The sequence below is a fragment of the Diabrotica undecimpunctata genome, chromosome 9 (genome assembly GCF_040954645.1).
Source record: "Diabrotica undecimpunctata isolate CICGRU chromosome 9, icDiaUnde3, whole genome shotgun sequence".
NCBI classification, from domain to species: Eukaryota; Metazoa; Arthropoda; class Insecta; order Coleoptera; family Chrysomelidae; genus Diabrotica; species Diabrotica undecimpunctata.
In genome coordinates, this window is record NC_092811.1 from 74,852,111 (window position 1) to 74,924,199 (window position 72,089).

The window sequence follows — 72,089 nt, forward strand, 5'->3', positions numbered from 1 at the left end:
ATATATAAATTATGAAAATATTCCAACAAGGAAAAAGTTAATTTTATTATACTTAAATTCTTATTTTTAAATGTTTATGTGATAAAATATATTGAGGTGGTGGCGACAGTTTATAAGCAGTAACAGACTTACATTAAACAAAACTTCAAACAAAACTTTCGAAATTATTTCGAAATCGAAAATGTTTTTACGAACTTTATTAGGAAGTTGCTAAAATTTTTTATTTATTATGAACTAAAAGGTATATTTAACTTGTAAATTGTAACTAAATAAAATTGACTTTCGCAACATTCCAATATTGTTTATAGAAAATACTTACAATATAAAACCTCAATATTAAATTGTCTTTTTGGGAGATAGATTAAAATATGTATAAAAAGTCAATGCACGGTGTTTAAACACTAGGAACATTTTCGCGGGTAGAAAAAGTTAATATTCAATTTACCCTTAAAAGTTCGTAAATATAAAAAAAATTAGGAATGATTTACAATTAGAAAAGGTTGTAGATGTGAAAAATGGTAAAACGATTTATTCTTAGAAAAGTTTGTAAATATATAAAATGTCAATGGTAATTTGTTTAAACACTTACATGGGGCTTATACGGAAACATTCCATGGCGGTGGAGCTGGCCTGATGTCGTCTACGTGGATGACTTTGTCGACATCTTAATCTCTACGTACTCCATACGTATGGTCGCCTACCGCTCTAAGGAAGGTGTGAGGGCCCCTCTAGGTAGGGCCAAAGTTCCCTTTGATGTGGTTCCTCACCAAGACTTGCTCGCTTTGCATGTATGTTCTGGGCTATCGAACATCTTCGTGCTCTGGGAAGAGATTTCTGGCGTAGAGAGTGGCTTGCTGAATGCCTCGTTCGACTCTCTGCTGGCGTGTCTCTTCTCGTCTGACCTGGTGCTCAGTTTCCTGAGATCTTCTTGGTCGGTAACCCAGTAAGAGTTCCGCCGGAGTCTGGTCTGTGGCTTGGTTTTGGCGGGTATGGATGCTGAAAATAATATCAATTAGGTAGGATTCCCATCTGGGGTCCTCAGGGGATAAAACTCGTGCTCGGAGACCTTTTTTCAGCTCCTGGACTCGTCTTTTTATTGGATTGGCTCATTAGTGGTAGATTGGACTTAGTTCACTCTAAATATTGTGTTTACTGAGGAATCGTTCCCAATCATCCGTCCGGAATTGAATTCCATTATCTGTGATGAAGGTGGATGGTCTACCCCATCGGATGCAGATTTTTTCCTGCAGAAAGCGAATGACATCTCGGCTTTTGGCAGCTATGTAACATCTATATTCGACTTAATTACCAAAGCAGTCGGTAGCTAGGAGTATGTACCAGTTTTTGGTGCCTCTTGCTGATGGCTACAGTCCAATAACATCGAAAGATATTCTTTTCCAGAGAATGACTGGTGCTCTGGGGATAATGGATGCTTTTGGCTGTCTGGCTGCGGCCTTCGTGGTAGCATAGGTCAGGCATGATCTTACATGTCTCGTCACGTCTTTGGAGATGGTTCGCTAGTAGTAAACCTCTTTGATGGTGCTTGTAGTGTCCTCTTGGCCGAGGTGGTTGGCTTCCTTGCTGTCATGATAACATTCGACGACTTCAGACCTAAAGGATTTAGGTAAAGTTTGTTTCACGAAAAATGGTTGAGTGCTTAATGGTTACCTGAGTTGATCCTATTGTGTATACAAGAGTCTCTCAATAAACTACCGAAGTACACAGGGTCGCACTTCAGAAAGTTTGTTATTTAATATATTTCATTGGTAGCTGTGTAATACACGATTATAAAAATTTATTAAATTATTTCATAAGGTATTTTCAGGTTGTTCAAGTGAATATACTTGATAATTGAACAATTTTTACCATGAAGAAAGTAGTTTTTTTGTTCTACGTGAATAATTGTAGTATATGGATCTAAATTCAGAAAGGTACTTTCCTTCACACTTTTTACAGGCTTGCTCTTCCTAATCGGATATCGTTAAAAATGTACAGTAATAATAGTTCTATTTACAGTATATACATACAAACGAATACACAATGTACAAAAAATAGATGAATTGAACAAAAAATATAGAAAAATATATACAAGTTAATATTTACAAAAAAAATACCCAAAATAACCAAAATATATTTATGAATTCCTAAATACATAATTCTGTTTCGCTGTCGCTATCCTCTTCAAGATTAATTACAATAATTGGTTTAATTATGTGATTCAAAGTAACATATGAATTTTCTACGTTCATTACATGGCGTACTGAATTTTTCCAACTTTCTGGGGAAAGTTTCATCAACACATTTCTTTATTAATTCGACTTCACTACCACTTAAAGTCGGAGAAACATTTTGTAACCTAACATTTGACTTTAGTTGGTGCCACATATGCTCTATGGGATTAAATAAACAATAGTAGGGCGGAAGCCATAACACTGTACGTCCCATGTCCTCGGCCAATGCGTCACAAACATATACTTTTTTAATAGAAAATGATTTTAACACTTCTAACAGTTCATTTTTTAAATAACTTTCTTCAAAATATATATCGTTTTCTAACAGGTAGTTTTGAATTTCAATTTTCGTGTTATTTGCACTTGGAGACTTATGTAATTGATGACTTGCATTGTCCATTACTATCACACTATTTTGAGGAAGGTTAGGTATAAGACAATTCTTAAACCATCGCTCAAAAAGCTCTGTCGTTGTATCCTCATGGTAGTCCACGCAGGAGTCTTTAATGTTGTTTGCAGAAAGCCATAAGGCATTTGGGACCCAACCATTTTCTGATCCTGCATGTAAAATTGTTATTCTTTTCCCTTTGTTTGATGGAGCTTTTGTTTGACACCTGTTGGAAGAATCGGACCATCCTTTGGATGGTGTTTCATGAGTGTCAAACCATGTCTCGTCCAGATAAATTATTGGTCGATCTTCTGTACGGTACTTTCTTATGGAAGTTATATATTCAGTACGCCACTTTTGTAAACGATGGGACTCCATAAGCACTTGCCTTTTGTCAATTGTACGATATCTGAAACCGATTTTAGACAAAATCCTCCAAAGACTAATGCGGCTACAGTTTATTTGTGTATCATCATTAGTAAGCCTTTGTTTTAAAGCATCTAATGTAGGTATTCGTTGCTCTTCGTACATTGTATAAATTTTTCGTCATATTAAGTCCCTATCACTTTAGTCAATACATTTGGTAGAACCGGCCTCCTTACGCTTCCTTCTTGACTTAATGGGATTTGATGTAATTTTTTTCACTGTGGTTAAAGGTATTTTCGTTAAATCAGATATTTCACTGGCAGCAGTATTAGCAGTACGTTCTCTTGTAAGTAAAGAACTATATATTGTTTTTACGATTTCTCTAGCGTCAGCAGATAAATGCTTTTTCTTTGCTGGAACACTGGAAGAAGCACCATCAATGTTTTTCCACGGACGCCACATAATGCTGTTTTATAGGTATAAATAGGTAAAATAAATAATAAAAATGAAACAAAATGTATATTTAAAAATTTCTCATCGGTTTTATATACTTTTACAAATTATACAGAATAGAGGGAACCTGTATAATTATTCCAGGAAATACTTAACGATCATGTGGTCATTAAAAGATCAACCATTGATAGTCAAACTCACTGTTAAAATGTTTACAACTTTATGAAATAAAATGTATTCTAATCGTTTTTATAATTTTATACGATTTTTTAATCGTTTTTATATTACCAGGAATTTATTATACAAACAAGATAACGACACTCCACAGTAGCTTCAATTTTACCTAAATACTTACTTGCTCAACTAATGTTGACTAAGCTGGGGTACTTGCGGTCGGGTTTTATTGCAATCATTAAGCACTCAACCATTTTTCGTGAAATAAACTATACTATAATTTTTTGAGCATCCTGGCCGGCTGTGTAGTAGACTATGTTGTTTTCCACCGTGAATTCGTCTATCAGGCCTTGCTCGATCTCGTTTCTCGGGCCTCTGGTGGTGATTTGTTGCCATCGTTGAATGAATCTCTGCATGCCGATATGGACTTGGTGATTTCATCCAATTCGAGTTTGCAGAGGCATATCTCTTAGGTCGTCGAGGATGGGATGTTCTGCACCTTCTTCGTCGTCGTCTAGGAGACAATGTAGCGGAAAGTCCTCAGGTTCGGCTTCTACCGGAGACTGGGTTGGCCAGGAGATGCGGTTAATTTGACTGCCTTTAACTTCTTCTGTGGTTTGGTCCTTTTCTGCTGGATTTCTGAAGAGGTAGTCAGGAAATTGATTTTCTTTTCCTGGTATGTGAACTACTTCAAAATTGAATGCTTGTAGTAGCAGCGACCATCTGGACAGTTTGGCTTTATCGGCTTGGTATTTATCTAGCCATAGTAGCGCTGTACTGTTGTAGCGTTTTAAATTTGGTGGAATATTTACGTTTTTCTGTTTGCAAATGAATTTTAAAACGATCAATATATTATGGCATTTTAAGTTGAGATTCTAAATATCAAGTTTTGGTATTCAGCTGTTTTTGTCTTTCGTCGTTAAAACACAATAAACTGGAATATTTAAAAGGTGTTTCGAGTCCCCTAATATAATATTGCAAGTCAGGTATACGGTTTTTCTAAGACGTATTAACTGAGAATATTTTTTTTGTCTTTGTTTACATTAATATTCCCCTATTCTCTGTATGTATTGTGAGGTAAAAAATTTCCAGTTAACCAATTTAAAAGTAAATAATCAAGAAGTTTTTTTGTTGGTTCGTTGCTAAGAACGAGGTCAAAAAAGGGTAGATTGTTTGTTTTAAGTTTGTAGGCAAAAACTAGCTGTGAGACGTAAAGGGAAATTTATTTTGCGTTGAAATTTGTAAAATGTAAGGCATTGAGGAGTCGACATTTAAGCCCCAAGCAGAGCAGACGTGCTACAATGGAGTGAAGCAAGAGATGCCAGAGTAGAAAGATTTTTTTTTGTGTTATGTCTTAAGACCGGTTAAGGTGATAATACTCTCTGCAATATGGCAGTTTAGAACATAGTAATCACCATAAGATTTGTGAACCGGCACTGAAGAAATTTGGAAAATTATTAGATAGGATGTCCCCGTTGTCAGCTTGCTTCCTCCACAGAAAATAATTCTACATCTCTTGATTGTTCGTTCCTGAGTATGGAAATGGTTTGCTTTGTCCCTGTTGGAGAATATGTCCAGATAGAATCCCATAGATGTTAACAAGTTTTTTTGAAAGTTAAGTGCTAAACAGTGAAATCAAGGTAACATTTAACATATAAATTTTAAAGTAAAGACAGACATCATTTTTGATAATTATTAATAATTGCTTTCGTTAAAATTTAAAAGGATTTTGTAATAATTAATAAATTGTAAATTTTATGGTTTAACTTCTCATTCTCTCTCTTCTTATGGTTTAAGTTCTCATTTTAATTGTTTTTTTTTCATTTAATGCTAACATATGACAGCGAGCTTCATTTGTTTCGATATTTATTTGTTTTGTTTGTTTTAAAAAAAGGTTAATCTCTGGCGGAAATATTTGTAAGTTTTTGTATTATCTCCAACCCCTTTGTAAACGGAGTTTATAAACGGACACATGTAAGTTTTTTATTCTGTATTTGGCAACTATTTATATAGTATATTTTTCATGCCATTTATGTGTTGATAACTGTTTGTATGAGACAAAAATAAACGTTTTGATTTGTTTCTCTGATCCATTTTTGTTTTTATTTTAGAAAATCTCCTAACCTTTTTGTATGTTTACTTTTTAGGAAGGAAGAAACTTTCTTTCCTCCAGCAGGAAGTTTTCTCGAAGCGGCGTCCCTTTTAAATAGCTAGAGGTATTTCTTCTTGTCTTTTTTTTGCCCATTTGTCTAGGAGATTTATGTAAGTAACCTTTTTATTTCATTCATTGTGTAGATACCCCAATCCGACCCATTTATTTCAACTTATCCACGACCCCAGCTCTCCAACAACCAACTGAGTGTCGTTCGCACTAGTAGCGTTTATTTTGCTTGCCTTATCTTCGCCCCCATAGTTTCTGCCCCCAATTTTTCTACCCCCATGTTCTTACCCTATGGTAAGCAAAATAAATTCGTTACACTGTCGATGAGAAGAGTGAATTTTTTTTCCTGGAGGAAGTGACGAAACTTCTTGAGTGCCCATATGCATTGAGGCATCAGTCTGCAGGCTAAATGGCTGGTTCATGTCAGGTCGCTCTAGGTGAAGATCTCCAGATAAAGCTGTTTTTAATTGATTGAAAGCTATTTCGGCCTCTAGCGTCTATTTGAAATATTTCTTCTTTGATGTTAAGTCACTCAAAGGAGTGCTAATGACTGCGAAGTTTGGAACACAATCTCGGAGCCAGTTTGCCGTCCCAATAAAACTTCTCAGTTGTTTGACGGATTTGGATCTCTGAAAACCTTGAATTTTCTCACAATGTTTTTTCAAGGGTTAAGTATCTGTGTCGGTTACTTTGTGGCCCAAATACTCTAATGTGTTGTTAGAAAACCGACATTTTTTCAAGGATACCCATGGTCAATGAGTTCTGAGTTATTCTAGGACGAGGTAGAGATGTTTTTGATGGTCATCCCAGGAGTTAAAATAGATAATATCGTCCATATAGACCTTTACGAATTCGTCTATGAAACCAGAGAAAACTGATGTTAGCAATTTTTGGAAGGTTGCAGGTTCATTTTTGAGTCCGAATTGCATAACACAAAAACACTTTTTAAGTCCAATGTCGAAAATATTCTTGCCGTACCTAGATCTTTAATTGCATCGTGAATTGGCGACAGGGCGGAGACCTCGTCAACTGTTATCTTGTTCATTTTACGATAAACACAAAATCGAGGTGTACCATCCTTCTTCTTGACGATCGTTATTGGGTTGTTATAGGGTGATCGACTTGGTCGGATGCCACCTGCTGAAATCATCTCCTGGACTTTATCGAACATGACATTTTTCTTGGCTGGAGAACATTTAAATGGCTTCGTATTAATCGACCGTGTGTCTTTCAGCTTGATTTCCATCACCGTGTCTCGAGTAGTGGGTTGCTTAAGTTTGTCGTCGAAGACGTCTTTGTACTCCTGCAGGAGTTAACTTACGGTTGGGACTCCAAATGGTAAAGCTTGATCATCTTGAAGTTGAGTCTTTGAGTTGCATTGTTTGGCTGAATGCGACTTCCAGTAGAGGACTTTTCGTGATTCTTTGCCAACATATAGACATTATCGGTTTATATGTATTAGTACCTCTTCTTTTTGGAGCAATGGCATACCCAGAATTAGATCTTGGTTCAGATATTTAACAATAGTACATCCCGTAGACTAGAAACTTCCAAAATCGATGGTAACTTAGATTGTATCCTGACTGTGAGTAGTGGTGTGTTTGCAAGCCAACTAGACCATTCTATGCCTTTTGTGAACGTCTGCCGATTGAACCAATTCAGAGTTGATATAATTCATCGATGCACCGTTTTCGATGAGGACCTGGATTTCTTTGAATTGATGTTCGCATTGATTTTTGGCAGATTTGAGACCATCTTGGCATTGATTGAATTTAGTTGGGGCACCGCATCTGGAGAGAGGCTTAGTGGGTACCACTCTGGTTGTTAGGCTGTTGACAAGGTTTTGGAGTCGGTTTATGAGTTGGATTTCTATTTCTCCAATCAGCTATAGTCTCAGAAGTTCTCGATTGCCTCTGTGTAAATTGTTACCTGGTTTGGTTTTGGTTCGGATTTTTTTTGGCTTTTGGTGGATCAGATTGTCGATTTGCACGCCGTGAAATGTTTTCGTCAGCTTGCAGTTCTTTGCAAATTCGCCTCAGGTCTTCTTCGGTTCTCAGCATATTGTTTCGAAGATGTTTTCAGATTGGTAATGGTCAGCTCTTGTTAAAACTGTTGTTTAATAATAAATTTAATAAAATTTTGAGGTTTTTATCAATATATCTTAAAAACAAAACCTAAAAGAATCGATTTTAATTTACAGAATACCTCTAGAGTGACTGTCTGTAAAAAGAATTGTTATTTAAATAGGTAATCGCTTTTCGGAATAAATAAATGGAAAAACTTATAAACTATTTGGTCGATAAATTTGGCATACTGTAATATCTCATTAACTGCCGTAATTTTAAGTAGTCATGTTACATGTTATTATCCAAAAAACAAAGTTATTAAAATTCATAAATTACTGCAAAATAAAGGGTCTTTTGGCAGCTATCTAGATGAATTCTTTATGTAATGTAATTTAGAGACTCGCAAATTGAACAACTATTTAAGATCTACAATTTTTAGTTGAACCAATTTTCTCGAAACTGTATACAATTACTTACACTCAAGACAAAATTTATTTTTTTCTCCATCTTACAATATTATGTTTCAATCGCATAAAGTTTGACATACACTTTAGGCGTAAAAAATGCCACCTACCTCAAAACCCAACACACTTCATTGGAGGTGAGAGCATAGGTGTTGGGGGCTAGCTTTTATACACTGGAGATAGAGCGAACTCCCAGTCTTTCTAATTTGATATTATATAGGCGCCAGACAAAGTTATCACCCAAACACCATTCCAACATATGTAAATTCTAGAATTAGTAAAAAAAATAGGAATAATACACCGTTGGTACTAGACACATTAATTGGACTCTTTTTATAAACTCACCCCAACTTTACTTTATACCTATAAAATTTTAAAGCTACATTTACAATTGTAAAAAAAGTAAAGTAAAAGTAAAAAAAGGGAAAATTAATTCAGTAACTAAATAAATACTAAATAAAAAATAAACCTAATATAAAAAATTGAATTTAACAAATAAACAATTTCGATACTTCTTATAAAAAATATAAACCTAATATAAATAATTGTTGTGACACCTCTTTCAATTTCATTTTCTTACTGTTTTCATGTAACTTTATTACGTTTGACGAATTTCTATAAATATTGCATACTAATCTAGAACAACGGCTAACAATGCGACTTTAATTTAATGCTTCAATTACAGCTTTTTCTGTAGAGTTAGCAAAAACGTTTTGTGAAAATCTATAAATGCTTATACCAGAGGTATGTTTTATTCTATGGATTCTTTAACGAGTTGTTTTATCGTTTGGTCGTTGATACCAAATTTTGATTGAAATTTCGCTTGCTCTCTGGTTGGATACGTGTTTTCTAGTTTTTGATCCAATCTCGGTGTAGAGGTTATAAATGTAATATATACACATATATAAATAATATATATATATATATATATATATATATATATATATATATATATATATATATATATATATATATATATATATATATATATATATATATATATATATATATATATATTGTGACGATTAGGGTTTATAGAAAATAATTTATAAGTTATATACTACATAATATTAGATATTTGGTTGTTTTAAATAAGTTATATACTAGAGAATTTAATAAAAATATATTTATGTGAGGGCATTTTTAAGAAATTAGCATATAATAATTGTAAAAATATAATAGAAAAATATAATAAATTGTAAAATAATAGATTTAAGTGAGCCATGTGCCTAGGCAACCAACTATACATACTCCAAGTGTCAAATTAAGAATCATAATACGAATATAAGTGGGGTTATTATAATAATATATTGTTTGAAATGTGTATTTTATTAAATTAGAGTGTTAGTTACTAATTTAATTATATATTCTGATCTGAAAAGCCTAAATGTAAACAAAATTATTAATAGAAAAGAATGGAATTCTCTGGATCTCCGGAGATGGCCATGTTTGCGAAATGGTTTGTTCCAGAAAATTCAGACATGTATTAAATAGAACTGAATAGAACATGATCTCTTACGAGATGGTTCTAGAATGTCCAAAACATATAAATACCCGTGATTTGGATTCAAGATGGCAGTTTATGGCAGTTTTTGGCAGTTTTTGAAAGTTTTTAGTCAGAAAAGTTTTAGATAGTGCAGTCAGAAGAGTTTTAAGCAGTTTTTAAGTTTTTAGTCAGAAGTCAAGCAGTTTATTATGAAAGTTAGTTAGAGTCAGTGAATCAGGTACAAATATTCAAATTGTTTAATATAGTGAGTTAAATGAAGATTAAAAATTATGCATATAATTTAATGCACATTTATAATTATACACAAATAATTATTGAAGATTAAAGAAAGTATATTGGAAGAAATTAAATTATATTATGGTTGGAGATTAGTATAAATCAACTTATAATAATTGGATATTGGTATATTGAAAAGAATAAATATAAATGCTGTTTGCTGGTGGTGTATAAATGCTGTTGAAGAAAACTATATCTTAAATTGGTAGAAGCTGATAATTGAAAAAAGTAATTTCACAAAAAACAAGGATAACTGAAGTACGAAGACATTCAGTGGTGATTAGAATCTATATACTTAGTGGAAAATAGTTCATTTAGGCATTCAGTGAAAGAAAGGTACAAAATTTTGTTAATATAATTTAGTTAGTGTCATAACAATTTCAATTTTGAAGATAGTTTGTTTAAATTTTAGATTGTCTATAGAATTTAATTAGTTTTATAAGAATATCAGTTTAAAGATAGTTTATTTTAAATTTACATTGACTAGGTTAGATATATATGTGTGTTTCATAATAGTTATAATAAAGATAATTTAAAAAAGTACTTACAAGCTAATTCTTTGAGAACCGCGATAAAAACCCTATATATTATATTATTAAAAATACTCATTGCTCATCATTCAAACAAAAAACACATCATAACAATTTGGCACCCAACGCGGTGGCTCTCTATTTAAAAGAATTAGTTTGGGAAGATAAGTGCTCTCATATAATTAAATTAATTATCAGTAGAAAGGAAAAATTATAGAATTTATTTTTAATTATATTTGAACAAGTAAAGTCTCAAAATGTCTCAAGGAAAAAAAGGTACAAAAAGCAAAAAGAATGAAGAAGATGTGGAAGTAGAAACACAACCTATACAAGAGGAGAGTTTAGTTCAAGTTCAAAATGTCAATATGGCAGCTTTGATGTCATTAATGATGCAGATGAACAAGACAATAGAAGAGAATTCAAAAGAAATCAAAGAAGACATAAAAAAATTGGAAGAGAATTCAAAAGAAGTCAAAGAAGACATGAAAAAAATGGAACAGAAATTGGAAGAGAATTATAGAAAATTAGAAAAGAAAATAGAAGATAATAATAATAAAATTATAAAACAAATGGAAAAACAAATGGATAAAAAACTTGAAGCTGCAGAAAAAAAAGTTGCAAATGAAATAAAAAGTATACGGAATGACTACAAGAAAAGGATAGACAATGAGAGGACAGAAGTAAAGAGGATTATTCAAGATAATAAAATAGATATAGAACAGAAAATAGAGTTACAGAAATGTAACTTAGAAGTAAAAATTAACGAAGACAGGAGAAACACAGAAGAAAAATTAGACGATATACAACAAAATATCCAAATAAATAATAATCAAATAAGAAATGTGGAACAGAGAATAGATGATATTTCACAAATGAGAGACATAGGGAGACCTTACTTAAATTTAACAAATGAGACTGGGATTAAATTCTCTGGTAATATAAAAAATTTGCATCCTAGAGTATACATAAATAGTTTAAAACATAAATTAAGATTTGTGAATAATATTAATGATATTAAAGATTATATTAGAATGACATTAAATGACAATGCAGCAACTTGGTTTGCTAGTATTGAAAATGATTTAGATAACTTTCAAACATTTGAAAATAAATTTTTAAATTATTATTGGGGTGAATTAGAGCAAGCCAAGTTTAGAGAAATTCTATATTTTGGAAAGTATAATCAAAATTTAAAATCAAATATGGTAGATTATGCATTGAAATTGATAACAGTTGCAAAATATTTAGAACCACCACTTAGAGAGGATGAAACAGTCTTAAATGTATCTAGACATTTTGATGCTGATGTTGTCCAAACAGTAACTGTACAAAATATTCAAACAATAGATAGTTTTATTAATTTTATTCAAAGAATACAAAGAGGTAATATGACAAGTAATAATAATAACAACAGAAAAAACAATAATAACTTTCAATATAATAAAAATGATATTCAACAATATAGACAATCATATAACATTAATACTAGGTATGGTAATAATTTACAAAATTTTAATAATAATAACAGTAATCCAAATAGACAGAACTTTAATAATAATACTAGTTATAATAGACAAAATTTTAATAATAATACTAATTATAATAGACAACATTTTAATGACAGTACTAATAATAATAGACAAGATTTTAACAATAGAAGAAATACAGAGCGACCTAACTATAACAGACAGGTAAATTGTGTTCGAAGGAATAGGAGCTGCGAAGACAGGGAACGAAATCGTACAAGGCAAGAAAATGTGAGTAGAAGTCATAGTAGGGAAAGACATAGTACATCAGATCCAAGTGGTCAGATACAATCTGACAATTCTAATAATCAAAATTTTGTGCAGTAAACTTTCTGAATTACAAGTTAGGCCATTGCTATTATGAAAAACCTTCTGAATTTATTTCTTTAGATGAAGAGAAAATTATTGAATCTATTAATTTAATTTATATAAATGCTTTGGCCAAAAATAAAATGATTAAAATTATGATAGATACTGGTTCAGAAAGTACATTAGTCTCGGAGAATTTTATTTTTAATACATTAAAACTATCAGATATAATAAAGATTCCAAAAATTAAAATTATTGGTGCAAATAATAAGAAGTTGGGTGAAATTGATAAACTAGCCAATTTTAAAATTAATATTCTTAATAAAGAAATTAATATGCAAGGATTTATTGTCAAGGATTTATGTGTTGATATATTAATGGGAAATGATGAATTGGAAAAGAAGAAAGTAAAGATAGATTTTGAAGAAAAAATGGTAACTTTGGAAGGGCAAATAATTAAATTTATGCAGAAAGATGAGGTAGAAGAAGGAATAAGAGTTGATAGGATATTATTAAAAGAAAATAATGATGTTTATGAAGAAGAAATGTATTTTGATGATAGGGAAATGTCCCAAAAGAATGTAAAGAATAATTATTGTAGTGAATATTTAAGGAATGGAAATTTTAAGCAGATGGATGCCTACGAGGCGGAGTGCGTAAAATTGGAAGCAAGGAATAATGAGTACATAATGAAGAATAATTTTATTTGTAAAGAAGAAGATATGATAAAAGTTTTAAATTGCCCTGAAGAATATAAATCAATAGTCATTTCCATATTGCAGCAACACAAGGGACTTGTCAATAAAGAAAATAGAATTGCACAAAATTATATCCATAGTATAAAAGTTAAAGAAGAAAAAGATTTTAAAACAAAATCATACCCAATACCATATAAATACAGAGAAGAAGTAAACAAAACAATTAATAATATGTTAGAAGATGGGATCATTGAGAAGGCAGACACACGTTTTATTAACCCCATAGTAGTAGTACGAAAAAGATCAGGTGAAATCAGGTTATGTTTGGATGCAAGGAATATTAACAAGATTACTGAAAAGCAATTTGAAGCACCAATGAGTATAGATGGAATATTAGGAAGAATTACAGGAATGTCATTTTTCACTAAAATTGATTTACAGCATAGCTTTTGGTTAATACCTCTAGAAAGAAAAAGTAGACAGTATACAGGATTTCAGATAGATGGAGTAGTATATCAATTCAAAGTAGTACCATTTGGACTTCAATCATCTTGCAGTGCTCTATGTAGATGTCTTCATGATATTTTGGATCAATATGAACATTTTGTAATTCACTACATTGATGATATATTAATTTTTTCTAAAACGGCTGAAGATCACGAGAAACACCTAAAAATTATAATAAATAGATTAGACAAAGTTGGATTAAAAATAAATCAAGAAAAATGTACATTTTTTCAAAAAGAAGTCATATATCTAGGTTATAAACTTAACACTAAGGGAATCGAAATGGATCCAGAACGGACACAAGTCATTCAGGAATATAAAACACCACACAATTTAAGAACTTTAAGAGGATTTATTGGAATAATTAATTATTATAAAAGGATGATACCAGATCTAAGTATAAAAGAAATTCCATTACTTGAACTACTGAGAAAAGGTGTAAAATGGAGATGGGATCAGAGAAGAGAACTAGCATTCCAAGAAATTAAAAACATTTTTCTGTCAAATTTGAAAATATACTATCCTGACTACACACAGCCATTCATATTAAGAACAGATGCATCAATAGAGAGATTGTCAGGGGTATTATTACAAATACATGATGGGGTCGAATACCCAATACAATTCATTTCAAGAATTACAAAGCCACATGAAAAGGGTTACTCAGTTTCAGAATTAGAACTAGCAAGTATAATACACTGTGTCACAAAATTAAGATTTTATTTGTTGGGTAATGAATTTACAATAGAAACAGATCACCAAGCTTTAACGTCTATATTAAATAACAAATATGGAAACAGTAGAATACATCGGTGGAGTCTAATACTTAGTGAATACTGCTTTGAAATCAAATACATTTCTGGAAAATCCAATATAGTGGCAGATGCTTTATCAAGGTTAGAAAATACACCACAAAAAGGGCAGCGAACAATAAAAATTGGATTAAATCAATTAGTAGAAAGTACTGGATTATATTCTAAAGAAGAAATTATAAGAGATCAGATCAATTTGAGTGAAAAACAAAAAGTCCTTAGGAAAGATGGGGTATATTATAAAATAATAAATGGCATAGAAGTATATGTAATAACTAGAACTTTAGCAAAGAAAATATTGAAAAATTTACATAACAGTTATATGCATATTGGTTCAAGAAAGCTATGGATGCTATTTAGGGACAATTATTTTGCAAAGAATGACATAAGTATAGCAAAAGAAATTACTAACCAATGCCCAATATGTCAACTAAACAAAGAAAAGAATTTCAAAAACCAGAACACATATAAATCTAATGTTGTATATGAAAAACTAAATACAGTTTCCATGGATTTTATTTCAAATTTAGTTCTCAGTCCAACAGGAAAAAAGCATATACTAGTGATAGTTGATTTATATACAAAATTTATTAAACTATATCCCTGCTCTAGAACAAATGTTAAAACATTAAAATTATATATTAATCAATTTTTCGAAGAAATAGGACCATTTAGAAATTGCATAATAGATAATGCTACATATTTTAACAACCAAAAATTTCGGACATTTTGTGAGAAAAAGGGAATCAACATTCATTTTACAAGTATCAGACATCCTCAGGCAAATCCTGCAGAAAGATATATTAAAGAAGTTATAAAATATTTAAGGATACTGTGCCAAAATCAACACGAAACTTGGCAGCAACATATACCACAAGTAGAGTATTTTTTAAATAATACACATAATTTGAATACAGAGGAAGTACCAGAATATTTAATGTTTGGCCATATAGGAAACAGAAAGTGGATTAGTGAATATAATCAGGATATGTTAGAACAAGTAATGCAGAAAGTGAATAACCGAATTAGGAGGAAAGCTGAAAAATATATCAGAAGACAAAATCGAAATATAAAAAAACCAATCACATTTCAAAAAGGAGACCTAGTGTTAATTCGTTCACTTAGAAAAAGTAATGTTAAAGAAAACCGTTGTAAGAAATTACAACCAATGTTTGAAGGTCCATATACAATTGAAAATCAGAATGGACTAAATAGTTATGTGTTAATAGATGCAGAGAACAGACTAAGAGGCATATTTCATATCAACGACATTTTTCAATATCATGAAGAGATTGAATAATGATTTTTATACCTTTAACACAAATATAATAACACTAATAACTTACTGATATATCCATTTTATTCAATAGACTTGATTTGTTAAATGGTAGATGGTAGATTTCATTATTTTGAATCAATTTGACATCATACTTGTTGAATTTTGTATATATGGAAATTAATTTGAACCCTAAAAATCATAATTTGGGGTTAGACATAAAATTGATACTATAATTGCTATAAAAATGTCTTTCTAATATAATAAAGTGGAAAAACTTACCAATTTATATTGATGAAAGTTATTTTGAATGGAAATAATTCCTAGATTTTGTCTATAAATAAACAGAACACAATATCCATTATATTTTTAATTAAGGTTATATTTTATTCTCTCCATTTGACATGACAGTTTGACCATAGAATAGCCGAACTGTGCTCCGTTGTTCTCTGCTTTGACATAGACAGCGAACAGGGATGTATTTAACACACTTTAAATAATAAAAAAAATTGAATTATTAATTTATTAAATTTAATAAGGTATGAGAAAATTAATATTTAAAAAAATAATAAGTAAATTATTTATTTTAAATATTATTTTTGGGGTATTGTGACGATTAGGGTTTATAGAAAATAATTTATAAGTTATATACTACATAATATTAGATATTTGGTTGTTTTAAATAAGTTATATACTAGAGAATTTAATAAAAATATATTTATGTGAGGGCATTTTTAAGAAATTAGCATATAATAATTGTAAAAATATAATAGAAAAATATAATAAATTGTAAAATAATAGATTTAAGTGAGCCATGTGCCTAGGCAACCAACTATACATACTCCAAGTGTCAAATTAAGAATCATAATACGAATATAAGTGGGGTTATTATAATAATATATTGTTTGAAATGTGTATTTTATTAAATTAGAGTGTTAGTTACTAATTTAATTATATATTCTGATCTGAAAAGCCTAAATGTAAACAAAATTATTAATAGAAAAGAATGGAATTCTCTGGATCTCCGGAGATGGCCATGTTTGCGAAATGGTTTGTTCCAGAAAATTCAGACATGTATTAAATAGAACTGAATAGAACATGATCTCTTACGAGATGGTTCTAGAATGTCCAAAACATATAAATACCCGTGATTTGGATTCAAGATGGCAGTTTATGGCAGTTTTTGGCAGTTTTTGAAAGTTTTTAGTCAGAAAAGTTTTAGATAGTGCAGTCAGAAGAGTTTTAAGCAGTTTTTAAGTTTTTAGTCAGAAGTCAAGCAGTTTATTATGAAAGTTAGTTAGAGTCAGTGAATCAGGTACAAATATTCAAATTGTTTAATATAGTGAGTTAAATGAAGATTAAAAATTATGCATATAATTTAATGCACATTTATAATTATACACAAATAATTATTGAAGATTAAAGAAAGTATATTGGAAGAAATTAAATTATATTATGGTTGGAGATTAGTATAAATCAACTTATAATAATTGGATATTGGTATATTGAAAAGAATAAATATAAATGCTGTTTGCTGGTGGTGTATAAATGCTGTTGAAGAAAACTATATCTTAAATTGGTAGAAGCTGATAATTGAAAAAAGTAATTTCACAAAAAACAAGGATAACTGAAGTACGAAGACATTCAGTGGTGATTAGAATCTATATACTTAGTGGAAAATAGTTCATTTAGGCATTCAGTGAAAGAAAGGTACAAAATTTTGTTAATATAATTTAGTTAGTGTCATAACAATTTCAATTTTGAAGATAGTTTGTTTAAATTTTAGATTGTCTATAGAATTTAATTAGTTTTATAAGAATATCAGTTTAAAGATAGTTTATTTTAAATTTACATTGACTAGGTTAGATATATATGTGTGTTTCATAATAGTTATAATAAAGATAATTTAAAAAAGTACTTACAAGCTAATTCTTTGAGAACCGCGATAAAAACCCTATATATTATATTATTAAAAATACTCATTGCTCATCATTCAAACAAAAAACACATCATAACAATATATATATATATATATTATATATATATATATATATAACATATTCAAATATATAATTAGACAAAAAGATACCCTAATTAAAGAGCTATACGGAAAAATTGACCTTATGAGTCAACATATTGATTTACTAAAACAATTAAATTCGCAAAAAAATGTTGTCGAAAATCAAGAACAACTTATACATCAAAATAAGGTAATAAACAAAGACACACTTATGGATTCAGTCGAAACAAAATCAGTTCGTCAACCCATCAACGCGAACAAAGATCGCACTGTTGCCAGTTCTTCCCAGAAATGTGAAGTTACAAAGAAAGATGTTTCAGAAGCGATATTACAAGTAACTACAGAACAAAAGTTAAATGAGTACATATACGTAGGTGAAAGTAACCAGGAAAAATCTGAATGGACAGAAGTAGATAGAAGGAAAAAAAGAAAGCATTTAGTTGTGGGAAAAAACACTGAAATGATATTAAATGGAAAAGAAATCAAGGGAGTACATAAGTTGATAGACCTACATGTATACAGGGTCGATCCCGATATGACTGCGGAAAATATGAGGGAACTTATGAAGACTACATTTCCCGAAGTAGAGGTAGAATCCCTAAAATCAAAAGCATCCTGATATTTACAGTTCATTTAAAGTTACAATTTTTAATAACAATTTTAAAGAAGCTATGTCTCCTAAAATATGGCCATGTGGAGCTCACGTACAACGTTTTTTTCACGTAACACCCAGAAAGCCGCAAGAGATGTAGATAAAAGTGTACGAATAGAATCAGCGGTAGTGCAAAAGAATATAGGAAACACCTGTTTTTGTGAAAGTGATATGATAAGTTCTGATAAACAAAAGTTGGTAGTAAATCCTGACCAAACCAGTTTGGTAAGCATTTTTCATATAAATACACAAAGTTTATTAAATAAAATTGATCAACTTAACATTTTTTTAAAAGATAAAACTTACAATATTTTGTGCTTTTCTGAACATTGGCTTAGAGAATCTGAATTAACAACAGTGATAATTGACAGATACTTTTTATCAACTTGTTACTGTAGAAAAAGTAGAGAACATGGGGGTGTTGCTATTTTCTGCGATGGCAAAATATCTACACGTCCAGTTTCTTTAAATGATATATCTTGTGAATATGAAGGTGAATTTTGTGCTTTGGAAATTATAGATATAAAAACTATTCTAGTATCAGTGTATAGAACAGGTAACGCAGATTTCCAAATTTTCTTAGGCCTATTTGAAAAATTATTAATATTCTGTTCTAATAATTATGTTCAAACAATTATAATTGGGGATTTCAATATTGATTTCAAAGGCACTTCAAATGAATTAAAATATTTTTCCGATCTAATTTCTTCTTTTGGTTTAACTATGAGGATTGATGAATTTACAAGAATCACTGCTACATCAGCAAGTTGTTTAGATAATATTTTAACAAATATAGATAATGAAATAGTTGGGTGTGGTGTTGTAGACCCATGCCTTGCTGATCATTGTGCTCAATTCCTGAATTTAAAAATAAAATCTGATCAAATTGACAATGATAAGATATTCAGAAGACACATAACATGTAAAGGCACCCAAATGTTAAAACAATCACTAAAATCTGTGGATTGGTCGTTAATAAACAATTCAATAACAGCAACGGAATTAGCTGAGTTCATAATTGACACATATGTAAAATTAACTGAAGTTTGCTTTCCAGTAAAAAAGTCAAGAATTCATTTTGAGGAACCTGTTTCTTGGTTTGACGATGAACTAAGGAAAATGCGAGTAAACCTTTCGAAGATAAAAATTACTGCTAACCTTACTAGTGATTACACTCTGTATAATCAATTCAAAAAACACTATCAATTAACAATATCAATAAAGAAAAAACTGGCATATGAGCAGTTTTTCTTAAAATCTGATAATATATCTCGAGATTTTTGGAAAGTCATCAATTATCATAGGAATAAAACTCAAAATAAAAAAGTAACTTCATGTAATATTTCATCAAACGAGTTTAATAATTACTTTACTTCGGTAGCGGGAAATATATTGAACTCGTTAGATGAGACAGATGAAAATGATGCCATGAATTTTTTGGAGGGAATATACTCCCCTTGCCACTCGTTGTTTTTAACACCTGTTAGTGATACTGAAGTTAGGAATACATTATACAGCTTGAAAAACTCAAAATGCACTGATTTTTACTTCTTAAACAAACAATTAGTGATAGAAACTCTGGATATTATTATTGATAAACTGGTCATACTTTATAATCTTTGCCTTATCGAAGGAATTTTTCCCGATGTATTAAAAGTAACAAAAGTGTTACCGCTACTCAAAAAAGGATCTCCAGAAGAAATTGAAAATTATCGCCCTATTTCTATTATTCCCATTCTTGGTAAAATTTTTGAAAGTATTTTGAATAACCGCTTAATAGAGTACATAGAAAAGTACAAAATACTTCATTGTAATCAATATGGTTTCAGAAAAAAATGCAGCACTACTCAAGCAATTCAGGAAATTGTAAGGGAAGTAGTTGATGGCCTAGAGAGAGGTCACTTCGTGTCTTTAACATTGTGTGACTTATCTAAGGCTTTTGATTGTGTCTCACACACTTTACTTTTAGACAAAATGCACAAATATGGCATAAGGGGAAATGCTCTTAATTTATTTCGATCGTATTTAATAAACAGAAAACAGGCCGTTTTTTTAAATAATAACTACTCCAATTTTCACAATGTTGAACATGGAGTTCCCAAGGGTCTATATTAGGACCTACATTTTTTCTTCTATATCTCAACGATATATTTCATTATACCCACCCCTTAAGGTGTATATGTTTTGCAGATGATACAACCGTTATTAGTACCGACCAGAATCAATATAATTTAAATAACAAAATAGGAAACGATGTGCTTAAAATTAAAAACTGGTTTACACATAATAAACTAAAACTAAACGAGGATAAAAATCAAAATATAGTTTTTAGTTCAGATCGAAGACACATTTTTGGATATAGCATCAAATTGTTAGGGATTTTTATGGATGACAACTTAGATTGGGGCATCCATATAGACAACTTAAGTTCTAAACTCGCCAGTACAATATTTGTAATGCGTAACCTGGTTTATTTGGTACCTAAAAGTACCCTTAAAATGTGTTACTTTTCATTGTTTCATAGTCATATACAATATGGAATAGCTGTTTGGGGCAACTCTGGTCATGCCGACAGAATATTTAAATTACAAAAGAAGGTGGTGAGGATACTTGCTGGAGCGGATTTAAGGGATCATTGTAAACCATTATTTTTGAACATGGGTATTATGCCTCTACCTTCGCTTTATATGTATGCAACACTGTTGGAAATTCACGATAATAAAAATAAGTTTACTATAAACTCCCAATTACATGATCATCTAACAAGATCGAGGGATTTAATTAGGTCACAACGATTCAGACTATCAAAGAGCACAAAGAATTCAATTGATATTCACTTGTATAACTATCTGCCTAACGAAATAAAAATTCTGTCTCCACCACTGTTTAAAAATAGGATCAGAAAGCATTTTTTAACATATTGTTTTTACTCAAAGACAGAATACCTCAATACACCTTTATAACGTGTACAGAGTTTGGTCAGAATACTGTCGATTTACTATCTACATATCACATTGTATTATTGCTATTAAAATGTACTAAGTTTTATGTATTAGTTTATTTAGTCATCGATTCGGGAATATTCTTAATTATTTGCACATTTTTGTTACTTCCATATTTCAAAGATTTTTTATGTGACAGTTTAGGTCTGTTTTTTTTTGGTTAGAGATTTTTTCATCTTAAATTTTTAATTTTAATTCTTCTGCTAATACTTACATATGTATATTACTTTAGCCAATATGGTTAAGTTAATTTTAAGTTTACATTATTATATCTTTTATTGTATTTTTTATACGGACTTCAAACTTTATGTAAAGTGGTCAATAAACGTTCTATCTATCTATATATATATATATATATATATATATATATATATATATATATATATATATATATATATATATATATATATATATATGTCGTGTTATCGAAGAGGGGTTACAAATAATAATCGTTACTTCACATAAACATCAGTTTATTCTGAACCCTAAAACATACCTCCATGCCCGAGCTTCGGCAACCTTCATATCTTAAACTAGGCTAACAACACATCTCCCTTTTTTTTATAAAAGATCCCTGTGTCATTGATGATCTTATACCTAAACTAACTTAAACTACTACAAACATAATCTGTTAAATGAACCGGTTTCTTCACAAGTCTTTTTGGCCTGCTAGGCTTTACGCACTCAAAGTCCGATACACTATCAGTGTCACTTTTATCCTGACCCGATGGAGGTAAAACATGATTTCCACTTTGTTCGATTTTGTCCGGAAATACACTGGGTTCCCCCCTACTACTTTCCTCCATAATTTTACCCTGTATGTCACCACTGCTTTGATTAGAGCAAGGCATTAGCTTTGTGTTACTAGAAATTGGCGGAACATAATCATTTGAGGATTCTGGTTGGGTGCTCAATATAGGGAAACAGTAGGGTGCATGAATCAAATGCCATCTATTTCTTCTAAATTTCCCAGTTTCAGTTTCAATTATATAGGACCTGGGTTATTGACAGATCGCAACAACTTGCCCATATTTCCTGATATCAACCACCCACACAGAATCACCAACCTTAAGAGGATCTAAATCCTTGGCATTGTGTCGCTTATTGTAGTTTTTCACTTGTTTATCCTTTATTTCGTTCTTTTTATTTTCAGTGTTTGGTTCTTTTGAAAAGTTTAATAAGCTTGGAAGCTGGGGCAAGTTAGTTCTTAATTTTCTATTCATTAATAATTCAGACGGTGAAACACCACATTCTAGGGGTGTACATCTGTATGCTAACAATGCCAAACTTAGGTCCTCTTTTTTATTTTTCTGAATTAATCTTTTTGCAATTTGTACAGTGCGTTCCACTCCACCGTTGCTCTGTGGCCAGTGTGGACTGCTCGTCTTATGAACAAAATTATATTCTTTTAAAAACTTTATAAATTTTGATGAAAATTGAGTACCACAGTCGGATCTAACTTCCTCTGGGATACCATAACGAGAGAAAATATCTTTAAGTTTAGGAATAATGGCATCTTCTGTCATATTGGTTAAAGTAAAAATTTCAAACCAATGTGAAAAGTAGTCAGTGGCAATCAAGTACCCCTTATCATAACATTTAAACAAATCAACCCCCAGTTTTTGCCACGGCCTTTGTACAGTATTGTCTTTATGAAATGTTTCTCTATGATTTACTCTGTGTTCAACACATTGGGGACAATGTGTGACAAGGTTATTAATCTGGGATGACAAACCCAGCCACCAAACGCTCTGTTTGGCACGATCTCGACATTTTACAATTCCCATATGGCCTGTATGAATAAATTCCAACGCCTTGAGTTGAAGACTCTTAGGAATGATTATGCGAGACCCTTTTAAAAGTAATTGTTCCGAATAGGAAATTTCATATCTATATTGATAGTATGGCAACAATTCAAATGGAAATTAAGATCTTTCAGGCCAAGAAGACAAAGAATATTCTTTTAGTTTTTAACAAATATATTCATTTTCTTGTTCTGTTTTTATTAAATTCAAAAAATAATCGTTAATTGGTAAATTATAAATAATTGACTGCACATATGCTGCAGTTTCTGCAGTTAGTTCTTTATTAGCTAACGTATTTGTTTGTAAAGGGGCCCGACTTAAAGTATCTGCTACAATTAAATTTTTTCCCGGCGTGTAGATTACAGTATACTTGTATCGCATTAAGCGCATTCGAAATCTTTGCAAACGTGGCGTTAACGCATCTAAATTTTTAGTTTGCAGAATTTGTAGTAAAGGTTTATGGTTTGTTTCAAAAATTAGGTTAGGAACTCCTGAAATAAAATCGTAAAAATATTCTGCTGCCCAGGTAAGTGCAAGAGCTTCTTTCTCAATCTGAGCATATCGTATTTCAGCTGAGTTCAGAAGCCTAGATGTAAAAGCCACTATTTCCCAAGTAGGATCTACATTTTCTTGAAATAGACATGCACCTATACCAAAACAACTTGAGTCTGCACTAACAATTATGGTTTTATTAGCATCAAAACACGCTAGATTTGGAGGGCTCTCTAACTTTTGTTTTAAAGTGCTGAAAGCTTTATCTTGTGCTGGACCCCACAAAAAGTTAATATTTTTTTTAGTAAGTGTGTTAATGGTTCAAGAATCTCAGATTTATTATGAATGTATTTTGCAGCAAAATTAATCATACCCAGCCATCTTGACAGCTCGGTCTTATTTTTTGGTTCAGGAAAATCACGGATAGCTTTAACCCTATCTGGATCAATTAATATCCCTTGCTCAGAGACCATATGACCCAAGTATTTAGCTGTTTTTGTTGCTATAGAGCATTTGTTTTTATTTAGTGTAATACCTTCCTTATGAAGTTTTGTTAGGACTGTGTTCAAAATATTGTCATGTTCCTCTATTGTCCTTGCATGAATAAGAATGTCATCTATATGGACAACACAGCCTTCAATGCCAGTTAAGATTTTTGAAAATCTCATAGTAAAATACTCTGGGGCACAAGATATACCAAATGGAAGCCTTTTAAAGAAAAATCTGCCAAAAGGTGTTATAAAAGTTGTTAACAACTGACTTTCCTTATTCAATTTTATTTGGTAAAGCCCACTTGTGGTATCTAATTTTGAGAAGAATTTAGACCCTTTCAACTGTGCTAGTGTATGAGATATTTTCCCGAGAGGAAAATGTGACCGTAACGTTTTCATTAAGTTTAGTATAGTCACCACAAAGCCGTACACAATCTCCCTTGTCCACACAAACAATTGGGCTGACCCAAGAAGTAGGATCTTCAATGGGTTCATTTATCCCAATTTAGCAATCTATCAATTTCAATTCTTAATTTTGGTAACAGAGGTAAAGGAACAGTTCTGGGAACGCTCTGTACATAAGGTTTAGCATCTGGCTTAATTCTAATTGACATTTCTATTTTAAATTCACCTATATCACTAAAAATACCAGGAAATGTTTTAGCAACAGACTCTAAATTAAATTTTGAAAACATATTAGTACTCTTAGATTGATTACAATGAACAACACTGCAACTGATTTGATTTACCTGTTTAAGCTTACATTTAGAAAAATTTAAAACATTAAACCTAATGATTGACTCTCTGCTTAATATAAGTTGTCTCAACTTCCTAATACAATATATTGTTTCATCATTTGTAAAACCGTCATAATTAAATTTTATATGTAGCTTACCCACTGTGTCCAATTTATGATCGTCCGCTGCACCAATTGCATCACATGCCACAATTTTACCCATATATTCTGGAGGTAATTTTTCATAGGGAAAACAGTTAACATCTGCTCCTGTATCCACAAAAAAAGGTACCTTAAATTTGTCATCCAATAAGATGTCTACATAGCAACGATCCTTCTTGTCTAGGTACACTTGGCCAATAAAGGAATCTGTATGTACCACTTGATTTACTGAATCCCTTCCTTCGTCGTCTGTACTACTGCTACTGGTGGACCTTGAACACTTAACAGCTCTGACAGCTTTCTTCCTGCACATCACACTCCAATGACCTCTACGTGAACAAGATCTGCATTCAGAGAACTTGGCTGGACATTTCTCCCTATTTTTACATGTAGGTATGCCACAGTATCCACGTCTGTAACCTTCCTTAACTTTCTCGTGAGTTGTTTCTTGTTTAGCAAAACTCTTACCTTGATGTCTTTTATCACTACGCTCCCTGTGTAGTCCTGTTTAACTGCACTAACTGACTGCTCCTGTCTCATAATTCTATTTTGACTATCTTGAAGTTCAGCTTGGCGTGCTATTTGTATTGCCTTCTCTAGTGTCAAACCATCATTTAGTTGCATTCTTTCGCTCACCTTTTTATCAGCTATTCCGATAACAATCCTGTCACGAATTAACTCATCTTCAAGAGCTCCATAGCTACAGTGCTCTGCAAGAGTATGTAGACTTGAAATAACGTTTCCCACAGGTTCTCCTGGCCTTTGTACCCTTGAATTAAATTGAAATCTCTCAAAGATTGTATTTCTTCGGTTAATAAAATGATTGTCGAAAATCTGCATTACATCTTGAAAGAATGCATTCTCCCCTGGTTGATTTTGAAGTAAAATATCTTCTGCTTCATTTCCCATTAAATACAATAATAGGTCTAGTTTATTCTTGTCAGATTTTTGTCCAAATCCACTTACAGACATATATCTCTCTACTCTTTTCTTCCATTGGTGCCATGTCTGGGGCTGTGTAAAATCAAATTCGCTTGGAGCCGAATTGTTCGCAAACACTTCTTTATTTATTTGGATAGGTGCATCCATTTTAAGGATTTTAGGTCCCCTCTGATTTATAGGTTATGCATAAGATTTGCACTGCTGTCACGTTCGATCACTCTTTGCTTGTTTAATGTTAACAAAACAAAGCACCAGCTGCCACCATGTCGTGTTATCGAAGAGGGGTTACAAATAATAATCCTTACTTCACATAAACATCAGTTTATTCTCAACCCTAAAACATACCTCCATGGCCGAGCTTCGGCAACCTTCACATGACATGTCCAACCCCCGTCATCCGTGTTGCCTAACTCCGGCACCTATATCTTAAACTAGGCTAACAACACAATATATATATATATATATATATATATATATATATATATATATATATATATATATATATATATATATATATATATATATATATATATATATATATATATATATATATATATTATTGTGATATTTAAAGTCTTGGTGCGCCAAGCAATAATTAGCTAATTAATTTTTTTGATTAATTAAAAATTATTTAAATGATATGATTATGACTCTATCACAATTTTTAATTCTTTTATCTCAGGGTTAAATTCGTGCTTCAATATCTATGCTATTACATGTGAAAGGTAAGGTCCAAAGAATACCGGAATAATAAAAACACATATGATCTAACACTATATATTGAAATAAAAATAATGAAATAATTCACACTCAAAAGTTTTCAATAAACAAATCTCATATAATGATTCTCAAAATTTTGTTCTACGTACGTGAACAATCAAAATTAATGGTACAAACAATATTAATTGAAATCTCAAAATCCCAAACTATTCTAACTCTCCTAATCAAAATATTTATATCCTTTCTAAATTAAGTGTAAAAATTGTGTTATCAATAAAAGAAAAAACTGCAGAAAACAAAAATATCTCTCTCTGTTGATGAGTGGTCCAAATCCTTGTTCCTTGTAGACTATATTATCTCCTCTCAACCGCTCCCTATGTAATCAGCAATCTTACAACAGATTGTTGCAAGTATATCGTCCTTAATGATCTCCTTCAAAAGCACAAATCATTCAAATTATGATAGCCTTCCTCCTCTCGATAAACTGAATCTCTCGTTGGCCCGAGTGAAAAATGACTCTTGGAATATCTTTTCTTTACGATAAACTGAATCTCTCGTTGGCCTGAACAGTGACTCTTGGAATATAAGTAGAAAAATATGACTTACAATATTTTGCTGCTTCAGCTTCTGTCAGATACACTAACTCCACAAAAACTCACTAACATTCAACACTACTGCTTGCTACTTCTCGGGAACCGCCAGAGAACAATCACTGTTCGTCTTACAGACTTGGAAAACCAACTGATTATCTTTTCTCTCTCCTAAATCTAGCTAAACTTTCATTCCTACATACCTATCCCACCTTTTTCAATCTCCGCCAATCAAAACTCGTCACAATTCCCCCATTTTTTCATTTCGATAACAAACAAATTTTTACCTTTAATTATAAAATTTCCTAAAACTTATTTACAAATAATATTTTTCTATAATTCTTAAAAACTAACAAAAACCTCTTTCTAAAATCTCTTCTATTGTCTCTAATCACTGCATTAATGTTTTTGGAAAACCCGGTTCAATTGTCTTTGGATTTCACTTAAAATTATGCGGGTCACTCAAGTATAACAAAGAAATAATTTATGTATAGCTTACATTTTGTTTAGTACAGGTAATCCAAGAATTTAATAACTTTCCTTCTTCGAAATGTTTGTTGGTTATACTTTCTGAATTATTTTAATGTTTTTTGAAATTTGAAATATTTTAAACAAACCAATATTTTTCTCGACTTTACATATCATAACAATATATATATATATATATATATATATATATATATATATATATATATATATATATATATATATATATATATATATATATAGAAAAGAAATTTAATCTTTGCAGATTAGTTAAATAGTAAACTCTTAAATATTGGGGAAATCTGCAAGAAATACTCTAATGTGTATCAATTGTTTCGCCGAACGTTTTCGCCAAAGAGAATTAATTTGGCTTCTTCAGGGCTGAAAGAGAATAAATTATAATTAGCTACCATATATTATCTATTAAAACATTATTGATCTTACCGTAACTTAGAATTGTAGAGTTAGAATATTAAAAAACTTTGCTAGTAACATAGTGGTGTTTTTTGTTACTATGTGCAAAAAAAGTTTTTTATAAGGATTGAAATGTATGGTAGCTTCGAACTTGACACGTAAAGGCTTACCCAAGGTTAATCGAAAAACCCAATGCAACTACATTTAAAAGGAGGTAATTCTTTGAATTCTCGGCAATAACTAAATTTTTGATTTTTAGATAGTTAAAAGTGAGGTTCTGTTTAAGCCAGAACGCAAGCGCTGACAACTTCAGTAGGTCATATGAATCTTTATGTCGTTAAGGTTCATTGGTAAAAAACGAATGAATTTAAGTCCCAGTAAAGGGGAAATATTATTTTGATTTTCTTTATTTAATTATATTATATTGTTCATGTATTATTGAATCTTATTGAGACGTATCTAAGAAAAGCAAGGGAATGTTATATATTTTTTGTTAATGAAAATTAATTATAAAGGTATGTTAGTTGTTAATGGATATATCAGTCAAGTTAGTTATCTGTGATATAGTATTGTTCTTGGTATCTGATTTAAGTAACAGGTGGTATATATCGCTTAGATTCTTGATGTCACTCTTAACATTAATGGAGAAATCGTTAAGGAAAATATAAGACATTTCAATGAACTCTCTTTTAGATTTATTGTTCTCACGGTGGAGAATTGTGGTGTTAGTATAGTCCATGAGATGACCAGTGGAATGGACATGTTTGGCTAATGCACAACGGTCAGGGTGAAGTCGAGAATCACTTTTGTGTAGTGTAATACGTGATTTCAATAATTGAGATGTTTGACCGATGTAGGAATTGTTGCAAGAGAGACATGGAATGTTGTAGACAATATTACTAAGCCTATCTATGGGAGTCTTATCTTTTATCTTAGAATAAAGATTATTAATTGTTAGGGCTGATCTACAAGCCACATTAAGTTTAATGTTGTTATTATTATTGCCAAAGCTATTTTCAACACTTTTCAGAATCCTTGTTAACCCCGGAGTGATATCTCTGAAATATGGTAATGAAAAATATTTGTTTATAGGAGTATCCGAGACTGGGTTCCCACTTAAGACATCAGGATCAGCATTGTTAGTCGCGAAGGAAGGTGAAATATCTTCGTCATGGATAGTATTAAACAAAATCTTATTAACTAATGGTGTTGGATAAGCGTTTGAAATAAAAAGTTTCTGTAGGATTTGTAGGTGTTTTGTATGAAAAGAAGGATCTGATAGTTTTGTTACTCTATTTTTCATCTGTTTGATTAAGTTGACTTTGGTAGAATTATTATGGTATGAGTTGTAGTTAAGGTATCTACCAGAATGGGTAGGTTTTTGATACCAATCTATTTTGATGTTGTTGGTTTCCCTGATCATCCTTATGTCGAGAAAGGGGACGGACCAATTACCATCTTCCCTCTCTATAGTGAACTGGATGTAGGGGTCATAACCATTAAAAGTGTCTAATAGTTCATCTACCTTGTCATTGGGTATAGCCAAAATGATATCATCAACATATTTTTTAATAAATGGAATATTAAAGGATAGTAAAGGAATGACTGAGTCTAATACATAATCCATAACGTAAGTTGCAATGATAGGAGAAATCTTAGCTCCCATAGGGGTACCGAAAGTTTGTTGATAGAATTTATATATTAGTAATATAATTTTACTAAGCCTATCTATATATTGTCTACAACATTCCATGTCTCTCTTGCAACAATTCCTACATCGGTCAAACATCTCAATTATTGAAATCACGTATTACACTACACAAAAGTGATTTTCGACTTCACCCTGACCGTTGTGCATAAGCCAAACATGTCCATTCCACTGGTCATCTCATGGACTATACTAACACCACAATTCTCCACCGTGAGAACAATAAATCTAAAAGAGAGTTCATTGAAATGTCTTATATTTTCCTTAACGATTTCTCCATTAATATTAAGAGTGACATCAAGAATCTAAGCGATATATACCACTTGTTACTTAAATCAGATACCAAGAACAATACTATATCACAGATAACTAACTTGACTGATATATCCATTAACAACTAACATACCTTTATAATTAATTTTCATTAACAAAAAAAAATATATAACATTCCCTTGCTTTTCTTAGATACATCTCAATAAGTTGCAATAATACATGAACAATATAATATAATTAAATAAAGTAAATCAAAATAATATTTCCCTATACTGGGATTTAAATTCATTCGTTTTTTACCAATGAACCTTAACGACATAAAGATTCATAAGAACAATGAAGTTGTCAGCGCTTGCGTTCTGGCTAAAACAGAACCTCACTTTTAAACTATCTAAAAATCAAAAATTTAGTTATTGCCGACAATTCAAAGAATTACCTCCTTTTAAATGTAGTTGCATTGGGTTTTTCGATTAACCTTGGGTAAGCCTTTACGTGTCAAGTTCAAAGCTACCATACATTTCAAACCTTAAAAAAAACTTTTTTTGCAGTAACAAAAAACACCACTATGTTACTAGCTCAATCAGCTCAATCAACGAGATTGATTGAGCTATGCGAAATAAACAACTTAAAGATCACAAACGGCTTCTACAAACATAAAGACATACACAAATACACTTGGACACAAGAAACAAGAAAATTGAGGTCTATTATTGATTATGTTATAGTAAACCACGAAAGCTCGATAAAAATAAAAGACGTAAGAGTAAAGCGAGGCGCAGAATGCGGCACAGATCACAAACTAGTAATCGCTTGGATGGAATTCCCCTTCATATGGACCCAACAGAAACCGACCCAGGGAGAGTCTGACCAAGTTACGGCTCCGGCTACACCTGTCAATACGTGCTCATCACAAGAAAAGAAATTCAAAATCAATTTATTAGAAGAAGACTCAATAAAAGACCTATATAAGCGAGGATTAGACCAAAAGCTAGAAGAGTTTCGGTATGAATCATTAGAACAAACATACGAACACATAAAAACCTGCATGAAGACAGCAGCCCTAGAAGCTCTTGGAGAAGTGGACCAAAAATACACCCAACAAACTACGAAATTAACCGAAGACACACTAACATGCATAAAAGAGAAAAAAGAACTTCATATAAAATACCTGAACACAAAAAACTATGAGGACTTGGAACTATACAGAAAAAAAAAATAAAGAAGTGAAAAGAAAAGTAGCAAATGAAAAAAATGAAAGATGGGAAAAAACATGCACAGAGATAGAACAGCACATAGGAGGAACGAGAAATTCAGAGTCATGGCGCATCTTAAAGTCGCTCCAAAGAAATAAGACAGAGAAAATCAAGATCGGTCAAATCAAAGAAAACGAATGGCAAGAATACTATAAAAAATTGCTAACCGAAGACCGCCCCGAATTCAAACAATCAGAAATAGACGGAATAGAAATCTACACACATGACGAAATCGAATTAAGCCTAGCTGAGGTAAAAAGAACGATCAAAACTTTAAAGAACAAAAAAGCAGAAGGCCCCGGCGGAATACCAAATGAATTGATAAAAAACGGATCGGAAAATTTATTCCGTATGATACATAAAATGTTTGAGAGAGCACTGAATGGAGAAGACTTACCGGCAGAATTGACCCAAGCATATATGACATCAATATACAAGAAAGGAAATAGAAAAAACTGCGAAAACTATCGGGGAATCAGCATTATATCGTCTATAGGCAGACTGTATGGAAAGACCATAAAGGAAAAATTAGAAATATATATACAAGATAAAATCGGAGAAGACCAGGCAGGTTTCACAGCGGGGAAAGCATGCTTAGATCACATTTACACGGTCGAACAACTAATAGAAAAAAGAATGGCCAAAAATAGATCCGTCCATCTGGCTTTTGTTGATCTTAAGAAGGCATATGACTCAATACCTAGAACCAAGCTATGGGAAGCAATGGAAGACATCGAAGTTCCACGAAGATTAATAAACGCGGTAAAAGCACTCTACAAGAATAACGAAGTAGCTATCAAAACGGGCAATAGAATATGCAGGCCATTTAAGACGACAAAGGGACTACTACAGGGTTGCTCCACATCCCCCACCCTGTTCAAAATATTCCTGGAAAAAACCCTGAAACCATGGAAAAGAAAGTGCGAAGGAATGGGTATACCAGTAAGGAACGAATATCTATATACGCTAAGTTTTGCCGACGACCAAATAGTGATCGCACAAGACGAGGATGACCTCAGTTTTATGATGAGAAAACTGGAGCAGGAATATACAAAGAATGGGATGGAAATAAACCTAAAGAAAACTGAATACCTAACAACGGAGAATACAGATATAAAACAGCTGGAAATAGACGAAGGTAAACAAATCAAAGGAACAGACAAGTATAAGTATTTAGGTTTCATAATATCAAACAAAGGAACAACGGAGGAAGATATAAAAAATAGACTAGGACAAACAAGAGACTGCATACGAAAATTGAACCCGGTACTATGGGATAAGAACATCAGCATGAAAACAAAGAAAAAAATATATAATACCATGGCAAGAAGTATCCCCACTTATGGGTGTGAAAATTGGACAATAAATAAGAAAACCAAAAACAAAATAAGAGCAACAGAGATGGAATTCCTAAGGAGAAGCTGCAGAGTAACAAGAAGAGACAGAATAAATAACATGGAGATTAAGAGGAGAATGCGAATGAACTCCGACATAATAGACTACATCGAACAGAAGAGATTAACATGGTACGGACATGTCAGAAGAGCAGACCAAAATCGGTGGATAAATAGAATAACAGAGTGGAGCCCGATAGGAAGAAGAAAGAGAGGCAGACCCCGAAGATCTTTCAGAGATGAGGTCGACGAAGCAATGAGTAGAAGAAACCTACAGGAAGGGGACTGGCTAAACAGGAAAAATTGGAGAAAACGGTTGAGTGAAGGAATACAGTGAAAACTGTGGAAATCCTTGTATATATATATGTTACTAGCTAAGTTTTTTAATATTCTAACTCTACAATTCTAAGTTACGGTAAGATCAATAATGTTTTAATAGATAATATATGGTAGCTAATTATAATTTATTCTCTTTCAGCCCTGAAGAAGCCAAATTAATTCTCTTTGGCGAAAACGTTCGGCGAAACAATTGATACACATTAGAGTCTTTCTTGCAGATTTCCCCAATATTTAAGAGTTTACTATATATATATATATATATATATATATATATATATATATATATATATATATATATATTATATATATATATATATATATATATTATATATATATATATTATATATATATATATATATATATATATATATATATATATATATATATATATATATATATATAGGGTTTTTATCGCGGTTCTCAAAGAATTAGTTTGTAAGCACTTTTTGAAATTATCTTTATTATATCTATTATGAAACACACATATATATCTAATATAGACAATTCTGTCTATTTTGATTATTGTTATTATTATTAAAATTTTGTAAATTATTACCATATCTATTATTATTGTATGATTGTCTATATTGTTGACTATTATTCTTATTATATTGGAAGTTATTATTCTTTTTTCTATTGTTATTATTATTATTCATCCTAATATCATTGTTATTATTATCACTTGCCATATTACCTCTTTGTATTCTTTGAATAAAATTAATAAAACTCTATTGTTTGAATATTTTGTACAGTTGTACAGTGGTGGTTCTAAATATTTTGCAACCGTTATCTGTTTTAATGCGTAATCTACATTTCTGCAACTCTATTTTCTGTTCTATATCTATCTTATTATCTTGAATAATCCTATTTACTTCTGTCCTCTCATTTTCTATCCTTTTCTTGTAGTCATGCCGTATATTTTTTATTTCATTTGCTACTTTTTTCTCTGCAGCTTTCAAGTTTTTTATCTATTTGTTTGACAATTTTATTATTATTATCTTCTATTTTCTTTTCTAATTTTCTATAATCCTCTTCCATTTTTTTCGTGTTCTCTTCCATTTTTTTCGTATTCTCTTCCATTTTCTGTTCCATTCTTTTCATGTCTTCTTTGACTTCTTTTGAATTCTCTTCCATTGTCTTGTTCGTCTGCATCATTAATGACATCAAAGCTGCCATATTGACATTTTCCTCTCTTTCTGGATTCATTTCTGCAGTATCTTGTGGAACTTGAACTAAAATCTCCTCTTGTACAGGTTGTGTTTCTACTTCCACATCTTCTTCATTCTTTTTGCTTCTTGTACCTTTCTTTCCTTGAGACATTTTGAGACTTTACTTGTTCAAATATAATTAAAAATAAAATCTATAAGTCATTTTTTTCTTTCTAATAAAAATTAATTTAATTATATGAGAGCACTTATCTTCCCAAACTAATTTTTTTAAATAGAGAGCTCCGCGGTGGGCGCCAAATTTTAATGATGTTTTGTTTGTGAATATAGTTTTATGAGCTATGAGTGTTTTTAAATAATATATATATATATATATATATATATATATATATATATATATATATATATATATATATATACGGCATAAAGTGAACTCCGCCCATGTTAAAATTCAGGTTCAAAAGAGCTCCATGGTCAAGTGGACACCGATATACGGAGCTCACTTGACTATTCCATAATATTGACTCTGTCGATTCGTTAACATGTGTAATTTCATAATTTTGAAAAATTTTGTGGAGCTCATAAGTAGCCCTGTATCATGAATGTATATCGCTTAGTTCACGTGTATATATTATAGGGGTCGTTCAGATCTTTTTCACTGTATATTGGAACCATAAGTATATCGGTCTAAGTAAGCTCGGATAGTTTGGCAACTAAGCGATTAAGCCATATATTTAAAGCGTATGTTCTAAACGGTTCATAGGGACTCCTTATTTTTGTTATCATTCATACGCATTACAGTATGTAATAGATATGTATACTATCAAATACCTGTTTTTGGTAGGTACGTGCTTTTCTAAAAATAGCTTTATGGATACAAAAGGATTTCATTACCAAATTGGAGGTAATTAGAGGAAGTGGAGTTAGTGTCAAATTTGCAATGATTTTTAAAAGCAATAGCTTACTGACTGTACTTTATATGTTCAGTTCAAATAATTAAACCTTGTCACTTCAGAAAAGAGCGATTTGAAGGGAAAAGTCATCTAAGAAGGTGGGATGAATCTTGGACCACCTTGAATCTCTTGTTGCGAATCTAGACTTGGTTTCTTTCGTTCTCTAGCTACTTATCTTTGGATATTAGGTGGATTGATAGCTACGATATTCTAGAGCTTATGTATGGATGTGAGTCGTAATATCCGCTGAATTTGGCTGACTAATTTATAGCAAAATCTACGTATTAAGTATGTGTTGGTGTCATCCATACTGGCAAGGTATATTCGGCAGCAAAAGCGTAGAGTGCAAGCGTCTACGTCTACGTTTTAAGGGTTGAAGGATGTGCTTCCCATTTTTAGTTGAAAAGTTTGCGAAGAATATTATTTTTCTGGTTGTAGTTTGCCATTTAGTTTTAAACAAAGTTCTGTGAATGACAAGGTGTGATACAAACTATCTTCAAGGTATTTATAGCAAGTCCAGAGTTTAAGAATTTCATGACACTATTGGATGTTCAGATTTGTGAAAGCGTCTCTGTTAGGGACATTGAAAGAGCACACCTGACTCTTTCCAGGGTTTGGCTTAAAATTGATTCATAGTCTATTTTTATTGTACTTTGATAAAATAAAGGCAGATATCGAGAACAGTTTTATTAATTAAATCTTGCCCAAGTACTTTAGCTCCCTAGAGCATCTTCAGGGCATCTAAAATAAGCCAAGAAACGGTTTTTTAAATGAAGAAATTGATTAACATTGATAAAAACAGTAATAATATTTCATTGTGTTTAATACATTTATTTAAACATACTTTTTAACAAAGTCTCTAAGAATCAACAATAACCCCAAAACCCATGATCTAACAATGATCTTCACAAGTAGTGACAACTGACAAAGAGTCTCCATACATTGTGCCTAGAGCCCCGTGACCGTAATCATAACCTACTGATATGACATATTTCCCCTTACATTTGATAGTCCTTAAAACGCACTGGAGCCCTTTTAAGTCTAGCGCTAGTTCTATTTTCAGCATTCATCTGGGAGGTTGAAGGTTCCTCTACTCCACAACTCTGATTCTCAGATGAGGAGTTTAATGATCTATCATTATGCGCAAAATCAGTATTCTTCTTAATTTCCGCTTTAACTAGAGAAGGCCTCAAGTGATAACTGTTTCGCCTGACCACTTTCCCATTTTCTTTCTGCACTAAATAAGATCTGGGTGCCTCATCTACTTGTTCCAGAATTTTACTTGGTCTCCATTCTCTACCTTCTCTGACACCTACATTTTCTCCTGGCACTATTTCTCTTCTTACCTTGGTGTTTCTATCATAATAATTTTTATATTCGTTTCTTTTTGCCTCTAGTTTCTCCCACTCTTCCTTTAGATTTATGTCTTTGTGCTTTTTACTTGATGGTAGCTTCGATCTAAGAACCCTGTTAGTCACTAATTGGACCGGTGTTTTATCTGTTCCATTTATTGGAGTATTGCGATACTCCAGGAGCGCCATATCTAAGTCGTCATACTTTCTAAGCATGTTTTTTGAAATTTGAACGGCTCGTTCTGCCTGCCCATTAGACCGTGGATAGCTGGGACTGGACGTTACAAACCGAAAATCTTAGTCTTTAGCAAATTGCTGACAATGCCACGAATTATAAGGCATGTTATCTGATATGACTTCGTAGGGTATTCCGTGTGTTGAAAAAATTTTCTTTAACTCCTTGATGACCACTTGAGAAGTTTTTGAATTAATTTTCACTATATCGAGCCATTTAGAAAAATAATCGATCAGAACTAGATATGACTGTCCACCATAATCTAATATATCACTTGCTACCTTTCAAAAGGTGCTTGAGGCAATTCTCTAAGTAATAGTGGTTCTTTAGCATTGTGACTTTTAAATATCTCACACTTGCTACAATTTCTTACCCAGTCTTCTATACTTTTGTTCATTTGTGGCCAATATAATATCTGTCTTGCTCTCTGTTGGGTTTTCTGAATGCCAAAATGACTCGAATGCAATAATCTTAGCATGCTCTCTCTCAATATTTTTGGGACTATAACTCTGTCTTTGTAAAATATTAGTCCGTCAAGTAAATATAGTTCATTTCTTATATAATAATAATACCTAATTGAATCGCTTACTCTTGACAAGGTTTTGGGCCACCATTGTATACAATATTTCTTTACTAGTTTCAGATTCTCATCAGCATCCACTTCAGTCCTAAATTGTTCTCTCTTCTCATCAGTCATGTCAATAGTATGAACTATTTCTGTAATAAATTTATTATCATCCACTTCATCTTTTATAAAATTCCTCGATAATAAATCTGCCACATGCATGAACTTGCCTGGCTTAAATTTTACCTCTATGTCATATTTAGATAATCTTACCCTAATCCTTTGTAATCTCGGCGACATTATGTCCGCAATGCCTTTATTCATTAATGCTTCCAAAGGCTTATGGTCAGAATCAATTTGCACTTTCCTTCCGTAGATAAAATTGTGAAATTTATTGCATGCATATAGGATTGCCAAGAACTCCTTTTCAATTTGACTCATATTTAACTCTGCTGTCGTTAGCGCCCTAGATGTAAAGCTACCGGTCTGTTATTCTATAAGAGACAGCACCCCATGCCATTACTACTACTGTCAGTCTGTATCACGGTTGGTAACTTCTCATTGATATTGGCAAGCACACTACTTGACATAATTACTTCTTTTATTTTATCTAGTGCATCAGAATGTCTATGTGTCCATACCCATGGATTCCTTTTTTTTTAAGAGTTCTCTTAAGGGCGTGGAAATCTCTGACAAGTTTGGAATGAATGCCCTTAAATAATTTACCATTCCCAAAATTTGTTGTAATTCCTTTTTATTTTCCGGATCCTTCAATCTTCTTATCTCTTCTACTTTTTTGTTGTCAGCTCTCATCCCATCTTTATCAAAGATATGACCCAAGTATATAACACTTTCAACGCAATATTGTATTTTGTTTGGGTTAAATTTCACATTTAGTTCTCTAGCCATATCTAACACTTTATTTAGTGTATTATTATGCTTTTCTATTGACTCACCACAAATTAATAGATCATCAAAGTAGACTATACAACCTGGAATATCTGCAATATTTTCAGAATTTAATTTCTCGAAGTATTCAGGTGCTATGTTATGACCAAATGGCAGGCGGCAAAATTTATATGTGCCAAATATAGTGCCAAAAGCACATAAATTACTGGATTGCTCATCCAGTTCTACTTGGTAAAAACCCTCCTTAAAATCTAGAACTGTAAAAAATGACTTACCCTGTAACATTGAACGAATCTCATCAACAGTAGGTATTATACAAAATTCCCATTCCAATGACTTGTTCAGGTCACGAGGATCTAGGCAGATACGTAATGATTTATCAGTTTTCTCAACTGTAATGTAAACGTAGCAAGGAAATAAAGAAGAAAAAATTAAGGGGTAATTAGCCTAGTAAAGAGTAATAATTATTTAAGTAATTATTACATATTCCAAATTGATTAAAGAACAAATAAATTCATAGCTAGTGGGTAACATATTTAATGTAAACATTTTACATTAAACAAAGATTGAAAACTCGACCCAGTTTAAATGTATTACACGAGTCTCAAATATCAGGCCACCACGGTTGTTTAAATCATGTTTAAAAAAACATAGACCTCCGCTGAAAAATAACACGGGGACTCAGTCAGCAAAAAAACAATAACGCGACCTTGGTACTACGACTGAAAATTGAGAATACGGGCTCATAAAAAACCGAACAAGCGGGTCAGCGAGGACTAGTGGAAAGTTGGCACTCTAGAGCGCCCCACGCAAGAAGTACGGGAGATCGGACAATACGCAGCCAGTGAGCGCGCTATTTAACTCGCCGGGATAGTGTGACGTAGAAGTGTGGAGATTCGAAAGTTCGCGATAGCGCGCCGTTTGACTTCTTAAAACCGACGGATCTCGAATCCCTGTAGGACTGGAGGCGTATTCATTAGATAGAGCCTAAATGCACGAAGGTAACTAAGATCTATATACTAACCCCAGGTATATCTAATGATACGGAATTGTCCGCCCTTTAATTCCTTGCTTTGTCTCTTCTCGTCTCCCTTCGCGCCTGATCGAAACATTATTGGTCATAACTGATATTTTGTAGTATACATTCTATTTAATACATTGTAAACTCGAAATTTGTTTTTTTGTTATTCCCGGCCGTTACAGGTAGAGACTAGAAGAGATACACATTTTCGCTTATGCAGTGCTCCGGCTTCTAACGTAAGCCCATAGCCTCTCACTCTTTGCAGGACCTGAGACCGACAAGTCCTTAATCCCCTTCCTCCCAAAATCTCCCTACCCTCTTGTAAATCCGCGAGGGCGGAACCAGTCAGTCCAGGCTAGTGGAACCAGTAAGCCTTGCCCCGCTCGCAGGGATAAGTATCCCCTAAGAATTGTAGATGCATTGATAAGGATATTGAGACAGACGTCTTCTACAATGGTGACAGCATTTATTGGAGTGGTTTATTAGATTTATTACAGTTTCAATCCTAAATTATTAGAGTGGTGACAGCGGTTCCGGTTTGGGGAAATTAATTCGGAAAATAGGGATGATTAAGTCACTTCTTCAGTTTTATTTTTTTTGGTAAACTTTTGTAAAGTTTTTTTACATTTATAAGAATTTCTTCCATCGTTGAAATTTTGGTTTCACTAGTGATATTCCAAATTTTTTTTCTTTCTTTCCTAGTACAGCAACAGAGTGAAATATACAGTGAATAATTCCCTTTCGTGTGCAGAATCTTACGTGAATAAGCAAATAAATCAGTTGGAAAATTTCCATTTAGTACAAAATAACTTTTGCACTGTAGCACAAATTTGTCAGTAGAAAGTAGATTTTTTTTAAGGAAATAGCATCATAATAATCCCGGCCTTAAACATAGAATCGTAAGAAGCCTTACTAAGGTAGGTAAAGCCTTTTATAAACATTAAAGGAAGGACAATTTAAATATTTTTCAAAAAAATTTATTATTACTAACACTTTACTGGAACAGTCGATTTTAATTGAACGTACAATTCTAATTTTATTTTATTTGACAACAATTTATTCTCTATATATTTGTTTTTTTTGACTTCTTAAAAGTTACCATATAATACTCTACTAAATATATAAAGTATACATTTAAGACACAGGTATTATTTACGTAGTAGTTGAAAATGAGGAATTTAAGTAACTAGGTCAAGTTCACAGTGTCGAGTGCACGACCTTGTGCTTGTAAAAGTGCAAAATAGCATTAGTTGAGTATTACTAGATAACTGTTTACATATCGAATTCAATTTTGTTTTAATGAATTAAGTGTGCCATATATATTTTGTTACTCGAGGAATATTTTAAAGAAAGTATAAACATACACTCGCGATCATAAAATCCGGGTCACCTTGAAAATCACCGATATTTCATTTTTAACGAGCTTTATCGTAAATAATAATAACACAAATACAAACTAATGCATGTTTCTGAGAATTGTTGCGGTTTCCTTTGTAACAAAGAATTCCAATAGTGCCGATTTCGCGGTAAAGTGCACACTTCCCAAAATGAACGCTACCTGTAACTCCGCTTGTTTTAAATGTCTCGTTTGTACTTCGACTTTCTGTTCAAATGCAACGGACAAACGTTTATTATTGCCACCATTAGTGTTTATTAGTGCCATTATTAGTGTTTATTTTTTGACAAAAATGCCTTTGACTGTTGTTGAAACGGCACAAATTGTTGCACTTGTGGAAGACGGTCACACTCAACGGCAAGTCGCAAGAACTGTTGGCGTAAGCCTTTCTACGGTTCAACGAGTGCTTCAACGCTTTCAGTAGGCAAGTTTGCTAACCAGGCGACCTGGCTCTGGACGAAGAAGAACGACCAAGGCACTAGATGACCGTTTCCTTGTGTTTCAGGCTTTACGAAACCGGACCTCAACTGCGGTTATGCATCAAAATCGTCTAGAGGAAGTATGAAATCGCAATTTTAGTGTTGCAACAGTCAGAAGAAGACTTCGTTCCTCTTGACTATCTTCTCGGGTAATGGCTAGAGAACCGCCACTTCGCCGGGTGCCTCGAGTTGCACGACTAGCTTTTGCTCGATAATACGCGCATTGGGGAATTAAAGATTGTAGCAAAGTGTTATTCTCAGATGAATCCCGTTTCTGCCTAACTGGATCCGATGGACGTGTAAGAGTTTGGAGGAGAACCGGTGAACGATTTTCACAAGCTTGCATTGCTCCAAGAATGCCATTAGGTGGAGGCTCGGTCATGGCTTGGGGAGGTATATCTTCCGACTTCCACACAGAATTACCCTTCATCGAAAATGGGTCCCTAACTGCACGAAGGTACATTACGGAGATTCCGGAAGAACATGTTATGCCCACCTTGGCAGGGCTTGGAGAAAACGCCGTTTTTATGCAGGACAACGTGCGACCGCACGTTGCCAGGATCAGTATGTAATACTTGGACGAAGTTGGAATTACGAGGGTACCCTGGCCAGCTAGGTCTCCGGACCTGAATACCATCGAACATCTCTGAGACGATTTGAAAAAACGTATTCAAACCCATACACCTCCTCCTAACAACGCACAGGAGCTTAAGGATCTGTTAGTGAGAGAGTGGAATAACATACCACAACATGTAATCCGGAGAAAAATTGAGAGTATGCCCTGTCGTCTGCAAGAGGTTATTAGAGCAAGGGGAGGCAATACACGATATTGGTCAGTGAAATTTCACTGATTTTTACCACGTTCTGTATTTTCCAGTTTTTTTCGTATGTCTGTTTTATCAACAATTTGATTTGTTTTCTGTTTTTTTCAATAAAAACAATAAAAAACCATTTTTTTTCTTTCAAAACAAACATTGATGACACATAAAAAATACATTAGCCAAAAAAAAGGTTATTACTGCACCAGAGGCAAAAATATTTTAGAAACTTGAAATTTTTAAGATGACCCGGATTTTATGATCGCGAGTGTATATAAAAGAAAAATTATTTTTTAACATGCCACAAGCAACGCCTATTACCCCAGTAACGATATCATGGCCACCGCAACCCCTAGGAGTTGTCGCGGCTACCCTAGCAGATTTCAATACAAAGGAACCCATTCGATACTTCGAGAAACTAGAACAGCGCGCACAATTAGATAAATGGAAAGAAGAGGATACCTTACAAATATTAAAATTCAAATTAACAGGACCGGTGTACCAATTTTTCAAATCAGATCCAACATTAGATAACCTGAACTATGGAGATTTAAAAGCGAAGCTAATCCAAAAATTTGCACCAAAAAAATTGCCAGGAGAGAGGACGATGATGCTCTTAAATTGCTTTTAAAGACACGAGGAAAGCGTATCAGATTTTATGACAAGACTACGAATACTAGCTGCCAGAGTTCTAGAAGAAGATTTGGAAGGAGCAACAACCGAAGAGCAACCAGGTATTAGGAAGAAAAACAAAGAACTGGTAGTTAACCAATTTAAACTAGGACTCAGAAGAGATCTAATGAAAGAAACAGGCATCTTACTGTTAAAGGAGCCAAACTTAGACTTGGAAAAAGCAGAGGAAATAGTAACATTACAGGAGATTGTAACGAAATTATTTTGCTTACCATAGGGTAAGAACATGGGGGTAGAAAAATTGGGGGCAGAAACTATGGGGGCGAAGATAAGGCAAGCAAAATAAACGCTACTAGTGCGAACGACACTCAGTTGGTTGTTGGAGAGCTGGGGTCGTGGATAAGTTGAAATAAATGGGTCGGATTGGGGTATCTACACAATGAATGAAATAAAAAGGTTACTTACATAAATCTCCTGGACAAATGGGCAAAAAAGACAAGAAGAAATACCTCTAGCTATTTAAAAGGGACGCCGCTTCGAGAAAACTTCCTGCTGGAGGAAAGAAAGTTTCTTCCTTCCTAAAAAGTAAACATACAAAAAAGTTAGGAGATTTTCTAAAATAAAAACAAAAATAGATCAGAGAAACAAATCAAAACGTTTATTTTTGTCTCATACAAACAGTTATCAACACATAAATGGCATAAAAAATATACTATATAAATAGTTGCCAAATACAGAATAAAAAAACTTACATGTGTCCGTTTACAAACTCCGTTTACAAAGGGGTTGGAGATACTACAAAAACTTACGAATATTACCGCACAGAGATTAACCTTTTTTTAAAACAAACAAAACAAATAAATATCGAAACAAATGAAGCTAGCTGTCATATGTTAGCATTAAATAAAAAAAACAATTAAAATGACAACTAAGTTAAACCATAAAATTTACAATTTATTAATTATTACAAAATCCTTTTAAATTTTAACGAAAGCAATTATTAATAATTATCAAAAATAATGTCTGTCTTTACTTTAAAATTAATATGTTTAGCACTTAACTTTCAAAAAAACTTGTTAACATCTATGGGACTCTATCTGGACATATTCTCCAACAGGGACAAAGCAAACCATTTCCATAGTCAGGGACGAACAATCAAGAGATGTAGAATTATTTTCTGTGGAGGAAGCAAGCTGACAACGGGGACATCCTATATAATAATTTTCCAAATTTCTTCAGTGCCGGTTCACAAATCTTATGGTGATTACTATATTCTAAACTGCCATATTGCAGAGAGTATTATCACCTTAACCGGTCTTAAGACATAACACAAAAAAAATCTTTCTACTCTGGCATCTTTTGCTTCACTCCATTGTAGCACGTCTGCTCTGCTTGGGGCTTAAATGTCGACTCCTCAATGCCTTACATTTTACAAATTTCAACGCAAAATAAATTTCCCTTTACGTCTCACAGCTAGTTTTTGCCTACAAACTTAAAACAAACAATCTACCCTTTTTTGACCTCGTTCTTAGCAACGAACCGACAAAAAAACTTCTTGATTATTTACTTTTAAATTGGTTAACTGGATATTTTTTACCTCACAATACATACAGAGAATAGGGGAATATTAATGTAAACAAAGACAAAAAAAATATTCTCAGTTAATACGTCTTAGAAAAACCGTATACCTGACTTGCAATATTATATTAGGGGACTCGAAACAACTTTTAAATATTCCAGTTTATTGCGTTTTAACGACGGAAGACAAAAACAGCTGAATACCAAGATAAATCTAATGATGATACAAGGAAGAGCGAATACAGCCAGAGTTTCAGCCATAAGAGAAGAACAAAGATGCCATTACTGTAACAGAACAGGGCATCTCATAAGGGAATGCAGAACAAGGAAAAGGGAACAATTATCACCAGCAGCACAAGAAGTCAAATGTTACAAATGTGGGAAAAAGGGACACTTCATAGAGGAATGCTGGAGAGGAGCCAATCTAGTTAAGAAAACGGGAAAAGAATGCTTTGAATGTGGAAAGGAAGGGCACTGGGCAAGACATTGCTTGCTTAACAGAAGAACAAGCCAACCTAACGGCACTCAGCCAAAAAGTAGGCAAGAGACAAAAACATACACGCAAAAATATGGAAGGAATAATTACACAAGCAAGCAACGAGACAATTCGCAAGGAAAGGATAGAAACAGATGGAACAGCAACAGAGACAGGAACGAGGATAGAAGAAAACAAGAAACACGAGAAAGTCAACATAACAAGAACCGCAACCAAAATTTAAACTAACCATGGCCACTAATAAGCCCTCACCCAGTGGCCAAAATGGAAAAATTACGAGGGGCACACACAAAATAGAACACATCGATGACGGCACAGAAACAAAACAACCCTATGTAATAACACTCACGATTAATGGAAGAAAACTCTCCGCCATGATAGACACGGGCGGCGCGTTCTCATTGATAAGGAAATCACTAATACAAGATGAAGATATAAACCCAGAAATCACGGAATCACTATCGCTACGAGGGATAACAGGACATGAGATAGATATATACGGAACAGCATATGTGGATATACAAACAACACCCAAAAGCAGGAAAACAAAAGCCAGATTCATAGTCTGTAGCGACATAACGTTAGGCGAAGTATCAATGTTATTAGGTAGAGACTTTTTAGCAAGCCACAAAGCAATCATCTCATATGAAGACGAACCTTCACTAATATTATGGGGACAATCAATTCCAATGATAACAGCAAGAGAGATAATGGAAGTAATGATGGTAAAAGCATACGACAATAACCAGAAAACCACAAGACAAGAATGGAACAAATGGTTATCAATAGTAAAAGAATTTTTGGAAAAACAACATAAAAGTGTTATAAAAGAAGACAAAAAAAACTTACCAAACGCAAACAGACAGGATACATCAAGAAAGAGCGAACCAAATAAACAAAAGGAGACACAAAAGCAATCCCAAATGCCAAGAGTGTCACCAGAACAGCAGCCAACCACTACTCATCAAGAGAAAAGATAAAAAAGCCGAAGAAAAACAAGTGGACTTGGAAGAGATACCAGTCGACAAAAACAACGAATCAGAAAGGGTCAAGAAGATCGAACCACGAACCAACGATACAAATCTAAAGAATGAAGATAACCAACATGAATACTTCTCAAAAAATAAAGAGTCTCCAATAGTACTGAACGAAGAGCTAGCCATACCGGCCCGATCCGAAGTCGTCACAATTGGAAAAATCAGAAAACAGATAGATGGTACGACAATAGTCTGTAAATCACAAAAAAATGGGCCACACTTCATACGAATGGCTAATGCATAATAAGGAAATGATTCCCATAAGACTAATAAACGCATCGTTCCAAAGCATAACTTTGAGAAAAGGAGAGAAGATTGGAATAGCATCAGAATATATTGTAGAACAACAACAAAAGAAAGCAGAAACAATCTCCAAATTTGATGTCTCAAACAATAAATGGATTGAAGATAGATTCGAAATGGAGCACCTATCCAGGGAAGCAAGACAAGAATTAATAAAGGTAATAAGAAAATATCACCACATTTTTACGGACGACAACGAGATTATTACAAGCACATCGAAAGTCAAACACAGCATTACTCTAGAACCAGACACAAAACCAGTTTTCAAGACCCCATATAGAATGCCATATCAACAAAGAGGAGCACTCAAGAAAGAAATAGACAGACTACTAAAAGCTAAAGTCATAAGAGAATCAACCAGTCAGTGGAGCGCCCCAGTAGTATTGATTGTTAAGCAGAAACCGGACGGAACAGAGAAAATAAGATTGTGTATAGATTACAGAGGATTAAACGCAGTAACACAGAAAGAATATTACCCCATTTCAGCATTTCAGTAATAGATGTCGCGGACGCTTACCACCAGGTAGACATGGAAGAAAAGACATTCCACTAACAGGATTCAGTACATACCACGGACACTACGAATATACGAAAATGCCTTTTGGATTAGCGAACGCCCCAGCAACTTTATAGCGATTTATGAACGCCACACTAGCCGGACTCACAGGAATATTCTGCATGGTATATCTAGATGATATTATACTATTCAACTATTTGGGCGAAATGGACCACATAAAGAAAATAGAAGAAGTCTTCGAAAGATTGAGCGACGCTAACATAAAATTGAAACCAAAGAAATGCAATTTTATTTTGCAAAAAGTAAAATATTTGGGATACATAGTAACACAGGAAGGAATTTCCCCAGATCCAGAAACATTGGAAGCAGTGCACAAATACCCGTTACCAAAAAATGTCAAAGGAATTAGATTATTTTTAGGACTTGTAAATTGGTATAGAAAATTCATCACCAATATAACGGAAATATCAGCCCCTTTGGTAGAATTAACGAAAAATGACGTAAAGTTCAAAATATCAGAAGAAGTAATAAAAGCGATCGACACATTAAAAGGAATTCTAACATCCGACAAATTAGGTGTAGGAGCTATAATAAGCCAGATAAGAGAAGGAAAAGAGAAACCGATTGCTTACGCAAGCAGAAAACTCAACAAGGCCGAACTAAACTATTCCACCACGGAAAAAGAACTATTAGCAGTATACATATACATACCGTTACCAGATCAAAAAGCTGCAACGGTCGCAAAAGCATTCGTAGAGCAAATAGTATGCAGACATGAAACCCCTCAGAAATTACTGACCGACAGAGGAAGCAATTTTATGTCACAAGTTATGAAAGAAGTTTGCGATGTATTGAAAATTAAAAGGTTATACACAGCTAGCTATGTAACTACAACGAACGGACAGATTGAAAGATTGCACAGAGTTATAAAGGACATGCTTTCGCACTATATCGCGGATAATCAAAGAGATTGGGATCAATGGATACCGTACGTATTAATGGTTTATTGAGGAAGTATACATTCTTCTACAGGATACACACCATATTATATGTTACACGGAACAGAACAAATATTACCCTTAGATCTCATAACACAACCCCAGAGGAAGAGGTACGATTTAGACGAAAATTATGCAGCAGAGTTAGAAGCAAGAATGAAAACAGTATATAAAAAAGCGCAGGAGAATATAGAAAAAGCTAAAGAATCAAGGATAGAAAGATACAATAAAAACACAGAAATTAGAGAATTTGAAGAAGGAGACAAACTATATCTGAGAGACTTAAGTAGCACGACAGGTCTTTCAAAGAAGTTACAGAAAAAATGGATAGGACCATTTGAAATTATAGAAAAAGTCGGACCAGTGACGTATGTAGTGGGTACAAAAAAAGGAAAAAATAGACAGGTAGTGCACGTAAATAGGTTAAAGAAATATTACGAGAATGAAACAATTGATTACTCCACGGAGGAAGAAGAAGAAATAGGAGAATCAGAAAAAGAAGAAACGGAAGAAGAAGGAGTTGGCCCTTCGAAGGTGGCAACACTGCCATTATGGGGACCAGGAACTTCACTTAACAAACCGCCGAGAAGAAGAAAAGGAAGCCAGGGAGACATCAGCCAACCAAAAAGATCAGAACGGATAAGGAATAGATTAGGCAGCAAGCATGAAAGAAAATGTTGCTGCATATTCCATAAAACGAAAAAGAAAGGATGGAACTCATACAACAAAAGAATAAATAAAAATGAGACAACAATAATAACACTGAATGATGAGAACGCAGAAATGTTTTTCGACGCAGAAGACCAATAATGAAAATATCAATCAACGACAAGAAAGGTTAAAAGCTTGGTATTACAAGAGACGGCCGCTCGAATAATGCTAAAATTTTAACAAGAAATTTAATATAGTAAGGAATCCGATATAGAAGAATATCATTACAGGTACAAGGCAAAAATATATATTACTAACGTAATATTCTCTGGATATTATCTCGCACATCTGTCGCGTTCTATTATAAATAAACTTTCTTTCAATGACAGTCACATTATCACCGTATGGCAAGTATTATCATTTCTATGAACGGAAGTGTTATAAAACACTGAAATGAAAGGCGACCAAAACTTCAATTTTCATGGCGACGTTTTAGACAATGACGCAGCGATGTCCAAAGCTAACAATCTCGTAAATGACCCCCAACTCAGAGAAACAGCACTGGCTGTTTTCTGCTATTGTGAAATAGCTCTGGGGTTGTAGGGTTGTGTTATAGAGGTAGTACCTTTCATCGGAAGACACCCAACTCTCACTTATGGCTCCACGTGCCACACCCTGGGCAACTGCATTGGTCTGCAGGCTAAACTAAGTGAGGGTAGCCAGATATGGTGAAAATAGCAACGTCTGTACCCAGAATGGGCGGTTGCAAACGGCGTCTGTTCCATAGTGGGCGGCTGAAAACTAAGCTCTGAAGCGGCATGAAGGAAGGCAACGGGATACCACCTTCATTATATTTCCCAAGACAATCACATGAATACATTCAACTCAAAATTATCCGGAGGTATAAATAGTTCCCCAATCGGATCTCCGGGGGGAGCGGTCTTGAATGTTTCAAACGTACGAGCAAACTTAAGAAAGACATTAAAGATAGGCACCTGGAATACACGCAGCTTATTTGAAGCCGGGAAGCTGGCTAACCTAACTCAAGAAATGAGCAGATTTGATCTAGATATCCTTGGGATCTCAGAAACCTGGTGGCCTGGATCCGGTAAATGCACTACAGAAAGCGGAACATTCTTTTACTCAGGCAATGATGACCGCGATCATAGAAAAGGCGTCGGGATTATGGTAACTAAAAGATTGGTGAGAGCTTTCACAGAGTTTGTACCATATTTCGACCGCATAGCCTTAGTAAAATTTGAAGCGAAGCCAAATAATCTCAACATCATACAGGTTTATGCACCAACTACAGACGCATCAGATGAAGTAGTGGAAAACTTTTATAGTGAAATCAAAGAACTACTTAAATTGACAAAGAAACATGATGTCAACATAATTATGGAAGATTTTAATTCCAAAATAGGGAAGGGCAGCTTTGAAGACGTAGTTGGACCCTATGGTCTTGGAACAAGGAACGAAAGGGGCGACCGACTTATACAATTTTGTCAAGAAGAAAACATGAGAGTTACCAACACATGGTTCCAACTCCACCCCCGTCGCCTTTATACTTAGAAATCTCCAGCCGATAGAGCTCAGAACATAATAAGAAATCAAATAGACTTCATTCTTATCAACGGTAGATTCAGCACAACTGTCAAAAGAGCTTGCACATACCCTGGAGCAGATGTCCCTTCTGACCACGTACTATTAGTGGCCGTCATAAAGATCGCTCTTTCACGCAAGAACAAGCCTGAAACTCAACAACATATAGCACTGGACAAACTGAAAGACCCAATGATACAAGCAGAAATAAGCAATGAAATAAACGCACAAATTCAAATATTGACGACAAACATTGCCGAAGATCTAACACCAACATGGAATACGATTACAAGTGCTGTAACAGACATCATGAAAAACAACTTAGGGTACAAACGAAATAACAAGAGGCAAAAATGGATGACAGACGAAATACTATTACTAATGGAAGAACGACGAAGACATAAGAATAAACAAGATGGCAGCAATATGTATGAAAACATTAACAGGCAAATAAAAGCAAAAATAAGAATAGCAAAAAATGAATGGCTTAAGCAACAATGTATCGATCTAGAATATTTACAACGACAGCACGACGACCGTAATTTACACAAAAAGCTTAAGGAGACTGCTGGAATATACAGAAAACGAAGACCAACCACCATAGTTAATCAGGATAACCAGATAGTGCTGGGTGAAAAGGAAAAAATTGATATATGGGAAAATTATATCCAGGAGCTTTTCCATGACGAAAGACCCATGAGTGAAGTTTATACAGACGACCAGCTGACTGGCCCTTCAATCACCAAAGAGGAGATAGAAAAGGCAATATTCATTTCAAAAAACAATAAGGCACCTGGACCAGATGAAATCCCGTCAGAAATACTCAAATTACTGGATGAAAGGGGAATTTCAGCACTACACAAAATATTTAACTTAATTTATGAAACTGGCTGCTATCCTCAACAGTGGTTACGCTCTACCTTTATTCCCCTGCCCAAGAAAGTCAATGCAAAAAGATGTGAGGATCACAGACTCATTAGCCTGATGAGTCACACTTTAAAGATATTCTTAAAAATACTACATCAAAGAGTATACAAAAAATGTGAATGGGACATCAGTGACTCCCAGTTCGGGTTTAGGCAAGGTTTAGGAACACGAGAAGCAATAGTAGCAACACAGGTGCTGGTCCAAAATTGTTACGATCAGAAGAAGGGTGTGTTCCTATGCTTTTTAGATTACCAAAAAGCGTTTGATCGTGTCCAACACCACAAGTTAATGCAGATCCTCAAGAAAGTTGATATAGACCAAAAAGACATAAGATGCATTGAAAACTTGTACTGGCATCAAACGGCACAGTTAAAAATAGACAATTCTATATCCAAACCCATACATATAAGAAGGGGCGTTCGACAGGGATGTGTGCTTTCCCCTCTTTTATTTAACATTTATTCGGGAGTCATATTTCAAGAGTCTCTGGAGGATGCAAAGATGGGAATCAAAGTGAATGGAGTACTGATCAACAACATACGATATGCTGATGATGGTGTCTTAATTTGTGACAACATAGTCGATCTTCAACAACTTGTCACTATAATCGGAGAATACAGTAAGCGAATGGGATTAGAGATTAATACCAAAAAAACCAAATTTATGATCATCTCCAGAAACTTGGATGCACTTGAAAACTCCACCATAACACTGAATACTAAGTCCATTGAAAGAGTGAGTACATTTAAATACCTGGGATCGTGGCTTTTTGAAGACTGGGCATCGGACAGGGAAGTAAAATGTCGCATTAAGCAAGCTCGACAAGCTTTCGTAAAATTCAAGAAGGTACTGACTTGTTCAGAGTTCGATCTTCAACTGAGACTAAGGTTTACTAAGTGCTACGTGTGGTCAGTGCTGCTATATGGCGTAGAGGGCTGGACACTCAAAACGAGGGATATAAACAGATTAGAAGCTTTCGAAATGTGGCTCCATCGCCGTATCCTAAAAATACCATGGACAGCGAAAATCACAAATATAGATGTCCTTAAAAGAATAAACCAAGAACGCCAACTTTTCGAAACCATCAAGAAAAGGAAAACGGCGTATCTAGGTCACATCATGCGAAATGAAAAATACCAGTTCCTCCAACTTATAATCGAGGGTAAAATTGAAGGCAAGAGAGGAATGGGACGCAAGAAAATGTCCTGGCTCCGAAACATAAGGCAATGGACAGGGATTAACGACATGCAATCTCTGATACATATTGCAAGAAATAGAGAATTAATGGAAAATGTGATCGCTAACATCCATTAGTGGATTTGCATCTAAAGAAGAAGAAGAAATAGCTCTAATGTCAAACGCATTAGCGAACGACATTTTCAGCGGCGATGTAATCACCGATCCCGACACAATCAGGGAAATAAAACAAGAATTTAATGTTTACCGAGACAAACACATGGTGGTGTTACTAACAGATGGGTAAATACCACATACTGGTTTCCTATATTAACAGAAGTAGTTAATGGAAGCTGTTCCAGCTGTACAATGCCAGCTTATAGCGTATTGTGCAAATGTGCAGAGAGGAATTTTCAGGAATTTGACCTGCGAATTCAAAAAGACAAATTGGGCAAGGCACCCAGCGCAAGGACGCTCGCGTCGAGACCGCCCCCAGAAAACCCACAGAAAATATACACGGAAGGAAGGAAGGAAAAACGCCGAATCAGAGCGCTAGAATGGCGTCTGAAGAAGGCAGAAAAACGTCGAAACATTTGGTACGACGAAGTAGACGTCAGTTTCAGATTCTCAGACGAGACACCCAAATTCCCTATATCTTACCAGCAATTTCCATACATCATCAAGCGAATAGAATCATACTTTGTTGGAACGTATTAATGTTCCGATGTGCATTCGATAATGTTTGCAAACACCCCACATCATCTCCTGACATATTATTTAGTGTCTTTAAACCTTGTTAACCCCCCGTAAGAAATTATTGTGCCTGTGACACAATCCTCTACCGACATACCACATTAGCACGGAAAATGTTAGCTCCCATAATCAGAAAATATGGAAAACAAATAACTATAGAAAGGGTAGGTTTTGCAATCCAGTATAAATGTAACGACGGATTGAAATATGGTCGTCACCCTTCCTAACAGAAGTACACATGTTAATAGGTAAGAAAATTCGCCATTAACAACAAGGGACGAAAGACCAAACACAGGTAATATACTCATTCACAGTTAAAAATAAATAGAGTTAATGAAAATAATTTTCTTTGAAAATATAAATAGGGCAGGCTCGAAAATTAAACAAAAATAGTTAAAAACTAACGTGGAAAAACAAATCACTAAATAGAAATACAAGATTATTATTTTATCATAAAAATAAGCAAGAAATGAGGAAAAGAATAAGTAAATTAATCAAGGATAATAAGGTTTTAAGCCTCTGCTAATTAGTAAAGAATAGGAGACTGGATTAGTACGGTTCTATACGCTATCCATTACTGCTATCTCGGAAACTAGTTGACAGACTTTCTATCCACGTAGATTCCTATCAACGTAGAAAACAATAATAAAAAAAAAATTAAAGGTCAAGCTAGAAATCGTCAACAATTAAAAATGTAGTATAGTGAAAATGTAGTTCAAATACCAAGAGTTCATATTATAGGTCAGTATCCAATTTTTCTTCAACAACGTATTTGCCGCTAAGCAAAATGTAATTAATTAGCCTTGAAACATAAATACGATAAGCATTTGAAAAATACGAATAACGAGGCATTTTGTTTTAATAAAGAAATAAAGATAAACTCTATCTTGGAATTATTATAAATTTTAGGAAAGAGTTAAGGAATAATCTTGAATTTTAAGAATTACATTTGAAAAAAGGATAGTTGATATAGTTTTCTGATAAAAGCAGAATTCAGTACACATATGATACTGTAAACAATAAGTGATGACAAGTTGAAAATTAAAAATATAAGACTTAACTTACAGGGTGTATATATAACATAAATATCATATAGTATATTGTAATCGTTTAAAATGCAAAGTCAAAATTATCAATATAACCTTTAATAACTATTTAAATATCAATTTATTTTATTAGTTTATGGTCATAAGGCATACTAATATGCAATACAATGTAGGTTAGTTTATAAGTCAGACTTATGTAAAGCTATCGCTACAATTATCTGCAATAAGCAGCTATGCATAGGTATGTATAGGTTAAGGTGCGTTGGACTTACCCGTGGAAAGTACTAATGCTAACTTAAGTTTGCTAACGGGAGTGCGACTACTCGGACAGTAATAACAGTGCGATTTGTTACAAAAACCGCAAAGAAAACCACGGATACCGTTCAAAACCGATTACATTATTAACTATCTTATTTCTGAAAGCAGCAACCACAACCAGGCAGAAGAAATCCACCTAAGAGAGGGAGTAACATGTCCATTCATCAATGGCTATTGCTTCGACTCTACAATAGGCGAAATAACCTGGGAACAATACAAAGACAACAGTTGTGAAAGTCAATTGTCACAACTTTATAAAGGGCACGGTGAAAAGATCACTAATAAACAATCCCTAGAAGTGCTGGTAATAGTAGAACAAGATAAAAACATATTTGCTCTAACGCTACACAAAAGGGCTATAATATGTAACACAGAGGTATGACAAACTGAACACCCCCGAATCCTAATAAATTTCCCCGTAAACAACAAAATAAATCCTAGTATGCCACTCCTTCCCCAAAACGTAGACCTAATGACCTACATCAATAGCAAATTCCTTTACACCGAACAAGCTTACCAAAGAGAAATAGAGAATCTATACTTAGACACAGTACTGCGTCGATGTCAAACAAAGAGAGAAATTTTAAAAAACAGATTACTAATGGCCCCATCCCTACCTAACGCTGTCAGTCAACTCATGCAGAACATGCCAGGGTACACAGGAAGAGTACTAGGAGAAGTACTTTACATAATGCAATGCACACCGAAACCAGTGACCATACGAAGAATAAACAAATGTTTCCATGAACTACCGATCTCACTACTAAACCAGTCAAAATTTATGTCACCAGTAACAAGAATAATCCAAGATTACGCCGAAGAAATAGATTGCAACCATGTAACACATCCGATGTACTACGTAGAAGTACAATGGATCAGCTTGACACCAAACCCAACCAAGGCAGTCAATCCAACAGAAATCACAGTAGAAGCAGAATCATTAATAGACATGGTACCACTACAACCATTAGCAGCTGGCCGAATATACACACAACAAGAAATACAAGACGCACAAAGGATAGTCACGTTCGGATCAGAAAGAAAAGCAGTAGAGAACATAATCACCAGAAGAACAGCAGGCCTAGAGACAATAAATCAAGGGTATACATTAACCAAAATATTTGACGAAAATGAACTAAAGGAGATCGCTCACTCCACCCTCAATAGAATATGGGATGGTTATCCACATTAGGAAATATCACCAGTAGCCTAATTGGCGTATATTTAATATATAGAACAATTATATATGCTTGTGAAATAATACTGAATGGGTTAAGAATATACCAAACAATAGGATGCAGCTACATAATCATAGCAGGGTTATGGACAAACCTCACCAACTGGTTAATACACCAATATCAAGAATCAAAGAACGAAGAACAAAATATAAACCTGAATACAAGCAATGAGCAACCAGAATCAGAAGATGAACATTGGACAAAGAGATGCAGCAAACACATACCAGATACCAATTTATCAGAAGTATAACGCGGCAAAGTAAAGCAGTACCAATCAGAAACGACCAACCAGCGAGATCAACCCAATGGAGATAGATAACACTAATAAGAAAGGTAATACGGTACGTGAAAATTGGAAAACGGACATTAGAAGCCAAGACGACGCGAGTGAAGTGCGGAATATCCCCACAGGGATACGCCGATAGTGAAGGATCATAAGCAAAACAGCGATTGCCGAGAAACGCGAGTTACATTCGGAAAGAACAGTTTTCGAATTTAGAATTTTAGAATAAATGACACAATGTAGTCACAAAACACTGTAATAAGTCAAGAATGTTTTTACTTGTAAATTTCAATAAGAATTTAATACAAAAGTAACTCAACTTGTCATACACATAGGTACAATACGGGGGCAGCACGATAAATTCGCTGACCACGGCACAATAGTCTATAAGAAACAATATAATATAACATAATAATTGGGACTTAATATAAAAGAGTATAGTAGGATATAAGTAATGTAAAATGTAAGTAGAATAATTATTATGGGTTGGAAAAGGAAAAAGCCTCTCAGGCCATTTCTTTTTTTGCGAAGGTAGTAATGTAATGTAAACATAGCAAGGAAATAAAGAAGGAAAAATTAAGGGGTAATTAGCCTAGTAAAGAGTAATAATTATTTAAGTAATTATTACATATTCCAAATTGATTAAAGAACAAATAAATTCATAGCTAGTAGGTAACATATTTAATGTAAACATTTTACATTAAACAAAGATTGAAAACTTGACCCAGTTTAAATGTATTACACGAGTCTCAAATATCAGGCCACCACGGTTGTTTAAATCACGTTTAAAAAAACATAGACCTCCGCTGAAAATAACACGGGGACTCAGTCAGCAAAAAAAACAATAACGCGACCTTGGTACTACGACTGAAAATTGAGAATATGGGCTCATTAAAAACCGAACAAGCGGGCCAGCGAGGACTAGTGGGAAGTTGGCACTCTAAAGCGCCCCACGCAAGAAGTACGTAGATCGGACGATACGCAGCCGGTGAGCGCGCTATTTAACTCGCCGGGATAGTGTGACGTAGAAGTGCCGGTATCTGGAGATTCGAAAGTTCGCGATAGCGCGCCGTTTGACTTCTTAAAACCGACGGATCTCGAATCGCTGTAGGACTGGAGGCGTATTCATTAGCTAGAGCCTAAATACGCAAAGGTAACTAAGATCTATATACTAAGCCCAGGTATATCTAATGATACGGAATTGTCCGCCCTTTAATTCCTTGCTTTGTCTCTTCTCGTCTCCCTTCGCGCCTGATCGAAACATTATTGGTCATAACTGATATTTTGTAGTATACAGTCTATTTAATACATTGTAAACTCGAAATTTGTTTTTTTTTGTTATTCCCGGCCGTTACAGATAGAGACTAGAAGAGATACACATTTTCGCTTATGCAGTGCTCCGGCTTCTAACGTAAGCCCATAGCCTCTCACTCTTTGCAGGACCTGAGACCGACAAGTCCTTAATCCCCTTCCTCCCAAAATCTCCCTACCCTCTTGTAAATCCGCGAGGGCGGAACCAGTCAGTCCAGGCTAGTGGAACCAGTAAGCCTTGCCCCGCTCGCAGGGATAAGTATCCCCTAAGAATTGTAGATGCATTGATAAGGCTATTGAGACAGACGTCTTTTACAATGGTGACAGCATTTATTAGAGTGGTGACAATTTATTAGAGTGGTTTATTAGATTTTTTACAGTTTCAATCCTAAATTATTAGACAACAATTACCTTTGCTATGATTCCTCGCTTTTCAAGATCAATTAGTTGATTACTAAGTTTAGGTTTGATTGTAAGTGGGACTCTACGAGGTGGCCTATCCACTGGCACTGCATTTTCTTTAAGCTTTAAACTACATTTTTCTGAAATTTACCTATACCTGAAAAAACATACTTATTCATTTCTACAAATTTTTCTTTAGAATGCAGTGTTATGTTATCAATTTTATTAATTAAATCAAGCTCTATGGTAGAACATAAACCCAAGATAGGTGTTGATCTTTCCTTTACAACAACAAAATCTAATAAATGATCAATATTTTTATATTTACAGACAAGTTTTATCATACCCAAAGGAATGATCTTAAAACCGCCATATGTCTCAAGTATGACCTTAGTTTCTTTTAATTCATTAATTTTGCAAACTTTTTCAACAAAAACCTTTCGTAAAATGTTAACCTGTGCACCTGTATCTATTTTAAAAGGTATATCAGTGTTATTAATTTTTAAATTTTCCATCCAGTCTTTATTATTTTTATTCTTAATTTCATTAACAGTGATTGATGAAATCATGAAATCGTCTACTTCATTATTTTCACTTTCTTCCACTTGTACCTCTTTTACTAACCTACCATGATAACACACTTTATCAAAATGTCCATATTTACCACACTTTCTATACTTTTTTCCATATGCTGGACACCTCCTTGGTCCATGGACACTTCCACAGTTTCTGCAGTTAAATTCACCTCTAGAAGAACTTGCACCCCTAACTGTTTGGACTGAATTATGCCCCTGCTTGACTTCCAATTGATTCAATTTTCACCTTCTCTAAATTGTTCTGAACTTCTTTTATTTGAGCTTGGGATACTTCATGCATTTTACATATTTCAATAGCTTTAGTCAGATCTAAATTAATTGTTTTTAACATGCTTTGTTGTGCATCCTTACTATTGGTGTCCAATACTATTCTATCTCTTACCATTGAAAATGCTTCAACACCAAACTCACAATTTCTTACTTTATTTTTTAAATCTGTTAAAAAGTGGTCAAAAGGCTCTCCTTCTTCTTGAATGCGCTTATAAAACAAATATCTTTCACGTTTTTTCTAGGGGTGACATAAGACTCAAATGCTTCCAATACATCTGCTAGCTTTCCTTGTTGGACCTCTGTTAATTCCAAACTGTTATAAATCTCAATTCCTTCTTCCCCAATTAAATTGAGTAAAATTGCTACCTTAACTTCATCACTTTTACCACTTTTTCCTGATGCCATCAGGATAGGCAACAGATATATTTCAAAACTTTGCTTAAATCGTTTACAATTTTCGGCCACATTGCCTTCAAATGATAATGGAAATGCTTCCATGATTTTCGTTTAATTTTCACTAGACTGCGCCAAATAATAATATTTCAAGGAAGGAGCCTCCACGAGATCGGTAGTGCCACATCAACTATAAAGTAAGCACTATTGACGGCGTCCCCTGGAAACGTCTACTAGTAGACGGCTAATGCTTCCAACACCGGACCATACCAAATTAGATGGCAAACATCAAACCACAACGGTTCTTCTCAGAACCAACACTGACAGTAGCGAGCATAAATATCGAGGGCATCACTACAGCCAAACAAGACATCTTATCAGAATTCTGCAAGAACACGAAATGTGAGGTATTGTGCATCCAGGAAACACACAGAGACCTAACTGCAGCGAGACCGAAGGTCTCCGGTATGAAACTGATTGCGGAGATACCACACAATAAGCATGGAAGCGCGGTATTTGTGAGAACTCAAACCATAGTCTCATCTGTGGGAACAACAAATGTACGCGGTATAGAGATAATAACCACTGAGATAGGAAAATGCACAATAACGTCGGTATACAAGCCACCAAACCAGCCTTTTATATTTTCACCCTCAACTAACTTCCAATCACAACCCAATCAGCTTATACTGGGAGACTTTAACAGTCACAGTTTACTCTGGGGCTATGCAAATTCGGACGCAAATGGAGACGCAGTAGAAGCATGGGCCGAAACGAGTGGCCTCACGTTAATCCATGATCCTAAGCTTCCACCATCTTTTCAGAGTAAAGTCTGGAAAAGAGGATATAACCCGGATATTTGTTTTTCAAGTAACAACCTCGAAGACCGATGTACCAAAGTAGTATATGGCCCCATACCAAAAACTCAGCATAGACCTATTGGTATAAATATCTTTCCAATTGTCAGACCACAAACTATTCCATTCAGAAGGAGATTTAACTTCAAAAAGGCAAACTGGCAAAAGTATGCAGACATGCTAGATTCTGAGCTGTTAAGTCTTGAACCAAAAGTAAAGAACTATGAAAAATTTGTAGAGGTACTCAAAAATGTGTCTAGAAAAGCTATCCCCAGAGGATGTAGACAACAATATGTTCCCGGGATGTCCAGCGAGTCCAAAGAACTAATGAGAACATACGAAACCCTCTATTCCACTGACCCTTTTAGCCAAGAAACGGTTGACTGCGGAGCAGTACTACTCCAACAGCTAAGTCAAGCCAGACAGGAAAAGTGGATTGAGACCCTGGAAAAAATGGACATGACACATAGTAGCAAAATAGCATGGAACCTTGTAAAAAAACTTAGCGGTGATCCAAAAGAACATAAACCACCTTGCAAGGTTACAGCAAACCAAGTCGCTGCTCAACTCCTTATGAATGGAAGAACTACGAACCGATATAAGAGCCCAAACACTAGAAGAAGATTGGACTCGGAGACAAACCACCTAGGTACTCCTTTTACACTAAAAGAACTCCACGACGGTATGAACAGGTTAAAAAACGGGAAAGCTGCAGGTGTGGATGATATATGCAGTGAACAAATAAAACATTTAGGCCAAGGAGCAAAAAACTGGATCTTGCAATTTTATAACACGTGCTGCAAAACCTGCGAAATTCCAAAATCATGGAGGAAATCTAAAGTAATAGCCTTGCTAAAACCAGGAAAGGACCCAGAAAACACACTGTAGCTACAGACCTATCTCGCTGTTGTGTCACTTTTTTAAACTATACGAGAGACTCATACTCGCCAGAATAGAAAAAAATGTCGACAAGCACCTCATCCCACAACAAGGAGGATTCAGACCCGGCAAATCTTGCACCGGCCAAGTCCTCGCACTAACAGAACACATTGAAGAGGGATTTGAAGAAAAACTTATAACAGGGGCTGCTTTCGTAGATTTGACAGCAGCCTATGACACAGTAAGGCACAAAACATTGCTCCACAAATTATACGACACTCTAAATGACCACCATCTGGGTAAGGTCGTATATTCCTTACTGCAAAACAGACGTTTTTTCGTTATGCTGGAGGGTAAAGTAAGTAGGTGGAGAGTTCAAAAAAATGACCTTCCACAGGGAAGTGTTTTAGCACCGATGCTCTTCAATATATATACAAACGACCAACCTACGCCGACCGAAACCAAGCACTTCCTCTATGCTGACGATCTTGCAATATGTGCTCAAGGAAATAATTTTGAAGAAGTGGAGAAGAAACTCGAACCTGCATTAAAAACAATGACAGCGTACTACCTGCAGAATTCCCTGAGACCCAGTCCCTCTAAAACCCAAGTCTGCGCTTTCCACATTCGCGCAAAGGAAGCCAAGCGAAAACTCCAAATTGTGTGGAATGGTAATACATTAGAACACACAAGCCAACCTATATATCTTGGAGTAACTCTGGACCGGTCCCTCACCTACAGACAACATTGCATAAAAACGAAAGGGAAAGTAACAACTAGGAACAGCATACTCAGAAAGCTAACGGGAAGTAAATGGGGCGCACGTCCTGGCGTTTTAAGAACAACGGCACAGGCACTGTGTTTCTCAACTGCTGAATATGCGTGCCCCGTTTGGGGAAGATCTGCCCACACCAAACAAGTTGATACTGCGCTAAATGAGACATGCAGGATAGTAACGGGGTGCATGAAACCGACGCCACTCTCAAATCTATATAAAGCAGCGGGTTTTGCAGAATCCTCAACACGCAGAGGCGTTGCAGAGCACATAGAGAAAATTAAACAGATCGCGGACGAGGGGCATGCCCTATACAAAGCTCAAACACCACGAAAGCGACTAAAATCTAGGAAAAGCTTCCTTGGAACAGTGCAGGATGAACCGCCTGAGTATTTTCCTCTTCCTCAGGTTCAATGGACCGGCCAGTCCCTAGACTTTAAAAATGGGAAAACTTTGAATCGGATAAGAACGGGGGTCGCTCCAGTAAAATCAAACATGGCAAAATGGGGAAAAATCGACCAAGATGATGTGAACTGTGACTGTGGAGAAACACAGAATATGGAACATCTTCTTACATGCAGAAACTGTCCTCATCGATGTACCCTCGAAGATTTGTGGCTCGCCAACAAAGATGGAACCGACGTAGCCCGATACTGGGCCGAAATTTTATGAATGACATGTCCGGACACGATAAAGTAAGTAATAATATTTCATTGTGTTTAATACATTTATTTAAACATACTTTTTAACAAAGTCTCCAAGAATCAACAATATCCCCAAAACCCATGATATAACAATGATCTTCACAAGTAGTGACAACTGACAAAGAGTCTCCATACATTGTGCCTAGAGCCCCGTGACCGTAATCATAACCTACTGATATGACAAAAACTCGAAGTTAATGGATGATAAAAGTTTTTTGTGATTAACGTTTTAGACTTACTTTGTCAATTTTGGGCTATCCAACAATAATTGCAGAATGTCATAAACACAAAATTAAACATAAAGTTGAACATAACACTACACTAGACAAGGACAAACAGTTTAAAATTATTTAAAAAAGTCGGAGCTATTCTGGTCGTCAACAGGAGAGAGAATGGCTCCCGGTATTAACGGAAATGTTAAGGTGACATGTGACATGACAGCTTGGATGGGCAGTCACAATCATGTAGATCTGATGTAGGCATTTCAAAATTCTATGTAACTACGCATTGACCAAAGGTCCAACTGACACTACTACAGGAAATTAACTGATGAAATATGACATATAGAATATTTTAACTAGATTAATCTAGTTATTTTCCTATAGTAGTGTCAGTTGGACCTTTGGTCAATGCTTAGTTACATAGAATTTTAAAATGTGCAGATTACATTTACATGATTGTGACTGCCCATCCAAGGTGTCATATATCACATGTCACCTTAACATTTCCGTTAATACCGGGAGCCATTCTTTCTCCTGTTGTCGACCAGAATGTATCTTCGACTTTTTTAAATAATTTTAAACTGTTTGTCCTTGTCTAGTGTAGTGTTATGTTCAACTTTATGTTTAATTTTATGTTTATGACATTCTGCAATTATTGTTGGATAGCCCAAAATTGACGAAGTAAGTCTAAAACGTTAATCACAAAAAACTTTTATTATCCAATAACTTCGAGTCTTTATCGAGGTTAATCAATTTCTTTCTTTAAAAAAACGTTTCTTGGCTTATTTCAGATACCCCTGAAGATGCTCTAGGGAGCGAAAGTACTTGGGCAAGATTTAATTAATAAAACTGTGCTTGATATCTGCCTTTATTTTCTCAAAGTTCATTTATTCGAGCATTCAACCTTGTATCTATTTTTTTATTGTGTTTAAGATATGATTTAGATTTTTTTCCACTTCAGCAACAAAAGTTTTTGGTTGTACAACAGGAGATGTATCGTCTACGTAATAAAAGTCCTAGTATTTACTGGTGTGGGTTGTGTAAATGTTCTATTATCGGTAAAATTATATTAAGGATTATGTGCAGAAGTATTTTATGTAGCTGATAAAATAAATATATTGACCGATATTGCCCTCTATATGTTACCTGCACTAGAAATACGTCACATTTGTGCTAAGCGCACATAAAGTTAAGTAAAGTAAAGTGTCCTTATCTCTAGATATGCCCTTAATATTTATAGACATAATTAGAATAGTTGGTCCTAAAAAGGACCGAATTAACAAAAATCATATTGAACGGGTGATTAGCCGATTAATTAATTATTTATTGCCCAGGGTACGTCCGATTGCGGTGGTCTTATTAGTACTTAAATTTTCGTAAAGGCTTCTCTTTTGAACCCCATAAGAAATGGCTAATCTTTAACTTTTCATTAAAAATTTAAATTTTACATACACTGTTACTTTTCGACGATATTTCGAATCAGATATGTATAGTAATCACCGTACTTAACATAGAGTCTCTTTGTGAAAAGTAAGTGAGTTTATCATATCGGTGACAACTCATAGGTATATGGATAATAAGGACATAAACGGGTAAAATAAGTGTACAAAATTTCAAAAAAATATATCGGCGCTATTGTTCAGGAGATGGGTTTATCCCAGAGATCAAAGGTTACATGTATGTTAAAGGTTCTGTTTACGTATTTTCATTACTAAAAAAGTATATTTAAAATAAAAGCCTTAAGGTGTTTTTAGATTCTATGGAAATTAGAATTTAGGGAAATCAGCAAATTAAAAAATACAGCCATAATTATGAATGACCAACTTGAGACAAACAGTTGTCCCCTCTTCAACTTATTCAGTTACAGGCTATAACATGTAAACGCATACCTATTTTATTGTCAGATAAAATAAATTTTCATTAAGTAACGGTCGAATCCATCACTTACTTAAAGAGTAGGAAAAGACATGCTTATGCTTTAGAGTACGGGTACTTTATTACAAAGTACCCTTTGCTTTTGGCAATTAGTTTCTCACTTTCTCAGCGATGGATCTCCCTTTCCTCATCAATAATGTTCTCGCTCGATACTGTCTGAATATCTTATTCTACCATTTTTAGATTTCACTATATGCTCTACACTTCTTGGCAATACTTCTGATGGATTTTCTAGTAATACTGATCTAATTAATACCTGAGTTTTACTTACATTGTTTTGTCAGCGTTCTCGTCATGTATCCAGTCAATAGCATTGGTTTAATCACTATTATATCCTGATTTTAGGGATTCGTATTAGACTTCTGGATTTAAAAGTGTTATGAGGATTATATATACATCAGTTAGTTACCTGAATATTCCATTTTATTTCTTATGTGACAACGTTATCTACGATACCCAAAATGCTGCAATCTTTCAAAATTATATGGGTTTATTGTTACGTTATGCCCTACTCTACATCCTTTCTTTTGTATGTTAAAGAATATTTTGTAACGTTATAAACGTCACATCTTTATTAATTTATATTTTAATAATAATTTCATTTTAATTTGTTTATTTATTTATTAATTTCTTTATCTTCAGTTTAATTGTTACTATTTTTCACAAAATAGTTGGCGCCCTATGTTTTTACTTTTCTTCCTCTGTCTTTATTTTCTCTCTCTTTTTGTCCCGTAGAATAAATATTCGCCCTCTCTCTTTTTGTTCGGCAGACTATTCTGTTCCGTGTTGACAGACAAGCTAGTTTCATGATATCTATAGCAACATCCTATGACATCTGTGCTAACTTCATTCAGTCTCCTACTTTTTGTCAAAACAACTTTTCTGTAGTGGGATTATTTTTTGCCTCTTTTTGAAATTTATAAAAGAAGGCAAAAATTATTATAAGACTCATTTTTATGGTCTACAAATTCTCTTGGGGTAAGTACTTTCATTGTGATATTTATTCTATAGTTCTGACCACATTTCCAATACTTGTAACCTTACTTTCTTTCGAAAGCACATTTTTTTTTTCCTGATATATGCATTAGGACTCTTTAACAGAATTTAACTAAGTAGTAACATTCATATTTCATTTTATCCTTGCCATTGCCTTGCTATTTGTTTAAGTGTAATTTTGTAAGATGGCAAGGAAGTTAAACCTTTCTTTTTTATGTGTTTCTAATGCAAGTTGTTCCTTATCCTTTTAGTTTATTGGTTTACTGGACAGTTTATTGGTTTACTGGACAGTTTATTGGTTTATTGGACATTTTATTGGTTTATTGGACATTTATTTGGATTCATTGAATTTATTGGAAATATTGGTTTATCAACAACTTAATTGACCAGATCGAATTGATTGGCTACATTCAATTTTACTAATCAGGACATACAGCCACGTGTGATTGCAGCTCTCCAGAAGCCACAATTTCTAATTGGAGGACCCAACAGCTAGAACACACAAGCAGCCCATCGAAGCAATAAGTAACACTTATTAACTGTTAAGCTTTGGCAGGATTAATTATTGTTTTTTTATTCATTTAAATAAATATGTTTGGTTAAAATTTGTCTTATTTGCTATAAACTGAGAACTCAGGTTCAATCCCTAGTTTAAGACAAGACAAACTCACCATTGAGATACTGAGCTAGGCAAGTTATAGATGATAAGCTCCCATGGTTGATTGAGGTATTATTTTTACAATAGTACTTCAATTCTCTTTGGTAGTCTTATCGTTACAATTTATTTGGTTTTCTGATTACTGACTATTAGACCGTTTTTTGCTGCTTGTAGCATTATTCTAGAGCATTCTAATATTTAATCTATGGATTAAACCGGATAGCAAATAGATATTCTTCACTTTCTCAGAGAAATAATATTCTAACATACAAAATCCTATTAAATTTTCAAAACCTTCCTTAAATATTATATTCACTTATGAGGGGCAGAAGCAATATCAGTACTATAATAAGGCGTATAGTCCTGGACTGGCTAATCGTTGGATAATAGGAAGCATGAGTTTAGCAGATTTAAAGTTTTCCTGACTGCTACCTGGGATCGGGGGGCAGAGATATCAGTACCAAGTTAATGCATATAGGAATTGTTGCTTGAACTTTATTTTTATTAAATAGCACTATATTTCCTAGTAAAATCGTCATGATTTTACAGTAAGACAAATTTTCGAACGTTGGTTATGGAAACGTTAAGGATATACCACCGAGTTCCCTATGTCGATATCCCGCAAAATCTTTGTAATAATGATAACCGAACAAAAAAACAGAGATTCAAATAGGTGCCAAGAAACTGTGTTATAAAACAGTCGAATAAATACAGATTCTCGATTTAAATATTCAAAAAATTAATGAACAGCTTACTAAAATAGAAACAACGCATATTTAAGATGCAATCCAATAATGGACCAAGGTACAAAGCACTCCTAGCATATGCTAATGATATTGATCTCATAAGAAACTCTCTCCCGTCCGCAAACGACATCTTTAACAAAGTGAAGAGAGTACGAAAAATGTTTCACTTAAAATCAACAAAACGAAAACCAAATACAAGCGAATCAAGAGAAGAGAGCAATTCAATACATCTAGATAAAATAATAAAGTCAACAACTACAATTTCGAAAGTATGGAATACTTTAAATATCTTAGATCATTAATCACGGTTAATAATAATGTCGCTAAAGAAATACAGAGCATCTAAAATTTTTTAACCTCATTATTATATCACTACAAATCCGTATAGAATAAGAACATATACTGAATAAAGAAAGCTCTTATAACGATATTGTTCAGGAAAATAAATCGCTTAAGGTAGATCGGACACATGCATAGACGCCAAGATGTCAAACTTGTAAAACTGGTATGAAAGAAACTTAGCACAGAAGAATGCCACTTGGTTGTCTCAGTATACAATGAAGAGAAAACATCCAATCATATCTCAGAAAATTAACATTTCATTGAAGATTCGTGGGAAATCGATCAACTTGGAAAAAAGTTGTAGTTAGCGAAGACCCACCCAGTGTTGTAGCGCTAATGTGCTTAATTAGGAACGATTTAAGATAAATAATCAGAAGACGACAAAGAATATTTTAAATTGATAAATCTATACAATTTTTAACAATGCATATTTATAGGTCATTTTCAGAGCCAACGTGCTAATTGTATGTAAAATGAAACATTTTAAGGTTTTTAATGTTTGTATGAAAGATGAAACCGTATGAAACATAACCGTGAAATTTATATACCAACCTATAAATCTCTTTTAAAAGAATGCTGACACCTACACATTATCACAATACTGCATATCATAATACTAAGTATTTGTTATTTTAATCTAAGAATGGGCTTTATAATTTATATATAGAGATTTAATTTAATGTATTTAAAATTTTACAGGATCCGGTATCGTAATAAGAAACAAAAGTGCACTACAAAGCATGGAAGCGTGTTACATTTGACTTTACATATTCTTTTAGATTTTTTAGATATAATATTCCTTCAACACTCTGATATCTCTGATATTTCTCTGCCAGATTTTGTCTTTCTTCCCAAGACTTTTCTTCCCTCTACTCTTTCCTGCATGATGACGCGTAGAAGAGAGTATTTATAGTTTCGAACAATGTGGCCCAGATACGATGTCCATATAGACAATTCGTCTTAACGCTTCTTCGTTTGAGACTTTTACAGTCCAAGGAATTTTAAGAATACGCCTATATAGCCACATTTCAAATGCCTTTAATTTTTTTACAGATTTGGCTTTCAGGGTCCAAGCTTCTACCCCATATAGCATTTACGACCATACATAACATTCGACGATCTCAATCTAATAACCATACTCAATTTCTTATTTGTAAACATTGACTTTTATCTGTTTAGTTTAGTCCTATCTTTTTGCTTTATCTGTTAATGATTTCTATAAGAATTTGTAAATCGTCTATATGTGCTGTCATAATTGGGGTTTAGTCTGCAAATTTTATGTTATTAATGATGCTCACTCCATTCCTTACTTCTTTCCCATAGTATCTCCTAAAATATTAGTTGGGAGTACACATTAAATAATTTTGGTGACAACACACATCTCTGGCTGACTCCTTTTTGAATTTCTGCTTGATTTGTCTCACTATCTTTCACCCGCATGATCGCTGTTTGATTTTAGTAGATTTTTTATTAAATTAATATCTTGATATCTAGGTGTATGTGTTTTAATGCATGTATGGGCTTACCAGGTTAAACTATGTCAAATACTTTTGAAAATCTATATTAGATATGAATACGTTTTTATTATAATCTCTGCATTTTTGTAATAGTACCACCATTGCGCACAATTCCTCTTTTGTTCCCAATCCACCTCTAAATCCAAACTATGTGTTGTCCAATTGTTCGTCACATTTTTTATTGACAGACGATTTAATGTTGTTATTAATCGGATGATATTTATGACTTATTAAATTTTGATATTCGTTACAAATCAAGTCTTTTAGTGACATATTATTCTTTTAATTTTTACTTCTCATTTAATGTCTATATTGTGTTAGTTATTTTTAGAGTAAATATATGATGACTAAAATCTAATTGATCAAGAGTAGTGAATCGATGCCAAGAGACGCTATTCTATGAAGCTACCCTTCACGACGCCATCTTGTGGCGCTAGTTCCGTGACGCTCACCTCAGCATTTTACTGTAGAGAGAAAAAAGTAATACAATGCCAGTATAGAAGCTTCGCTTCAAAAATATGCCATAAGCAAAGATATAAAAGTATTCTTGTCATTATATTATATTGCATACTGCATTATTAACAAAATTTTTTATAATACATTCTGATATACGCTTTCTCCTGCCGCTAACGAACAGAAGTTTTTATTAACTTGTCGGTAATATATTTATGTAGGAATTTAGATTTTTAACTTCTTACCATAATGCTAGAGTACAAAAGTAGTTATACTCTACTGTATTTTTTTCATGGGGGTTTTATTTTTTAACTGTGTGATGGATTCTTGTATTTCAGTTCGTACGATTTGCGTTAATAATTTAATAATATTTCTGGAGTTACAAGTTTATACTCAGTTTCTGTTGTTCCGTTTATTTATCTGAGATATGCTCTTCATTCTTCTCTAGGGATGTACTTAATCTCAATCAATTTTTTGATTTGGTTTTTGCCCTCTTTCATATCTGTTTTAAACCCTCCGCCGGACTTTTAGGTCTTCATTTTATATAAGCATTTTTTCTTAGAATTTCACTTTTACCTCTTTTAATAAAGTGTGTTTATTTTTCTTTCTCAAAGAGCCTCTTTTATTTTTGTTTTTATGTTGGTATTATAATTTTTCAAATTAATTCGACATTATTCCCACTTGATTCTTTTGTTTCAGTTATTGCTCTAGCCTAATTTGACATTTTTTTCCTTCAAATCATCAAATTTTTATGGTTTGTTTATATTTAGTTATAGTAAAAATCATATTTCCCACTAAGCTTAACATATGCAGCAGCAGTGTCATTAAACCGAAATAATCCAGTTGTGCATAACGTTTTTGCTGATCGATTTACAAATAAATTTTAACAAACACATCAAATTGATCATTCTTTTTACTTTCATATACAAATATGGCAATACCTACAACGTATACACCGATGCGTCAAAAAATGAAGACAGAGTTGGAGCAGCAATTTATTCGGAAGACATCTCAGTTAGTTTCAAATTGTCGTCAATTACAACCATCTTTTCGGCTGAATTATTCGCAATTCTAAAATCACTATCGTTAATACAAAACAAAAACCAAGAAAGATGTATAATAATCACAGATTCTCTAAATTCATTATCCTCACTGACTCAATTGTACTGTGACAACCTCCTTCTACTTCTTATTAAAAAAGAACTTTAAAACTAGCTAAAAACGCACCAACTAACCTGATGTCCGAAGAAACTAACATATTGGTACAAAACGATTTAAAACCATAACAAAACCACGTAAAACAAAAATTAATTCAAAAATGGCAACAAACTTGGAACAACACTCCATCAAGGCTATACGAAGTCAATAAACATCCACATCTTTAGAAACCAAAAATAAAAGACAGAAGAGAGCGTGTGATACTTACCCGTCTCCGTATCGGCCATACACGACTTACTCATGGCTATTTACTACAGCGCAAAAATAAACCAGTTTGTGAAGTGTGCAACCGTGTTCTAACGGTAAAACATTTTTTAATACAGTGTCCTAAATATAACAGTGAACGACTAAAATATAGCATACCCAACTGCCCTAGAAGAAAATACAGATAGCCAAAGAATAATTTCTTATCTTAAAGACTGTCAACTTCTTCATAAGATTTAAAAAATACATTGTAATACACATACATATTATTATTATTAATTGTAAACTAATGTATATACACTATTTGTATCAACTGTAACATTAATCTAAATAAGCTAATGCCTCTGCGTGGTAGATGCGTTTAAAAAAAAGGTATTTATATTAGATTATAGATTATATTAGATTTATATTAGATTAGATATTCAGTTTTGTGAAAGCTCCTGTCTTAGACAAGTTGAAGGAGCGCTCCTAAGATTTTTCGGGGTTTGGATTAAAATTAATTCGTAGTTTATTTTTATTATATTAAGGCATCATTTAGATTTTTTTTCACTTTAGCAACAAAACTTTGGTTGTGCAATGTATCGTCTACATGAAAGTCCTAGTATCTACTGGTATCGGTTAATCATTTGTGTAAATGTAATACAGTGTAGGTGCCATTACGCTACCCCAAGCGAGACCATTCATCTGCGTTCTTCATCTTTCTCACAAGTGATGTTTTTATCTAAGGCGATGTCATACAGTTTTGGAGAAATGTCCTCTAATTTAATATGTCGTAAGTGGCATTTAGATTGACAAATTCCACCCCTGATACCTGATATCTTTCGTACCCGTTGTTGCTTTTTGCAAAAACGAGTACGTTATTACGTACGTTAATAAGTATTACGAATAAAAATAAATAAGCAAGAAGAATATAAGTGATCTATATTAAATATATAAAGTGACAGAAAAAAGAATATATATATACATTTTCTTCTAAATTAAAAATTAAATTTTGATATGCCTGACAACGAAAGATACAAAAACACAATTATTTAAAGTTGAAAATAATGATAGCTTGTACAAGCGACAAAGCATTTAAAACAATAAGACCGAACATATTATATGTAATTGTAATATATATGTTGTCGAGAATCAAGTTACCCTCAGGTACCGAAATATTTCTTCTTTTAGTATCTGCCATAAGTGTATCCATGTGTTTATGTGTATCTAAAATATAGTATATAGGATATTGAATTCCCTACATTTAAAAATCGAAATATTGAAATTAGACAGTAAAAAATTGGAAATTTAAGAATGATTTATAAATTGTTATAATTTAAATTTTACTACTTCATGAAACAAATATTTTATACGTCATAAACTGTAGCAATCGAAACATCGGAACGTACATTTATATAATAAATATTTCAGCGCCAACGCATTAAAAAAAATATATACGGATCCCAAAAGTGTTTTAACCTATTATAGAGTTCACTTAATCCTACGTGTTGCTCGGAGTCTACATGAAGCGCTACGCAGATAATAATATACACGGTGTATATTCTACTGGAGTTGGTATAATACCGTTTAAGAACGGAGCTTACATTAACCGCTAGATGTATATATATATATATATATATATATATATATATATATATATATATATATATATATATATATATATATATATATATATATATATATATATATATATCATTTTTAGATCTTTTCACGTTGCAGTAATTTAGCATCACCAAGAAATGCATTTTCTATTTATAAGTCGTGTATGTTCGTTTAGTGCACCTGTGTAGGCTTGGCACCGTTGTCGGTTTTTTAATAATTGGATTTTTTTATATATTAAATTTTACATCAAACCATCCTTTTAACCTCGGGAGATAAAATTACTGTATTTGGTATCATTTTAAAGCCAATATATGTTGCCAGTGTTAATACTTAAAAT